Raw genomic sequence first — 72,089 nt, forward strand, 5'->3', positions numbered from 1 at the left:
TAGCCTCATCACGTTTGCATTGAATGGTAATGGCATGGCAGGCTTCTTCTCATTTTTCTTGGTCCTCGCACATTTGATGACATTGTGTTTGATTGACTAATTTGGCTTATAGCTTTTTGGAAGTTATTATTGAAAATTGGATTAGATATCAATATTTTACCTTATACGCATTTCAACACTTTTCAAGGTCTTTCTTTCCAGAACCAATCAAACCAATCGGGCCTCCAATCAGGACGGTATAAAATTATTGTCATAAAAACTTATCTTATGTTGACGCAGCAAATTAATTAGCAATTTTATTAACAATAACTTTAACATTAAAAAAAGATCTGTGCCCATCAGATCTAATTAACAAAGAATAGTTTCATGCGCAAATTTTCACCACTATCAGGTGTGCAAAATAATATTATTAAAAGACCTAATAATATCCTACCAAAAAAAAAAAAAGACCTTATAATATTCTTTGTTGACCCCGAAAAGGAAAGTCATGGCATCTCGGTATAAAGAATACCGCAAGACCATCCAATGGTGAGCAAACTACCTCAAGCATAGTACCAAATCTTCTGCAACTCATTGCTCATTGTTAACCTCATCTCTTCCTTGATTTTAATGGCATCTTCTTCCTCTAAGCCCAGAAAGAGTTACCACGTCTTCCTGAGTTTCAGAGGGCTGGATGTACGCAATTATTTTCTTGGTCATCTCTACACAGCTCTAAATCAGGCAAGAATAAACACTTACAAGGACGACGAAGAATTGAGAAAGGGAGAGCATATATCAACCGAGCTCCAGAAGGCGATTGAGGAATCGTGTATTGCAATCGTCGTATTCTCCAAGCACTAGGCCTCTTCAATGTGGTGTTTGGAAGAGCTGTAAAAAATAATGGAGTGCAAAGAGAAAAGAGACCTCATGGTTTATCCCGTGTTTTACAAAGTGGAACCCTGCGAAGTGAGAACACCAAGAGAGAGTTACTTACGAGATATGGCTAAGCATGAGAATAAGGTCGGGAAGGATTCGGAGAAAGTAAAGAGATGGAAAAAAAGCTCTTTTGGATGCCGGTAACTTGTCTGGATGGCATTTTACTGATGGGTATGTGAGAAACTCTGTCCCTTCCTCTCTATTCCCCTCTCTCTCACGCAAACACGCCCTCATCAGACAGCACAGAGCACACTTAGAATCACACGAACTAGAGCACGATGTGCGAGCCATTGAGCTTCTCTGAGCCTCCTTTAATTCTTGACACGCTGCCGCCCGAGTGCTCACGTCCCCACGCCGCCCCGGCCGTGTCACCTCAGCCCCTCCCAGTCTCTTCCTGTCAAGCGGCTTCGATGAATCTAGGCTCGACCCCCATTCAACAGTCGCTAGCCGCTGGCGATGGTCGCTTGAGGCTGGCGACGACGGCTGAGACGGGACAAAAACGGAGAAAGAGAGTTGCGACAACCGCTGGGACACGCGAAGGTGACCGATGCTGCATGCGGCGCGATGGCAGGAACGTGACGGTTGGGGGAACGCAATGACGGCGGCCGTGGGGCAGTGGGGGAGGCGGAGGGGAGCAGAGGTACCAACCTAGCCATTTACTGAAACACCGTTAAAAGTGGAGAATATTCCAATTAGATACCCCCAATTTTCCAATTTTGCCCTTCCATGTGACGTGTATCTCTGGGGCTCTTTTTTTTTTTTTCCCCCTAAGGGAAACGAGATATTCTTTAACAGCCAGTTTTCTTCTACTTAATTTTACCAATGTAAATTTAGGGAAGAAGAAAAAAATTGATTTTGTGAGCTACTGGAAGTGGTAAAAGTACGCAATCCTTGCATCGGATTTACTGCTCATATTCCCTACTTTAAACATTTGAATCATCCCAATTCTACCGAGTTACTTGCCAACTATTATAAAAAAAAAAAATATGCAAAATCATAAGAATGATCAAAAGATGTATTCATAAGGTGAAAAGCAACACCTTAATAAGTTTTGATACGAATAAAGCCTAAGGACCGTTCACTACTTTAGGGATTGTTTTTTTTTCTTCCATTGGAAATTTTCCAACTTGTGTACTCATTTAAGGGGAAAAGTGTTAAAAAAGTTTTAAATTTATTGTATTTGTGCTACTTAGTCATAAATTTTTTAACGATACCAAGTTAATCCTAAACCTATTGACCTATAGTCAATTCATTCATTTTGGTCAGTTTTGGTCGGATATTGCTAACGTGGACGTCGTTTAGCTTATGTGACACGATTAGTGCTAACGTTAATATTTTTTAATAATTTTTTTTTTAATTTCTCTTTGTTTTTTCCTCCTCATTTCTTCTGACAAGCACTTTGTCCACGAAGCTTGCTTTTCCGTGTTCGACACCCAATGCTGGTAATTGGAGGTTCTTTTGTACCTCTGAAATGTCTATGCTTCTTGTTAGGGTTTTCGGCTAGCATTCCTCGTTCATAGACCGTTATGAATACACAAATAAGGTATAATGGAGACTAAAATCACTTGGAGAGTAAAATGGAAAAGAAAACTTTCTCTCCTGATTTCCCCTCTCGTTTCAATTGAAGAGGGATCAGCTATATATATATACCAGCTTGCCTCCACATTCACAAGTGGACACGGCAGCTGCGTCTGTAGGACGTTGCCAGCTTACCTCTCGTCTAACCGATGCGGAATTTCTTTTCTGCCTTTGCTTAACAGGTTTCATTGATGCAGGATTTTTTCTGTAAAATCTCGATCGTGCAAAATTCCTTTCTATTGGTTTTGAAACCTTCTTTTCCATACGAATCTTTTCAGTCTCATCTGTACACTTCTAATCCATGCATTTTCTCTTCTTCTGAGAAAATTAGTTCTTTTAACGTCTTGTACTGCTGAGTGCTGATCTATCTGAAGGCTGGCCCTGGGCCTTTTCTTCTAAATTAGGCGTGATCATATCGTTCCCTTTTCTCTTCAAGTCGCTGATCTTGGGTTTGGGAGATCTTCCAGACTTCAAAAACATCAGCCCTGAAACATAAGCTCTGTTCTCTAAGCCAAAAACTTCTAGCAGCAAACGTAGACAAATACATTTGATTAGCAATTTTCGCAATTTCACATGTCACTACAGTAAGCTTAAACTGGTGTTAACACTTGAATTTTACTTGATAAATCAAATATGCATTTAAGTAATAAAAAATATAAAAAATGAGAAAGAGAAAAAGAATAGAAGAAGCCCTATCCATCATTTCATATGGCCCTATTATCGCAACTCTGGCCCATCTATAAAACCTGCCCATTTCAGCATTTTTAAGGGGGATTGGGGGAAAACACGTGAAAAAAAAAAAAAAAAAAAAAAAAAGATCTTCTTCCATAAACAGTTTCTCTCCTCCAAACCTGAGGGGAAGACAGGATAATATTCATCGTCATCTCCATCATCATTGGTAATTCTCTCTCAGACCTTTCTCTCTCCATAACCGCTCGCGCAGAGGACGCAATGCAAAGGTGGGATTGTCGGTTTTTTTCTGAGTAGGAGGGGACTGAGGATCGTGTTTTGGGGGAATGTCACAGAGAGAGTGAGGTAAGAAAGGGAGATAGAAATTACTCTGGAAGAAAAAACACAGAGTGAGGATGAAAATAAATTTTGAGAGCACTCCGGGAGATTTTCAGACTCCTTCCTTCGCGGTCAGACGTCTTCTGTCATCACTCGCGGCCATTCCCTTACCACGGCCGAAAAGCTCTGTTATGCTCTGTTTTAACATTCAATGCATCCTATGTTTTTACGCCGATCAGTGTAGCCGGCGTACTTGGAGTCCCCATTCTGGCTTTGGATCATTGCTCCTCGCTTTGGATCTCTTGCCTCTGTGAAGTATCCGGAGGACCGTTGCCTTGCACCGTTTCAGAGGCGAAAACTCTGAAGCTATCAAGTCCCTCTCGATCTCCAAGTATCCATCTCAAGTTCGTTGATCGACACTCACCTGAACCTCCATGGACGAGTTTAATCAGCACTCGTGGTTGAAGATCCCTCCTCGACAAGGTTGGTTCCGCAACACTTTTTTGGTCATTTCATAAATGAAGATTGAGTTTGAAGTTGACGTTGGTGTATGTCTGGGAAGAGACCAGGTTTGAAATCATTTTTTTGCCTCGATGAATCAAACCCTTTCTGCAAAGAAAGAAGTATTTGGATTGTGTTGTGGTGTTGATACGCTCACTATGTCTTTTTTCCTGAGATGCTCACCACCAGTTTGATGGCATCCATGAGTTAAATCAGTGACCCTTGCCTCGTGTTGTTGATTGATTAGGAAGCAAAACTGACACAGGATTGATTTTGTTGAAAGATACTGATTATGGGATGTGGTTGCTAGTCTAAGCATTGTGGATTAAATTTTTTTTTCCCGTTTACTACGGATCTGCTTTCCAGTACACTTTGTGATCTCCCAATATGTCACCGGCTATCTATTCTTGCATTTTTTTGCATCTCCATGGCCACATGGGGTGGTCATTTTTCTTGGTGAAAAACGTGGCTCGAAATCTTTGACCCATATATTGATCAGCTGGGTAAATCTCGCGCTGGATGAGGTCCAGTTCTTTACGCTCATATCCTGCGTGTCTTTCCGCTAATCTGGGTTTATGCATGCCGATTAATGGACGATGGCCGTGCTCCAGGCGACTGAAGACAGACAACGGCGACGTTACATTCAATGCTTGAATACGTCGATAATTGATGAGGTTGAGTTGGTTTCTTTAGCAGAGCAGAGCTCCCAGGATGTGCGCGAGGAAGAATATAGGAAGAAGACGGCAGGGCAAAAAAGAAGAATAAGGAGGAGAGAAGAGAAGAGAATAAATAGGAAAATGGGCCTCTTAATGGACAATGAATTCATTGTGGGCTTAGCATGAGAGAGTTGGGTTAGTGCCGTTATGTTCAATTCGGTTTTACTGGTGATTGGGCTATGGATCTCGTTTTTTTTTTTTTTTTTTTTCGCGAATTTGGGTTTGATTAGTTTCAGGTGGTAATTGGGTTCAATTCTATGATATGAGCCTAGTTTGAATTTTTGATCAAGCCCTCGTAAGGCAATAAGCCCAATGAATCATGCCCATAGATCTGATATGTGTCAGCCCGTGTCCGTGCCGGGCCCCGAAGGCCCAGCCTAGACCCCTTTTTTTCGAAATATATAAAAAGAATAATAATAAATGAATAAAATCTAAAGATATAAAAATATAAAAAAAAAAAAAACCGAAAAAATTGAAAAATGGATTGAAACATAGACCTTGATTAGGTCGTTAAGCCAATACTTGAAAAATATGGTCAACACGTGAAAACTCTAATAAAGTTGGTGGAGGAGGAGGATACTATGGAAAGAAATGAAAATTTTGGAGGAAAGTGGAGCAAACTGACCGAACAATTGAAGTTACTCCCGAATTTCCCGCAGATCCTGATTGCATCTCTTCGCAGACCACGTGGATCTCCCCCTCAAAGCTAGGAAAGCTTGGCAAAGAGAGCCTCTATCAACGGATCACATTCATTTCCGTCCTAATATCAACTCCAACAGCTAGCCTCATAAAGTGAGGTGGCGATACCTCGTGTGTTTGGTTTGGCCATCCCAAGCATTCTTCCTCACCCAAACTTCTCCTTCCTTCTTGTGATGTCCATAGCTTTTAGCGTGAACTCTCCAATAAATTGGCGGTTGTTTAGGACTCTAGCGTCTCACCTTCGAGGTCAACGTCAAAAGTTTCAAAAATGCAAGTTAAGGCCATCCCCCACACAAAATATACAGTCCTTTTGGAGGTCTCTTCGGGAGCCCTTTAAACCATTCTTGACCTTGAATGTCAGCTTGATTTGTTCCTTGACCAAATCAGCTCCATGGCCAGATATGGAAAGCACGCAGTACATCAAAATCATATGGAGACTACGCATGCTGACATATAAATGCAGCGCCTTAGGATCATGGACTAATTGTCTCACTTGTTTAGAAAAACCATCATTTTCTCATGGTCATGTAAGTATCACTGAAAGCTAAATGCTTCAAAATCACCTCAGGATTAATATTCAAGAATAATCAACGTTCCAAATAGAAAGGCTCGTGAATTATATTTCCTTCTTATCATTCTCACCTTTGATCGAATGAGTATAAAACCATTTCACAGCTTAAAAATAAATCTCCTCGGACACCAACCAAAACCAAATCCAACCCGACCGGCTAAAACCATTTGCCTAAATGGAAATCCCTCCTGTGTGAAATACTCAAAAGTCTATATGTTGTCTCTTCCAACACACTTCTAGCAGCAAATGTGAGATATCTATCAAAGCAAGCTTGGTTCCGTTTGGGGAACCCAACTTGCGGAGGAGTTGCGACCTCCCATTCGCTTTATTATGCCCTCCAGTGTAATGGAGAACTGCTTCCCTTCTTTTCCAGCCGCGTGTTTGATCGGCATTCTCACAGGAGAGGGAGGATTTCTAAGGATTTTTTGGGTGCTTGGGATGGAATTGAATAGGTTTGGATGAAACAGGTTAGATTCGAGGAAGGTGGAAGCTAAGAGAAAGCGATTAGAGGCTTTGATTTGAAGAAATATGAAGCAAAATCTAAGTGAATGAGAAAATTTGTGGATTGAGAGAGAGAGAGATGGGGGTATGAGTGAAGAGTAAACAAAATTGAGAAAAAGCAGCAGGTGGGGGAAATTGATTATTTTCATATTTCACTCACAATCAATCATGCAAAACACAAATATCTCGTATGGGCGCATTGCCTACATGAAAAGATTAATTGTCCATTAAACAAACAAAAAGTACGTAAAAAAAAAAAAAAAGATCTCAAAGCAATAAAAAATATATATTTCTTGAAAATTAGGCATTTATCGCACAATCATATTATTTATCATTGATGAAAAGCAAACAAATTTGTTTTTATGTCCTTTGTGTGTGAATGACACGTTATGGAACAATGGTACATGATAAATTTCTTATCTATGTATTTAAACCAGCGTGCCCTTTCGTCTCACGCTAAAATTTGCCCTCATCTACATGGAGCGCTCTATCTCTAAATTTGCAATGCAATTTAAAGAAAAAAAAAAGTGTAAAGTCGGCCAAAGAAGAAGTTAACCACCTACTTTCCACTACTCAGTAGGGGTGTACAAAAAATACCCGGGAACCGCCCAGACCGCCCGAAACTGGACCGGAACCGCCCGGAACTGGCAGTTCTTGAGAGAACTAGTTCGATTCCCAGTTCCAATTTTTCAGAACCGGTGGGTACCGTTCCGGTTCCCGGTTCCATGGGCGGATCTGCCCACCCAGACCGGACTGGAACCTTTTTAGTATTAAAAAAAAATTATTAAAAGAAACCCTAGATTATATCTCATCTCCTCACTCCCTTCGTCTTCTCTCTCTCTCTCTCTTTGTCTCTTCCTCAGTTTCTCCTAATCCTATCGCCATTTCGATTCCTCCCCGAGCGTTGATGCCGCCAACGTTGCTCCTCCGCTACTGTTGTTCGCCCCCTCGCATCGGCCGCCACTTGCCACAGCCGCAGAAAATTGTTTCGCAACCGTTCTATGTTGAAAACCCAACCATAGACCTCCTCCCCTCTTTCCCAACTCATAGACCCAACCGTTCTATGTTGAAAATCAAAATTGTTTTACGTCAAGATCGGTTTCATGGATCCACCTAGGAACCAGACCGGACCGGCGGTTTGGTTCCCGGGTGGATTCATGCAACGAACAGGTGGATCCCGGTTCCAATTTTTCGAAACCAGTCCTTAACGGGTGGTTCCCGATTCTAGGTCGGGAACCGCCCACCCAGACCATGCACACCCCTACTACTCAATACACTCGGATGAAATTCCTCAATTGTCTGGACAGTGAACAGCCAACATCATCTTGTACCATTTTCTATTTTATAGAATTGTTGAATAAATTTTTGACAAGTTATTAAAAACATAGCCAAAACGTTCGTTTAGGGTTTGTTTTCTTAAAAAGAATTTGTATAGGGTAAGATAAGAAAAAAGATATATCAAGTATTATAATAGTCATCCAATTATAATTATTAAATTTTATTATTTATTTAATATGACTTGCATGAGGAGTAAAATAATCGTGCATGTGCGTGTATATTTTAATTCCGGGGTACTGTCTTTGCACTATTTACATTGCTACCCCACAAGAGAGAACGCTATGTAAGCATCAATTTCGATAACAAAGGTGACTCGCATCGTCAGACATTTGACCCGATCAATCCATAATTCGACGCCTACTGAATTCAATTTGTTGAAGTGAAGCAAACAACCACCTTTTTTGTTTTTTTGATAAAAAAAATTCATTGACCAAATATACAACGCCCAAAGTGCCTAAATCTAATTGAAACTAGAAGCAAATCAAGGCCCGATTGACCCAATGGTTGGCTTGAGAGGCATAAGTGATATAATGGCATTGAGGTTCATAAAAAAAGTTACATCGTTATACATTTGACCCAATGGGTCCAAAGTTTGACCCGAATTGAGTTCAATTTGTTGAAAAAGTGAAGCAACAACCTAATTTGAGAGCCCAGATCCGATCGAAACTCAACGCAAATCAAGGCCTGATTGGCCCAATGGCTGGTTTGAGAGGCATAAGTGATACAATTGCACTGAGTAAAGTTTTTTTTTTATTAAATTAAATTGTTATTCATATGAAATGATAAATGTGAGGTTGTATAACTATGATCGAGAAAGATTGAAGTGCATAATTGTCTGCTATTATTGTCACCTAACTTATCACTTGGTGAGTAAGTTTCATCTAATTTAGTACTTAGTAGGTAACGAAATATCAAAGTAGTTATAGCAACTTTCTCATCCTTATTTGTTACTTCTTATACAGAAAAAGCATATGCAGTTCTCTTGCCAATGAGTTACAAATCCATTTTATTATTAATTTTTCAAGATGTCGAGTAACTTTTAAAAACTCGGTAATTAGAATTGTCTCATCTCTAACTTACTTGTAACATCGAAATAGTAACTATCAATATGCAAGGTAATTGTACTATTCACAATAAGGGTAACTCGTTATATAAGAAAAGAGAGTGCGCATGTTTTTGCTAGTGCCGGATGGAGAAAGATTAGGATGCTCTCTCCGTTAGAGACTAGCGGCGAAGACGGGGTGCTACAATGACAAAAATGGGTTATTTGAAGAGGAAGAGAATGAAAGACAGATATGCAAGTGGAGGAAGATGTTGCTGATGAAAAGAGCGAGGGGTTGGCGGTGGTCATCAACAATCGCCTTTCAATTGGGTACTTAGACTGAAAGACAATTAGCTAGATGCACCAAAAATGGCCTTCTTAGATTCATCCAAAAAGTATTTAGAGAAGTTATCATACCCAGGCCCATAGAGGGTAGTTCCCTTTCAACGTTTAAAGAAAAAAGTGATTTTTCTATAAGTTAGTAACTTTTCACCTGAATAAGTGGCTTTCAAAATATTAGTAAGTGGTACATTTCCACCTAATTGGCAACCTTCAATTGGCAAACATGTAATTAGTTGAAGTGACATTTCATTTCATTGGAAACTTTTATACATAAAAAAGGAAATACGTACCTTTCAAATTTCTTGGTTTGATTATCAATTTTTCTTTAGGAAAAGATAATTTTCAATCCATCGAGAGTTCACAGATTTTAAAAGTCTTGATTTAAAAAGTCGGAACTTTAATTTAATTAGTAATTAGTTGGTAAGGCTTACAATTTTAATATAATAAAATACCTACTAGTATATCAAGAGTTGGCAACATTCACAAGTAGTAGCTATTCTGAAATATTAGATAACCAAATATATTTATGTAGTCAGCAACTACACTACTGCAATAATTTTTCAATGATCCAGCAATGACCAGTAAAAACAGCATGAATTTTCTCCACTCTTAATCTCACGACAACATGGGATCACCCATAATTAAAATCTGACACCTCAACAAGATGACTTTGGCTCCGAGGAGGTTCTTTCATGTTTTGTTTGCCAGAACATTGCACAAGCAAATATATTTTAAGCATATAAGTAGTTTACATTCGGATTTTTTGTCTCTTTGTTAGATGGGTAGTTCAAGGCATTGATCACGACGTTGCGAGAAGATGGTTGCTGGGGAAAGGCTCCATCTTTTTTTCCTGGAGGAGAGATGCTGAAGTGGTTGCTTATAGCTTCACATTGGTTGGGTGACAAGTTCCTAGTATAAGCTTTTTGTTTTGTATTTGGACCAAGAGGAGGAAATGTGGTTGCCCCGGTCTAGATCCTTCCACACATTAATGCCAAGAAGGGGAGAGGGAGTATGCACCATACTATCAAGCCATTTCCGATGACATGTGGCTTGCATATTCCCAACCAAGAGCAGAAGAGTCTGATTTTAATCAAGATGATTCGAATCATTTCCAATTTAGCCTCAAGAGTAATGGAAGAAATCTTCCAAAATTGGGGATTCCAAATAATGTCTGGGCAATTAGAGGACAACTTGAAGGCGGTGATTCCAGACAATCAGTGACTCAGATTGATCCAGCTTTCCTCTGTGGTTGGTCACTTACACTCTCCGAGGTTTGTCATGCTAAGGTATCAAACAAATTCATAAGAAGAGAGCTTAAGAGAAGCAGACTTACGGGAGAACCCACCAGTACCAGCTTTAGTCCATGAAAAAGGGACTTGCATCCAGAGCTATGGAAGAGGTTATTGCACTTTGGGAAAATGGCCCAAGTCAAACGGATCATGAGGAAAGTGGGCCAACAAAGTGCAGAGGAATGCATGATGGGGCTGCAAAATACTGAAGCTGGAATTCCCGGTTTATATCAACTAAATTTGCGTGACGTTTTAGTGGAAACTCTAGTGACATCTATAATTATTGGGAAAGATAGATAAAATTCTTTGAGACTTCTAATAATGGATTTAAAACCTTGGAATTATTGCTTTTAAATTTCTTACATTTCCTATACCAAGAATGCTATGTTGAAAGAATGATCGAATATACTTGTGTTACTCTTCTACTTACACGGTTTTTTTTTTTTTCCAATAGTAGTTTAAGCTTGTCCGTTCAATCATGTTATGACCATGCAATGTGGAATAATGAAGATGACACTAGCACTAGGGCTCGTTTTCAAAAAGCTCACCAAAGGTAATCAAAATCACAGTTTATTGCAGCTTTTTAGTCATCTTAGTTAAAATCATGGAGCATCTTTAAAAAAAAAAAAAAAAAAAAACTCCAAATAAGGGCACAAAGTGAGGCCAATTTTTTTTTTTAAATTTTTTAAAGAGGGCCTAAAATGAAAATTATTTCAATGAGGGCCTTAAGCGGCTAAATCAATGTCAAATAAAGACCGGAGCTCATTGGCCAAATGTTCACTAGCTAACAAGCATATGATATATCCAACAATTCCAATAGGGGCATCTTTGTAACAGAAATGCAATGGAAACGAGCTAGGGGACTCAAGCCTTGGATTCACTCTACATATGAGCATGTAGAAGGAACAAGGTGGTGGGGCCCACTTGCCCATCAAAATCAACTTTATCTTTTTTCTTTCCACAACGAAGTTGCGTGGAGGCATGGGGCGAAGTTTCGTGGAGGGAACCTGGCACGAAAGTTATGAGCTATTCCTAGAACTTTTGCTCTAGATATGAGCATGTTGAAGGAACAAGGTGGTGGGGCCCACCTACCCAACTTTATCTTTTTTCTTTCCACAGTGAAGTTGCATGGAAGCGTGAGGCGAAGTTGCATGGAGGGAACCTAGCATGGAAGTGATGAGCTATTCCTAGCACTTTTGCTCTAGATATGATCATGTAGAAGGAACAAGGTGGTGGGGCCCACCTGCCCATCAAAATCAACTTTATCTTTTTTCTTTCCACAGCAAAGTTGCGTGGAGGCGTGAGGCGAAGTTGCATGGAGGGAACCTAGCACGAAAGTGATGAGCTATTCCTAGAACTTTTGCTCTAGGTATGAACATGTTGAAGGAACAAGGTGGTGGGGCCCACCTGCCCAACTTTATCTTTTTTCTTTCCACAGCGAAGTTGCATGGAGGCGTGCGGCGAAGTTGCATGGAGGAACCTAGCACGAAAGTGATGAGCTATTCCTAGAACTTTTGCTCTAGATATGAACATGTTGAAGGAACAAGGTGGTGGGGTCCACCTACCCAACTTTATCTTTTTTCTTTCCACAGCGAAGTTGCAGGGAGGCATGAGGCGAAGTTGCGTGGAGGCGAAAGTGATGAGCTATTCATAACACTTTTGACTAAGCAAAAAAGACAAAGAAAAAAGTAGAGATATTGTCAAATCACATGGACTTCACAATGACCGGTGTAGTAGTACGCTCGATTAATGTTAGTGATGTTCATTTTTAACATCGATTTAAATAGTAACAAAATAAGCTAAACTCTAGACGCAATATTTATCACATCATCCAACTTTAGTGGATAATTTATACTTTCAAAGTGTCATTCTTCATTAAAGACCAAACACGGAAATTCTCTTTTTGAACTAAATAATCTGAATCTAACGTGCTCTTTCACAACTAGACGAGGTCTTTCTTATGAACTCTCATAAGAAGCAAATGAATTCCAAAAAGCATCCAATGAAAAAGGCTCTATTCAAGTGAAGGATCCTTCGCTCCAGAGTAATAGAAAATAAGTTATTGGCATTCTAGTTAATCACAAAAAGGTGTTCTTCTAGAGAAATTTCTGATTTCTTTGAATTTATACATTAGAAACAACCACATTATGTTACTGAGCAAAAAGCTTGACCTTTTTTCATTCCTGAGCTATGAAAGAAAACTAGTCACACAAGGGACTATATACCCTCTTTCTCTTCCACTTATTCACAATTTATGGGATAATATTTGTCAGAAAACTTGTGCATTATAGACTTAATTTCTGTGCTAGTTGTTTGTAATCTGCATTCAAACTCCTGTTATGGCACAAAAGTGCCCTTGCTATGGTGAGGGACCTTATCATTGGTTTGGTGATTAAGCTCAATGATTATGTTTATGAGGCCTCCAGTGCAAGAGCTAATCAAAAACCAACAGTTTTTGCTGCTGAGGTGAGGAATCTTATCCTTGGCATCGTGAATGTGCTATAGCTCAAATAAAAAAACAACAATTGAATTCCATGCCATGTTCACGAGGCTTGGCCATTAACGACAAAGCATACGCTAGAAAAAAAATTATAGCATTAAGAAAATTGCAAAATAGGGACCACTACCAACATGTAGGATCGCTACGGCAGTAAATCCAATTTAAAAATACACAGTGGATGCAACTTATATGCATTACAAAAGGAGACATAATGCACCCGAAAATCTAACAAAACAAGCAAAAACAATACTAAATACAAAAAAGTTATCCTACCATCACTATTGTCGCTATTATCGGTGTGAAATTCCACTCATGCCCACACCTTATTGACATGTTGCTTCAACAAAATGCAATTGCTGTCTCTTGATTGAATGAAGGATCGGTTGCATCAATTTGAATGAAACTAACCTTAGTTGAACGTAAGTGGAGATGGAGGTGAATCACAATCTTGAGAAAAGATGATGGAGAGTCGAGGCCCTTGTGTTAGATTTGAGTGTCTTACTAAAAGAAGAGGTGGGCCTTGCTCGAGTTATGTTTTCTTCTCTCCAAAGAAATGAATACTGGACGCAAAGAAGAACATGTGAAGAAACAAAGGAAGAAGTGTTTCGGTTTTTTATTTTCTTTTTAAGGTTGGCAATTGTTTAATCAATTTTTTTGGACAAAAGTACCCATATTCTGGCCACTGAAAAAATCATATGCTTGTCGGTCGACAAACATTTGGCCAATTGATGAGTTTAAGCTTTTATGGGAGACTGATTTAATTACTTTAGGCCATTATTTAGAATAATGTCCATTTTAGGTCTCTCTTTTTTTATTTATAAAATGGCCTTATTTGAAAATTTTTCAAATAATAACTATTAAGTTGTTTATGTTAGTAGGAAAAAAAAAGGGATAAAAATGCGATGAAAATGAGCCGCTGCACTCAAGCCTTTGATTTGCTCTAGATATGGGCACGTAGAAGAATGAGGTGGTGGGGGCCATCTACCAACTTGATCATTTTTCTTTCCAGAGCAAAGTTTTCTTTTCCTGGAGGAGTGAAGCTAGCATAAAAGTGATGAGCAAACAATCTTTTGGGCTTTTAACTAAGTGAAAAAAGAAAAATAAAGATAAAAAGACACATCATCAAATCACATTGAATTAATAATGATCGGCAATATTAGTGCACTCTATTAACATTAGTGATGTTCATAGGTAACATCAATTTAGATTTAGATAGTAACAAAATAAGCCAAATTCTAGACACGATGTCTACCATATCCAATGTTAGTGGATGATGTATACTTTAGAAGCCATTCTTTATTAAAGTCCAAATGTGGAAATCCTGTTTTGGACTAAATAATCTAAAAGGAATGTGTTCTTTCACACCTAAACAACGTCTTTCGTATGAACTATTGTATACTAACTATCCAATTCTTTTGAAAATGACTTGCACTTTTTCTGGTTTCTTCTTTCTAGGACTTGCACTTTAATTTGATAGGAAATAACATCACAAAGCAAGTGACTCTATCCAAAGAAGAAGGCCCTACCTGAGGAGAGATCCTTCCCTCCAAAGTAATAGAAAATAAGCTATCGGCACAATAATTAATCATTTAAAGGTGTCTTTCTAGAGAAATTTCTCATTTATTTGAATCAACCACATTACTTTCTACTAAGCAAAAAGCTTGATCTACTTTTGTGCTCGAGCTATGAAAAGAAAAGGTAACCCTTATGCAATTCGTAACAAAGAATGCCTAACAATGTATAGAAAATGTAACGTATCAATTATTGGCGAAGACATACTATCGAAACTCTTCCCTCAAGTCAATACAAGTATCTATGTACTTGCACGACTAATACATCTCATGTAGGATATTACGAAAGTTCTAAAATTTGTTCTAAAACTTATTACGAAAGTCCAATTGAATCCTAAAACTTTCAAATGTGTAATCAATAAAGGACTTGATTGCATTTTTTTTTGAAAGTTTTATGACTCGATTATACTTTCATGACATATTTTAAGATTTTGAAGGTTTTAGAACTCAATTATACTTTTGTAATAAACTTTAAGATTTCTAATACATTTATTCAAAAAAAAAAAGGTTAAAAAATGCAATGGAAATGAGCCATTGGCCATCAAAATCAACCTTATCATTTTTCTTTCCAAAATGAAGTCGTGTGGAGTGAAGCTAGAAAGAAAGTGATGAGCAAATATTTCCTAGGCTTTTGACTAAACCAAAAAAGAAAATAAAAAAGAAGGAAAATGGTCAAATCATGCAAAATCCATAACGATGGGCGTAATTAGTGCACTCTATTAACTTTAGTGATGCTCATATGTAACGTTCATTTAAATAGCAACAAAATAAGCTGAAACTCCAGACATAATTCCCACAACATCCAACATTAATGGATGTTTTACACTTTCGAAATGCCAATCTTTATTAAAATCCAAACGTGAAATTTCTCTTTTGGACTAAATAATCTGAAAATGAGTCATTTCTCATTTAGATAAAGTCTTTCTTATGAACTCTCGTATGAAATATCCAATGTTAACCACCTTCTTCTTTGAAACATCAAATTTGGCGTCCCCAAAGCTTTAATCGGAAGAGTGAAGCAGTGCAGAAAAAACAGATTTCCACACGGGAAGGGGATCCTCGAAGGGGAGTCTGTGAAATTTGTTCCCAAAAAGCATACAATGAAAAGCGTTCTACTTGAGCGAGATATCCTTCCCTCCAAAGTAATAGAAAATAAGTTATTGACATATCAGTTAATCATTTAAAGATGTTGTTATAGAAAATTCCTTATTTTTTGAATTTATACATTAGAACCAATTGCATTCAACAAAACAAAAAGCTTGATATATTTTCATGCCCGAGCAATGAAAGGAAAATGTAATCCATATGCAATTTATAGCTAGAATGCCCAATGCATAGAAAATGTGAAGTACTAAGTATTGGTGAAGACATACTCAAATCATAATCCTTTTCTCAAATCGGCACAAGTATCTCCGTACTTTGCATAACTAATACATCTTGTGTAGGATATTACAATTGATTTCTACGTCAAAGCTATCCTCTCAACTTACCCAATAGGCCCCACTCTAAATTTGGATTTCTTCAATCACGAGAGACTAATTTAGCAAACAATTATATAAAATGGAAGCACCAAGTTTCTGCATGAAGGCATAGTCATGAGAATTTTAGCTATCAAAACAGTACTATGTAACCACCCTTTAAAATCTGTTGTCCCATTGATGCGTACGTTATAGACTTAATGGAATAACTTTTAAACACCAAATTGCAATATATTCAAGTATATTTCCACCAAGAAATTCACTTGATTTTTTTAGATTTAAGGAGGTAAATATTTACGATTATCAAAGTGCAATAATTCTCTAATAAATCCATTGGTTTTGTGGAAGAGAATATGAAACGTCACGAAAAATCAACTCTTATTCCCTGAATATTGGAAGCGCAATCCTCATAGTTTCGTCATACCCCGACCGGCAACTAACAACATCTACTTTGTGGTCTTCCTTGGTGTCGTAGCATGGGCGACTGATGAGAATGGGCTGAGAGTGTCACCTGGGATTTGCTTTAGACATGAGTGCGTTTTGTTCCAAAAGTAGGAACAATGTAGTGGGGGCCACTTGCACATAAAAGTCTCCTGGATCATTTTTATTTCTAGAGCAAGTTGCCTTGTTTTATTAGAAAAATGGCTTTATTAACATAACGATTTTTGAGTTATTGTAAATAACACTTTATTATGAGTCATAAATTCTTAAATGAGTGAATTTCAAAATAATTTATAATTATTTATTTTTTTTATAGTCCTAAACAGATTGCTATCCTCACAATAGAGTGCTTGATGAGCGAAGAGGTAGGCCTTGCTTGAGCTTTGTCTTCACCTTTAGAAAGAAACGAAGACCGCAAGGAAAGGAAGATGTCAAGAAACGAAGGAAGAAACCTTTTGTTTTTTGTTCTTTTGTTACATGTGAATGTCTGACTAATGAAGAGGTGGGCCTTGCATGAGCTTTGTCTTCATCTATGGAAAGAAATGAAGACTGGAAGCAAAGGAGAAGATGCGAAGAAACGAAGGAAGAAACCATCGGGTGTGATGTGTGGGGGTGGTGGTGGTGTTTTGTTTTTGGGATTTATAATTTTTACCAAATTTTTTTAGATAAAAATATCTAGGCTTCGTCTGTTGGACCAATCATACATCTACCAGTTATCAAAAAATTGGCCGATCAGCAAGCTTTGGCTCCTATGTGAGATTGATTTAGTCATTTTAGGCAATTATTTGATTAAATTCAGTTTAGGCTTTTTTTTTTTTTTTGTAAAATGAGTCTAATCCATCTCCTTGTTTAACATTTTCCCAAATAATAACAACCAAGCCGTTTCTGTTTATAACCAAAAAAAAAAAAAAAAAAATGCAATGGGAATGATCCACTGGAGTCAAGCCTTGGAATCGCTCAAGATATGAGCATGTAGAAGGAACAAAGTGGTGGGGGCCACCTGCCCATCAAAATCAACTCGATCTTTTTTTCTTTTCTGAGCAAAGCCGCGTGGAGGGAAGCTAGCACGAAATTGATAGAGCAAACATTTCCTTGTGCTTTTGACTTAAGCAACAAAGACAAAGAAAAAAGGTGAGATATCATCAAATCACATGAAGCTCATAATGATTGGTATAATTATTGCACTTGATTGACATTACTAACGTTTATATGCAGTATAAATTTAGATAATAACAAAATAAGCTAAACTCTAAGTGTAATGCATCCCATGCTAGTGGATGCTTTACACTTTTGAAGTACCATTTTTCGTTAGAGTCTAAACGCAAAAATCCTCTTTTGGACTAAATAATTTGAATAGAATGTGTTCTTTTATGCCTAGTAAAAGCCTTTCTTACAAATTCTCATACCACGTATCCACTGCTTTTGAAAATTACTAGCACTTTGATTTGACAAGGAATGACATCACCAAGCATATGAATTCCAAAAAAGCATCTAATGAATAATGCCCTAGTCGAGTGAAAGATCCTTCACTCCAAAGTAATAGAAGATAAGCTATTGGTGTACCAATTAATCATTTTGAGGTGTTCTTTTAGAAAATTTCTCATGTCTTTGAATTTATACATTAGAACCTACCGCATTACTTTCAATTGAACAAAAAGCTTGATATATTCTCATGCCCGAGCTATGAAAGGAAAAAGGTAATCCTTGTCCAATTTGTAATTAGATTGCCTAATGCATAGAAAATGTGCAACTGATTGTTGGTGAAGACGTGCTCATATCAAAGCCCTTCTCTCAAATCGGCACAAGACGTGCTCACATCTTGTGTAGGATGTTACGATTGATTTACATGTCAAAGCTATCCTCTTGAGTTATCTAGTAGGTCCGCACTCTAAATTCTAATTTCTTCATTCCCATTATATATTGATTTATTGGAAGGCATGGCAAAAAATCATGCGAATTTTAGCTACCAAAATAGTAGTGTGCAACAAATCAGCGACATTTTCCCGTGCCACATCATCAGTTCTCAAGAATAGGATCCCAAGCCGAGCTTGCTGAGCCCACCGGGCACCGCCTCCTTCTCTCCAATTTCCTGCCACATCCTCTCATCTGCCTTGCCCACAAAGCTGGAAATTAATATAACATTCTTTGTTGACCCTCAAAAAAGAAAGTCATGCCTCTGCGTGCAAAGAAAATACCGAGAAGATCCGTTGGGGAACAAATCTCACTGATCGCGAACGCCATTTCCTGGAAGCCACAGCCAAGTACTTTATTGGGTGGCCAATGGAGTAGCTTACCTTTTAAGATCTCGCTTCATCCTCCAGCACCTTCATTTTCCAAGCAAACACACCAGCACCTGCCTCCTTTTACCAAATTCTAATGGCTTCTTCTTCTTCTGTGTTAAGTATTTTGCGACCAAAGAAGTGACATTGGCATTGAGGCTTGTTTTCAGAAAGCTCGCCAAAGGAATTAACAAAAAAATATTCGATTGTGATCACGGCTTGTTATATCGTTCAAAGTCGATTGTAGTTAAAATAATTGGAAAAGGTAAAGCCTCGATTTCAAACAAAACTACTTGTATTTTACCAAGCTGGGATATTCCGTACGCATCATGTGTAAATAACAGACAAAGCGCGTAGGTTAAGCCCGGTGCATATTTATTTTTTTTTTTAAGTAATAAAATAAAATAGAAAAGAGAATTTTCTGGGGACACGATGAGTTGAATGATGTAAACATGCACATGACTCCCTCATTCCATTCTTAAGCAAAAGATGGCTACTTAAAAATATGAAAATCAATTAATGGGGAAAAAACATAATTGTATCCAGTACGCATTAAAAAATCTATTTCATGACTTATTTTTTGGGGACACGATGAGTTGAATAAGCAAAAAATCTAAACAATTTCCTACCTAATAATGTGAAAGATATGTTGCCATTCATAGAAGACAAAATATTGGAATGGAATATATTGGATTTGGGTTGAGAATGATAATTTTTTTATTGCATACATAAATTTATACCTAATTTTTTTATATGCTTTGAATAATATTGAACTTTGGCAAATAAAATAAGTAGTAGGGATGTTTGATTCCTGATCCGATCTAATGAAATCAATCATTATTTTTTTAAATCACTAAAGAGTATCTGTGCACAATGAGAAAAGGATAAATATCCGATTTGGTCCCTTAACTTTCAATCGGCTCAATTTGATCCTCGAACTATTTGATAAATGTCGATTTGGTCCCTAAAATTTCGATCGGCTCAATTTGATCCCTGAATTATTAATAAATATTCGATTTAGTCCTTAGTTACTGTTTTTCCTTTTTTTTTTTTTTTATTTTTTTTTTTAATTTTTAATTTTTAATTTTTAATTTTTTTGCTTATTCTCTCTTCCCTCCGCCGGCTCCGGCGTCGGGCGAGGGGCTCCTCGCAGATCCGGGAGAGCGAGCCCCTCTCCCGACGCCGAGCCGCGAGGGAGCCCTCGCCCGCACCGGCCGCGAGGGAGCCCTCGTCGGCGTTGGGCGAGGAGCACCCTCGCCGGATCTGCGAGGGCGGCCCTCGCCGGCGTCGAGCGAGAGGCTCCCTCGCAGATCCGGGCGGGAGAGCCCTCGGGTGAGGCTCCTCGGGCGAGGGAGCCCCTCGCCCAACGCCGGGGTGCTCCTCGATGAAAAATGACAAATCTTAAAATATTGATAAAAAGTAATGATGAATGAAAAGTTATTGGGTTGAGCCGTAACTTGTGATGACATTTATAAGATGGTACTTAGTTCACATTTGACCAAATTTTTTTGAAGAAATAAAAGTATATTTGGTTAGTCTAGTCCAATGACAAATCAATTTTCACTTTTAAAAATTAGGAATTAGATGGACATTCTTTAAAAAATCGGACCCAACTTTTGATTTGGCTAGGAATTAGATGTACATTTTGAAAGGTTCATTTTGAACACCCGATTTAAAATAAAGTCACTTTCCAGTTTTTTGTAAGACAAAAACAAACAATTTTAAAATAAAAATGAACGAAAAAAAACTTCTCGTCCATTTGCGAAAAATGAAAAAGGCGCTTTTCCTAACGCGGTGCGACGTTCGATGTTTCTCAGTCCGCGTCGATTTCTTGACCAACTCCACTATAAAAGCATCACTCACACTCATCGCTCGACACGAATCCAAACTAAGCTCAGATTCTATCTTCCAATGTCGTCGTCGTCTTCTTCTTCTTCTTCTTCCGAAGCAAAATGGCTGTTCGATGTCTTCCTCAGCTTCAGAGGCGAGGTCCGCCGCGGCTTCCTCGCTGACCTCCACAGGTGTCTGCTTCATCGAGGCATCAACGCCTACATCGACAGCGAGGACTTGAGGCCCGGGGACCAGATCTCGCCGGCGCTGACGAAGGCCATCGAGGAGTCGCGGATCGCCGTGCTCGTCTTCTCCGAGAACTACGCTTCGTCTCGGTGGTGCTTGGACGAGCTGGTGAAGGTAATGGAGTGTAAGAGGCTCAAGGGGCAGCTGGTGTTGCCCGTGTTCTACGGAGTGGAGCCGAGGGAGGTTCGAGGGCAGAGAGAGAGTTATGGCAAGGCATTGGCCAGGCACGAGGAGAAACTGGGAAAGGGTTCTGAGACGGTGGAGAAATGGAGGCAAGCCCTAATCGAAGCGGCCAATTTGTCCGGTTGGCATTATGACCATGGGTAATCATATTATTCCTATTCGACCCTGGAAAAGAATTTGGAATTTTCTAATTTTTTTTATACGTGATGACATCGATTAGTGCATTAAGAGTCATTTTTGGGAATGTCACAGAGTAATTGTTTACTTCGTGTTAGTTTTAGTTAGTTTAATGGATTGTATATTTCCATTTATTCTCTTCTTTTTGCTGCTTTGTATTGGCAGGGATATTACCAAGTTCATCGAGAGCATCGTCAAAAAGATCTCGACTATAGTAGCACGAGTACCCTTGAGTGTTGCCAAGTATCCCGTCGGTCTAGGTTGCCGGGTAGAAAAAGTAATGTCGTTGTTGAGTATAGGCTTAGATGATGTTCGGATGATAGGAATATGGGGAACTGGAGGTGTAGGGAAGACCACTATCGCTAAAGATGTCTATAACAGTATTGCCAGTCAGTTTGATGGGTGCAGCAGCTTTCTTGCAAATGTTAGAGAAACTTCCAGTAAACCTGAGGGCCTAGTTCATTTGCAGAAAACGCTGCTATCCCAGATATTATGGAAAGAAAATTTAGAGGTCTTAAGTGTGGATGGAGGCGCTAATTTGATACGAGATAGACTTTGCTGCAGGAAGATTTTACTTGTGCTTGATGATGTGGATCGTGGGGACCAGTTAAATGCATTAGCTAGAGAATGTGCATGGTTTGGAAAAGGGAGTAGGATCATCATTACGACAAGAGATAAACATGTACTAACTTCTCATGGGATTGATCAGGTATATAAAGTTGAACCATTAGATCGAGGTGAAGCATTTGAACTTCTCAGTTCATATGCTTTTCCAAGAAACCAGACGAAAGACATAAGCAGGGATCTCATAGATAACATTTTGGGCTACGCTAATGGCCTTCCCTTGGCGATTGTGGTCGTGGGTGCCTTTTTACATGGTAGAAGTAGAGGGGAATGGGAGAGTACATTGGAAACACTTACTGAAAGTCCTAATAAAGATATAAATCATGTCCTCAAGATAAGTTTTGATGCACTGGACAACAATCAAAAGGACATTTTTCTTGACATTGCTTGCTTCTTTAAGGGGAGAGAAAGGGATTATGTAACTAGAGTTCTTGATGGTTGTGGTTTAAAGACTTTAATTGGGATGCAGACTCTAATAGAGAGATCCTTAGTAACAATTAGCGATGGGGGAACAGTACAAATGCATGACTTGATTGAGCAGATGGGTCAGGATATCGTTAAAAATGAGTGTCTAGATGACCCCGGGAGACGGAGTAGATTATGGTGCTATGATGATGTTTTTGAAGTATTGTCGAAGGATACGGTGAGAGCTTCTCATGAAACCATCGATAATCTTATCTTGTTTAATTTACATGCTATCACCTAATCACGGTTGATTATTATTGATATTTTTTTTCCTTTATAGGGAACCAATGCTGTTAAAGGCATAGTGCTGGACTTACCAACACAAAAAAAGCTAGACATCAGTCGCGGTGCTTTCACACGGATGAGGAGACTGAAATTGCTCATACTTTCGAATGCACGAATCAGCGGAGGTCCTGTATGTCTTCCTGATGATTTAAGGTGGCTTGAATGGCATAGATGTCATTCAGCCACTTTGGAGTTTAGTGCTGGTCCAAAAAAACTTGTTTGCTTTGATGTGAGTGGCAGCCAGATTAAGAAATTGAGAGGATACTTAAAGGTACGTCATAAATGCTTTAATTGACGGTTTTCATTTTCGGCGCATACAAATTGAATTTATCAAAATCTTGTTCAGTTGTTCTTTTTAATTTGCAACGTTTTAGGAATTTGAAGTTTCTGAATTTTTAGCCACTATAAGTTGCTGCTTTGTGTCCCTGACCTTTCAGAGGTGCCAAATTTAGAGGTATTAAACTTAAGTAGGTGGTCGACCCTCAAGGAGCTTCCAAGTTACCTATATTAATTTGAGTGATTTACCAACTCCTCACGGGTTAGGTTACCATCTAGTGTTAGTTTTTCTAACTCTTATTTGATTTGGTTAATGACATTTTCGAAATCACTTTTTGATTTAACAATTTACTAACATTTAATTTGCAGATGTTATCAACAAGTTGAAGTTGCCAACTCTTACAAAATTTACCAATTTTTATTTGAGTCCATTTACCAATGTTTATTTGATTTTAACTTAAACAAGTGGAACGTTCCTCAAGCAAAGCGTGGTAAATTATGTGAATAGTTGATACTTTTGAAACAACCAAATAAAAGTTAGTAAGTGACTCAAATAGGAGAGTGTAACTTAATCACCACAAATGATGGCAATTGTAATGATGTTAGTAATATTCAGCAGAATTGTTAATTTCATAGAAGAGTGGTGATGTTAACATGCTAGTAGGCTTTCCAAATTAACCTTGGTATACTATTGAAACAGTGGGTACTTCTTGAACAATGGTAATTAACTCAAATAAGTGTTGACAATTTTGGATATGAGTTATTAACCTTTTCCAGTTGGTAAGTTGCCACAAATGTCGGTAAATTATCGGATTGGTTTGTACCTTGAAGCAATCAAATAAATATTGATAACTAACTCAAATATCTATTGGTATTTTCATGTAAGAGTTCTTAAATTAGCTCTGCATATAATTGTTGGTAAATTATTGGATTAGTTGGTAATTTAGTATAGGACTTAGTTCAACTCATCGATAACTTCAACAAATAAATATCGGTAAATTAGAGAAACAACTTCAATTTTTATAAACAATCTAATAATCGTTAGTAAGTGGACTCAATTAGCAGTTGATAATTTTCTAGAACAAATAGTATCTTAAACGAGTTGTTAAGCTGACAAATAAACATTCATAGATTATTAAAACAGTTTACAATTTCAAAACACTAGAAAAAACATCAGTAGTGATTCAAATAAAAATTGGTTTTTTTTTTTTTTAAATTGTAAATTTAACACATTGGTAACTCAAACAAATAAATGTAGTATAGAAAAAATGGTTGGTGATTCCAAATGAAATAAACATCGGTACAAGGACTCAAACAAGAGTTGGTAGTTTTATATAGTCAGTTGTAGTCCAAATGTTTTTAAAGACCCTTTCCATGAGAGAATTGAGAAGGCACGGTTTCATAACTCCTTGGATGAGGTAAATCACATTTAAGAAATAATAATACTAATTGATCAATTATATTCAACTCGTATTTGACAAATAAATAACGGTAATAAATCAACAAAAAAATTCATCCTCACACCTCGCAGCTCGTACTACAGTTGACCGTAATTCTTGAACCCATTTACTATAGAGAACATATCGTAAAGATCTATAGATAATTTATGTTTGTTTCTTTCCCTTGTTTGATATTCGAGAGAAATCATAAATCTAGAATATCCAAATCCTTTTTCTTTCATATACAATGAAAGGAGTTTGAAAGAAGTGGTTAATGATAGATTAATTACATCGTCATTTACAAATAAATGAATATAATAAAACTACCCATCATGGGAAAAAAAAAAAAAAAGGGAAATCCATAATTGGAGAGTTTTATTACATGACTATGTATATTTCATTGACAAATTAACTCTACATTTGAGGCCCAGACGTTTATTGCATCATCGATCCAAACTCCTTTGCGGCTTCATGTTAGGTGGAAACAGATCGCCCAACTTGTGTGATTGAGGGGATGAATCTAACATGATTACTTTCTTGGCCCAATCACTTCGGCCATTCCATGGCCTTCCATTCAACATAGGAAACTGGCCTCAAAAACGAAAATCAGTCGATTAGAATATTGGGCGGTCGGACTTATTCATAGGCGGCTCATGTGAAACCAAAAGAAACGGGCAACTGGCCCGTTCGATTAAACGCGTGGAGAAGACACTACTTATCGACAGTAAAGTTACGAATGATGGTGAAAAATTATTCAGTATAGTTCCTCGCTTAGTGATTTCCGTTGTGGTGGGGCTTTCCCATTTAAAATCTATTCGAGTAAGATACATGTTTTTGGGCTTTGGTCGGAGCTCGTTAGGGAGACCAAAAAACCAAAGTCCTACTCATTTTTCCAAGCCTCGCACGGTGGGCACAGGTTATTGCCGAAGTGCATCCAAGTGATGGACGAGTCAATCGAGGCCCGAAGTTTTAAGAATTGTACTCATCGATATAATGTGTCAAAAACCAAAGTCTTACTCTTTTTTATTTTATTTTCAAATAATCGGTCACTATTTTATGTTTAATAGTCATATCAAACAATTAGGAGTCACATTTAACGTAAGCCCTTGCCATGAGTAGCTTTTCATTTTCATAGCTATTTACATTTGCAGAACTTAATGACTGCACTGATATGTTTTTGCAGGATTTTAGAATGTTGAAGGACATCAATTTCAGTCAATGCAATTTCCTGACTCGTGTTCCGACATTTCGTGGGCTCCAAATTTGGAGAGATTGGATTTTTAGCTGTGAATGCTTGGTGGAGGTTGATCAATCTGTCGGATATCTTGACAAGTTAGAATTTTTATCATTAGATGCGTGCTCTAAGCTTAGTATCTTTCCTAGCATACTCAAGACAAAATCTCTTCGCGAACTTTATCTCTCTGGTTGCTCTAAACTCGAGAAGTTCCCTGATATTCTGGTAAAGATAGAACATCTAGAGGAACTTAATCTAAAAGGAACAGCTATTAAAGAACTCCCTGCATCCATTGATAATCTTGTCTCTCTAAGGCAAATAATTTTATGGCACTGCAAAAATCTCATAAGGCTTCCATCGAGCATTTATAAATTGCAAAATCTGGAGCATTTGGGTCTTAATTATTGCTCAAATTTTATCATGTTTCCAAAGAACTTGGAGGATCCAACTGATCTTGATGGTGGCTTGGGATTCCCAAATCTAGACAGTCTAAGTCTTTGGGATTGCAATTTATCAGGGTTAGATTTCCTCGAGGGTTCTTCCAATTTTCCCAAATTGACGCACCTAAATCTTAAAGGGAACAAGTTCACTCATATGCCGAGGTGCTTCCACAAATATGATAATTTGAAAAACTTGTATCTGGATAATTGCAAGCAACTGCAAGAGATTCCTCAGCTTCCATCAAATATTGGGATCATAAGAGCAAATAATTGCAGATCTCTACAAAAACTCCCAGATTTTTCGAGTCTCTCCAACTTCTCTGAAGTTGACTTCTCTTCATGCTGTGGATTATCACGGAAAGGGTTCGATCTGGCTGGTGTGTCAATACTCGAGGTCAGTCTCTCTCTCTCTCTCTCTCTCTCACTCACTCACTCACTCACTCACTCTCTCTCTCTCTCACACACACTTTGAATGCTGTATGACAGTATCTCCGGAAGACGAGGGAACTCGACATGCTCCTAATTGGAGGAGAGATGCCAGGATGGATTCACCATTGTGAAGAGGGACCTATATCTTTCAAGGTTCCCAAGGATCTGTATGACAAGTTCTTAGGACTTGCACTCTGTGTGGTTCTTGGGTTGGAGGAAGGAAAAGTGGTCGGTGTTTCATGTGAGGTCCAAATTTTGTCAATGGCAAAAGGGTGAGTTATACAAGATGCCTTCATTCAATGGAATCCGATCATGTGTGGCTTGAGTATTATCCGCGCAGCTCTCTGTGGGAAGTAGAGAACGGTTCACGAACATCTCTGTGGAAAGTAGAGAGGTATCTACAAAATGATTGGAGTCATTTTCAAGTTCACCTTAGGGTTTTCGAAAGGAAGCATAAAGAAGTGTGGGTTCCGTCTAATATGCCAGCAACAGGAGGATGATTTGAGGGTTGAGCCCCAATGCCTGATGATCAAGGAAAGAGACTCAGAGGAAGACAATTCAATAGACACCGAGGAAGAAGATAGTCCAATCGAAACAGATGGAGAGGAAAGCTGATCCACTTAACAAAGATAAGATGGTCTTAACTATGGTTCCACTGGCACCAAATATCATACGAGTGTCAGCTTGCGAAACATTCCGGTGGAATTGGTCACGACTTGTTGAGGAGTTGATTCTAGGGGAAGCGATTCCAATGCATTTTGCTCTTCCGTTTTCTTTTTTTTCCGTCTCTACTAGAAATTTTAAAATGTCTGCTCCTTAAATTAAAATTGAAAATCACAATGAAGTACGGGTTCTGCATCATGCTATCAATACTGACATGGTTGAGGAACTATTCCTTACTCTCTTTCTGTATTAGTTGTGATGTAGATTGCATTAATCCAAACTTAAGTGGATTCTTGTTGAATGGCCATGATCTTCCTAGTTGCTCTGTGAACGTCACTTAGGCCTTTGTCACCTCTCTTAATCCAATTAATGATGCCAATGCTTCATACTCTAAAATTCTAAAATAGCAAGTTTTGCTCAATCTGATATGATCTATATCTTTAGGAAAGTGTTGATCTAATTGCGTCAAAGATCAAAAGGTCTACACCTTGGGAAGATTAGTTGATTCCTCTGTTACAAGGTAGACAGAATTGGATAGGTAAACAAAGTATTGTGTCATAACTAGAGGCTTCTTTGAACTGTAATGTTTTGAGCTTGTGGCATGTTGCTCACCTACTTTTGTGCCATTACTAAAATCTTTCTTGAGGGGAAAAAGAAGAAGTAGACAGAATGGCGATTTATGGTTGAGTCACGTTATCACGAAACTCCATTCACTCCCACTTCCTTTAACCAACAATTTACCTCAGAAAGTTTTCGCCTCGAAGTGTAGTCCCTTGTCTTTACTAATTCTCAAGTTTCAGTAACAGTTTTAAGTAGCTAAAATCTTCTACAATGAAAAAACAATTTCTGTTATTTTGACCTTCAGATGAAGCAGCATTGTCGCACACCAATCTCTAGGGAAATAGCTGGTCTGTCTGACCAAACTGTAACTACGAGGATCTTTATTCTAGTTTACATCCAATCTCTCCCATCATTTTTCTCTATCTCTTCAACAATGCCAGGATCCAATCATCTTCATTCCTGTTGAAACAAAAGAGGGAGAAAGGTATGGATGATTATGAAGTGTAGTCATTATCTAGCCTGAAGTGTACAGCATAATCTGATAAGAGGAGTATTAAACGGGCCCAAAAATTTCTGATTAATTTCAGTCTTCTCTAGTTAATAATGGCTTTGGTAGCAAAAAAATTTATTAGACACACACACAAAGCATATGCTCCTATTGAGTAGAGCGAAGAATGCCAAGTTTTGGATATGTACTCTTTAATTCATATCACAGACTTTACCGTGTAACTTTACTATTGCTGGATAATGTGGATATTGGTGCCATTGAATACAGATCATTTTATTCAATCAATATGTCTTATGGATGAAATGCAGAAAGTTCTGAAAGGATGCATTGGACTCGACTTTAGAGGGCAGGTTTCTCATTTCAAGTTCTCTTTTCCACTCGAAGCATATGTTGGAAATGATAATAGAACTACCATACTTCAATACAGATGCCCTTAACTTATACCCAACAAAAACATGGTAGAAATCGATGTCATCGGTTAGGTCGACTCGATTGGTCAATTGGTGTTGGCATTAAGCTAGTCAAGTCTCGACACTTCCTTTCCCAGACAGTTAAAATTATTTTTGACAGGAGAAGGTAATGAGTTTGACATCGGGGATTAATCATCATACAGATGCATTCCCATCAAATTGGTGGATTCAAAGAGAGCCTCCCTCCATTTCTTGACCACCTCCAAGCCCGTCCCATAGTTGAGTTTGAAATTAGTTCTCTCTTTTTTGTCCAGTTTTTTTTTCTAATATATAGCAGTTTGTTCGATTCAATTTGTTCTATGTTGCCCGAGCAGATGTATAAGGATATTCCATGTTTACGTAATTCCGTGTATAAATTTATGGGAGGATTGGTGCTGACGCTAGGTGTAATGCTGAATGTCCTGGAACTGACATCCAACTCCATTCATAGAGAAAACTATCATTTCTACTTTGCATCTGAACAAAATAGTTATGAATGGCTTCGCCATCTCCAGTTCCAAGTCTTAACTTTCTCACATTTTCAATGAAATTTCGACGCTCTTTCTCGCCAAAATTAAGATCTTCATAACCTCCTGCCTCAACAACAGGCGATTAAAAAAATTCTTGTCGATCCTTATACCAGCTTTTATCGTTTCAATTCAAGCCTTCTTTTCACATGAGCATCCAACTTCTTGGGGCATCTTTGATCGCGAACTTTCCCAGGATTCAAGTTACGATTGTGGTCAAGATGGAAAGATGATATTCTGTACTTTCCAAGTGGACATAAACAAGCACTAATCTTTGCTTACACATTGTTCCTGACAACGTTAAGCAATCCACACTCTTTCCATAACGAGAACATGCAAAAGTCAAGTATTAGATCTTACTGTCATCTCCATTTTGCGAGCTCCTCCACCGAATCCCACTTGTTTAGCCTATCTTTTCTAGTACTTTTGGAGGACAGAATCGAGTACCATTCCTTGCCTCGGTTTTACTACAATTTCTTTGTCAATTTGATTTCCTTTTGGCTCATCTGTAGCAGTTCTCTTTCACATTCTTCGCCATTAGATAGTGTGACATCATTCTGCACTTCAGTGTTGAAATGAGTTCTTCTCGTGTCTGCTAAAATTACAAAAAACAAAACATTTAATATGACAATTAATTAGTGATATCGGTACATGAAGATACACAAGAAAGCAGTTGCTAACACAATTGTAATGGTAAGCTTTCTCAATTTCTCTCAATCGTTCGACGCAAGATTGGTGGTGTGTTTGAACTAGAGGTCCGATATTTGTGGGGCTGGATTTGAAGAGCATCATAATTTACACCGCGAGGACATCAGATGTTTGTGACCTGGACTTGAGGAACATCATAATCAAATTTTTTTAGTACACGCCGCTGCTCAGCAGCACACGCCACTTCTGGAAGGCTCTTGCCTCTACTGCCCTGATCCTCTACCAACCGTCGAGTGTCGAGGGTTCTACGGGGCTGCAATAAGGGCATCATATAAATGTTTAATATAGAGTTCATCATACTTCATTAGGCTCAGACACATGAGCTGAATAGACAACAAACTCCTTTACCAGATCTTCTGCCACGAGAGGATGGAGAAATGGTAGCATACGGTTGGAACCTACAAAGTCTGGTAAGCATGATGCAGATTCTAGACCAGTCAGTCCATCAGCGACATTAACTGTTGCGTCTTTATATTACAAATGGCATCGGCCAAAGATGTACATAGATGTAACTATAGACTCAAGGAGGATGAATTGGGGCTACATCGTGCCCAAAATTTATCAAAGAAAGGACATATTGCTTTGTCCTATGCATCACTCTCATAGCTTCCTACAATTTGCAAGAAAATTCTCGGGATTGATGGCTTTTCTACGACCATAATTTGAACTACCTGAGACATAGTTGGTCTATCTCGCTCGCTGTCTTGAATGCACCAGCAAGCCACGTTGCATGCTCTGCACACTTCTTCCATCTCCACGAGTCCATTCAATCCGCGGTCCACGAGTGGCAAGACGTCTTCTCCTTTGGCGATTGGATTAGCTACCTGAAGTGGTAGATAATTGCGCGTATCGCTATTCAGCTCCTCAATGTTTCTCTTTCCAGATATGATCTCAAAGAGCAGCTTTCCATAGCTGAAAACGTCGACTTTCGATGTGATGGCTCCTGAAATCCATTCTGGTGCGAGGTACCCTCTGGTTCCCCTCATGGTGGTAATTACACGGCTGACATCCCATCCTGGGACTTTTGCGAGGCCAAAATCCACAATCTGTGGTGCGAGTTCTGCATCCAACAGTATATTCCCTTGCTTGATGTCGCAGTGTACAATGCAATCTCGACACCCCTCATGGAGGTACTCCAATCCTTTAGCAATCCCGATGGCAACGCTGTGTCTGGTTTTCCAATCGAGGGTGTTGGAACCTTTCTGAAACAAATGAGCTGCGAGCGAACCATTTGCAAGGTACTCATGTACTAGGAACCTTTTTGACTCTACTGCACAAAAGCCGTGCAGCCGAACCACATTGCAGTGCTGTATTGTTCCGATAGTTCGAACTTCCGCAAGGAGCTGTTCGTTACTATGGTTTTGGTTCAAAATTTCTTCACTGCTATAGGAGTTGAGTCTGGCAGTATTCCCTGGTAAACAAACTAAACCCGCCTTCCCCAATTTTCTCAGAGAAGTTCTTTGTCACTTTCTTCAGCACTCGATATACAAAATGCATCAAATGGTCGTCTGCTGCATGAGCAGACCGTCTCGTCCTAATAATCACCAGCGACACACTAAAGAACACAAGAAAAGCTAAGGACACAACCACAGCTGCTGTTATGAAATTCGAAATGGGTTTCCTCTTTTTCTTACGCTCCTCCTTCAAGTCCAATGCCGCGGTCCGGACATAGAAATCTCTCGAAAGTACATCATAGGCCAAAAGTCGAACCAAAAATTTCTCATCCGTCCATATCTGACAGTCAGCAATGTTAGCATATGCACTGCGCGAACAGTTGCTCAAGCAAAATGACCTGCATGCTTCGGTGTTTTCAACCATGAACGAATCAGAATTTTTCGGCAAGCGTGTGTTACGCATGAGGAAAAAAATTATCTTCCTTGTCATCACTACATTCCGACGCAGACCTCCTTTCGCCATTGGCCCTGACGATCTTCCAGCTTCAGATTATCTAAGTATCCAAGAGTGCAATCACAAAGCGGTGCATCTCTCTGATTGCAGTTACAAGGAGCACCACAAAAAGGGTAAATCTCACACTTTGTTGTTCGGTGTACCCAAAGCACTTTCCATTCCTGGATATGCTTTGCCAATACTAATTGCTTGAGCAGCCCCGTCGGTTCAAGCACAATCCAAGAAAGATTATGAGGGGCAACCGAGGATTATTTGGAGTGCGTCTCATTCTCATTTGGTGGCATTGTACTCTTTTTTAATGATTTGATTTACGTGGAAAACCCAAAGAATAATAAAAAGACACAGAGTCTTAAGGTGTAGAAAAATCGAATATTCCATCATACAAGTTTAGAATTTATTCTTTTCTTGACAGTACCCTCAGATAAAATGCAAAAAAAAAACAAATTGTCAGCAAAATCGAGGCTCGATGCTTCACAAGCAACAAACGATGGTAGACCAGACTTGACCATTGGGGAGACTTGGTGGCGGGGGAGACCCACCTCGGTCTAGAAAGTACCGACACTTTTTCGAGAGCCTTCATGTCGTGTCTGACACTCAGTTAACAAGTATCAAAAAATGTAATACTGGTCAACTCTCTCGACACTTGAGTCAAGAATTCTGATACTTGAGTTCAGAATTCCGACACATAATTCTGACACGCACAAAGTTAAATTTTAAAATTTTTAATAAATGATGAGTCAAAATATAAATATGAAAATAATAATAATAATAAAAAATAATAATAATAAAAAAATAATAAATGAGGAAAGAACAAAAAAATAGTATTCTCTTCTCTTCTAACTCTTACTTGCTGTGATATACAATTCACCCTCCAATTTATTTTTTTCTCTTCTCTTCCAACACACTATGAGAGCAAGTCTAAAATGTGGATCGCTTATTTTTTTCTCAAATTTTTATAGATTATTGGAATGGAGTTAAATTTCTCAAATTGAAATAATAAATTATATTAACGAATAGTGGATTAATATTTTTAGTGTAAATTCATTCTAAACTCTTGTTCTATTATTTATTTGTTTTTAAATTTGAATCAAATTAATTTGCTTAAAATAATCATAAAAATCATCATATATCTTATATATCAATATACATTTAATATACAACGTATCCCAACATGTTATAATTTTCTATTTTTTGAGAAATAACATTATCACATATCGTGTCACGTCACGTATAGTTGTTGGTGTCGATACTATTTAGGCCTCGGTGGTGGGCTTGGTGAGAGGAGAGGGGGAGAGTACGCAGAGTTGTGCAACTTTTAACATCGCAACTACAAGCAAAACACGTGTCATCCTTCGGGTGAGGGGACAACACGAGGAACGATAGCCTCGTGGCCTCCGTTCCAAACCAATCAATACCATACAAATAATACGATTGGGCCACATATAATCTCATATAGAAGTTGCCACATTAATTTTTAAGGATTTCTAATCAAAGTTCAAATTATTAGGGTTGATTGTGTATAGGATATAAGAATGTGGGGTGCATATGCTTCTCCTACCAAGATAGAGCCTGCTATAGTTGACATGTCTCCCTCAAAATCCAAATAGATAGCTAGATTCATTAACAAGTAATTGTTTGAGGGCAACTGGGGGGGTTACTTAAGAAGCGAAGCCCACGCAAAGAAGCAACAGAGACTCTTGGCTTGTAATCTGTTGTTGGGTCTCTACATCACCAATCCCTCGCCGCTAGCCTATCTTCCTGAGTCCTAAGATGGGTCCACATCACATGGCGTTGAATGAAGTTCATGCCCCATTAATTTCCGTTGATAAGAAAGAGCGACAACAACACCGTACCATAGCGTTGATCAAAGCATATTATCAATTTTCAAAGATTGATGAAGAGATATTCAAATATCGTTGCATGAATATATAAGTAGGAGATTTCACTCATTCGTGGTTTAGAAAAATAGTGTTGTAACTGCAATGTGATGCAAGCACACAAAATAAAAATTCGAAAGGGAAAAAAGAACGCTATGATTAATACGATATATTTCAATGATAATAATGTAAGCCTAGCTAATATTTTCTATCATTATAGTGATTCGTTTCTTTAAAATTCCGTTTACCTACAGTCCCTTTTTACTCCTTTAAAGGAGCTAAGAGGTCTCGGCCTCATTTAAGTTCAAGATCTGCAAGGTTACCAGAGGAGGGTAACTCTCTCTCTCTCTCTCTCTCTCTCTGAGACAGAGCAAAATGAAGAATGTCAACAACAGCAACACAAGACTCATCCTCCTCCACCCTTACATCCAGAAGCAAGGAAGCTCCAACCGCCTATGGCTCCTCGCCTTCATCTCCTTCTTGACCACCGCCTTCGTCGTCACCCTCATTTACACCAGAGAGTATTCCACAACCGCCGCCGCCTCCGCTGCCACCACCACCTTTCCCTCCACCACGACCGCCTATAGCAACGCGCCTCTGCCATCGACCGTCATCAACACCCTCCTTCACTATGCATCCAAGTCCAACGACTCTTTCCGCATGTCCTACCCCGAGCTCAAGCCCATCTCGGACGTCCTGAGGAAATGCTCCTCCCCTCGCAACTTCCTAGTGTTTGGCCTCACTCATGAGACCCTCCTCTGGAAAGCCCTCAACCATCACTCAGAAGCGAAGTACCGCATGGATGAATTTCACTATACCATCGGGTGATTGCCCCCCAAAAAAGTTTCTATTCGAGCATAATGCCGATGAGAGACAATGTCAAGACAAAGCAGTTTCCCTGAAATTGCCAGCTCTGTGCTGCATACCTGACAAGAGCTCCCACAGGCCCAGTCCTTGAAATTGGATGGTGATGGCTTAGTCATAGAGTGAGAGTTTAGAGCTGCCAAAGCCATTGATATCTGCGTGAGGAAGATTATCTCCTCCCGCCAGTGCTTGTCCCTTCGTACGAAGGAACCCCACTCTGTGACGTCCGCCAGGTATTTGTGATTTAACCCAATTGAATCCTTTGTGTAATTCACGGATTTAAATGTTTTGACTACTAGTTTCGTGATATTCTTCTCCTTTTTTTTTTAGTTTTTTCCTGTTATATTGTTGCCCTGGTCAATCTAGATGGATGAGTTTATTCTATTTCCACACAATTTCGTGTAAATTTTTTTGGGAGGGTTGCTGCTGTCCCTCGGTTTAATGCTGTTATGAAACCGGCTTATGTTGTGTGTCTCGTAGAATTTTCCTTGATGAGATTTTTTCTTATTGTGTATGGGAGGCTCAGTCTAGTGAGGACTTCAGTTCTTCCAGGTTTACAGTTACCAACTCTTGACAGTACTTTAGTGGAAGAATCTAATCGAGCCTAACAAATGGCAAGAGTGGCACAGAGCATGGGAGGAAGTTTCTGTCTGTATTTGAGAAGGTAATCTTGTTCATTTTGATTTTTGATTTTTTCTTTTCTCTGCATTGCTAGAAAGGATGATGCCAGGGATGACTTTGTTTTTCTTATGAATTGGAAATTAGAAATGGAAAACTGAGGTTGAGTTGCGTGGCCTTAACTTAATGCTAGCTGACTCCACGTTTATGGTGCATCAATTGTGGTGCATTGATGGGAAAATTCTTGCATGCTAGAACTGCTTGGATAGATGGCATATGCATCAGATACAGGCGATAAACTTCAAGAAACATATACATACACTAGGCTTAGGACTTTTTTTAAGTAAATTTCCCTGATATACATAAGTACCTGCACTTGGTTTGCATCTAAGCAAGAAGCATTATTATCATTGCATCCATTTCCACCATCAATCAAGTTTCTTCGAAGGTCCTATGAGCACATGTAATATTGAACTGAGGATCAGTCCATCTGTCCTCCATGAGAGTCAGATACAAAGCTTGTATGCTTAAATAAGCATACGCTTTGTTGATTTACAGATGGATCAAAAGCATTGTCATGCCCAACCCCACCTTCAAAAAGACATGCTGGGATTCACCTTTCTAAGGAGAATAATACTACATAAATCATACTAGCACTCAATGTCATTAATTTAACTAGAAAAGTACTTTCATGGCAACATAAGAGTTCCACCATATAAGAAATTTTCCATTGTGTGCTCGTACGTCAAAAGATGCTGATAAAATGGTTAACGAGACTACATTAACTCCCAAAAACATAAGATTACTACCAAATAAGAAGTATTTCTTATAATATGGAATAGAGAAAAAGCATATCGATAAATGTACAATTGACATTTTGAAAACTGCATCTTTGCTTTTCTTTTTCTTTTTCGGCTTAGTCTGTTGAGCCTTAGCCTTTTGCTTCTTCTCATATTGTCGCTTTCTAGTTGCATCAATAGGATAGAGGCAAATTTAGAAGCTACGAAGGATTCCATGAAAGAGTTCGTTCCTCTCTATCGAATCAATCATGACGGCAATTTGTTCGGTTCAATATTGTTGTCTTCACTTTAGAAAACAATCTAAATCCTGCATCGTGTTAATGATTGTGCATTTTGTTTGAAGAAATGCACGCTGGTCAATTATGAAGAAAATAAAGGCAGTGTATACTTTTTCTCAATCATCAAGCGTACATAGGTGTAATAATTGTACTAAACAGTTGATATTGCAGTTTTTCACCTCTCAGTGTAGATAAGCAGTTGTTTTTACTAAATTGAGTTGAATGGATTTTCATACGCATAAATTTTTTTTATGCATAAAAAACAAAAGTTATGCGATAATCATTAAAAATAGAAAATTCACATGGAAAATATCCATGGAACTCAGCTCACACGCACTTGTGTGCCGTTTTAACTATTGCATTCCTCTAAATTTATAAAAGAAGAAATACGAAAGTAATCTCTACAGTGCACGAGGACTAGTCTTTATAATAAGGGAAAACCCATTTCTGTCTGACTTTTGCTTTACTTCCAAAATTACCCTCACAAAGAAAAAAAAAACTGCTTAAAAGTGTATGAGGAAATGGCACGCCTTGGTCCTCGAGTGCTGAGATTTACCCAAGTTGCTAGGAGTTACTTTTACTGCTCAACCTCTGTCGTCGGCATTTCTTGATAAACCTTTAATCGTGATTGTGCAGGCATACATATACTGTAGCTGATTGTGCGTGATGATACATGATGTTTATACCAAAATCTCGCCAGGCTCGTTGTCAGCCTTTTCAATGCAACGGGAAATACTTGCTTGGATTCGTGTCTAGTAAATTAAATGCATGACCATTGTTGATTTTTTGAGATTGACATACGGCACTCATGTGGATTCACAATATTAATAGTTATGATCCACACAATTCAATGGACCAAGTCTAAGGAAGATATTCTCAATGTAGTGAATTTTATGGGAAGTGTACTGATATTCTATTATTCGTGTAAAGCTTCGAATAGTTAATTAGTTTGCTTTGATATACGTGCATGCTATCTAAAATGTCGTTGGCATATTTCAAGAGTAACTCTTCATCAAGCAATTTATTTTTTGTTTGGTTGGCAATAATTAGGATTGTCATGATGTTAGATAGCGTAAGATTGATACTTGAAGGAAAAGTTTTTTTATTTAATTTTCACAATGGGTAGTATCGAAAGATAGATGCTGTGCAAAAGAGTTGAGTTGTAAGACTTTAGGAAAAATTGTGGTAAAATTCATAAACCTATTGTTCAGCGGTCAATTTAGTAATAAAATTTTTAATTATGCTAATTTAATCTTAAATCTTTTAATAATTTATCAATGTAGTCCTTTTAACCAAATTAATCAAAACTGCTGATGCGACAATATAATCAATACCAACTATCTCATGTGATATGACCAGTATTAACGTGGATGATTTTTAATTTTTAATTTTTTTGAATTCTTTTCTTTTCAGAAGTAGCTGGTCTTAAGCCATGATCGAAGATCAACCACAAGCAATGGACAATGAGGGTTGGCCTCACTTGGGCAAGGGTCGCCCTTGCCCAGTGATTGATGAGGGCCATCGGACCATCGTCGGCCTCGTCAACTGCAACAAAAAAGGGAAAGAAAAGAGAAAAATAAAATAAAGTCTAAAAATTGAGAAAAGTTACAAAAATTGTCCATATTATTGTTGACGGTGTCACGTAGAATAATTGACATCCACATTATGATTTGTTCAAAACCCCTAAGGCGAGTTCATTTGTGTGGTTCAAAGTGTAATGTAGACGATAAAATGCAGGATTTCTTCCACACTAATTTGGATAGAATCAAAATTTAGTGATTACATTTCGAATCAATCTTGACTGAAATTTGTTGGATTCGATCTTGTTGTGTTCACCATAAAATAAAATAAAAAAAGAAAGAAATTATTCGTCACCTGATTTTTGCCCGCAAATTACGTCTTTTTATAAAAAGGAAATGGAGGTTTATAATATATATAACAAATGACAAATTAAAAAAAGTGCTCAATTGGGTCTAGTCCATCGTACCTCAACCCACGAGGCCAGATCATTCAAGTCCAAATTTTGATCAATTTGGCATGGGCCCCTTTGAAAAGACTGGAAGAAATTTCAATGATTTGCAGCCCAAGGTCCTGGATCTCCTTCTAATTCGGCTCGCGATTTCAACTTCATCGCTCGTCTTCAAGCTTCGAGGAATCGGTATTCAGGTTTCTCGCCGCATTCGTGCTCTTCAATCGCGATGCTCCCGCGCTTGAGCTTCGAATCATTTACTCGGTCAATGAGCTCGAGATTGTTACCCGGACCCTCAACAACCCGAGGCCTTTGAGCTTCCAGTTTTCACTTAGCATGGAAGTTTATAAACTCATTCGATCGCTCCAACAGGATCAAATCTCTCTCATTCTCTGATTTCTATTTTTTTTTTTATTCAATTGGCGACATTGATTTCTCGATATCTCGCGTGTCACCAGCATTTTGCCTGAATCAGCTCTGATTCCACCGACGCAATCAGTTTAGGAGCTCATCTCCAGCGACGCTATCAATTCAGGATCTATATTTCCTCTTCACCGAGCTTTACCTTTGATTCTTTCAGATGTTTGTCGCTGAAGTCTGCTCTCTTTAGGTCGTCGAAGATCGCATTGGATTGGATTTCCTCTGTTATGCTCTGTTTTACGGTCAGATAGATCGAAGTATTCAAAGCTGATTCGTTTTTTCCTTCACTGGCCCGATTTTCAACACCAACGCTTCCACGACCTCCACTCTCCGGTCCGATCACCATTCGTAGCCAACCACTGCACTTTCAAAGAATGAGCAAGCTGGAATGCGTATTGAGATTCTGAGAGTCGTTTAGTCGTGAAGGAGAAAAATCTGAGTTTCACGGCTTGATGATGCTGAAAGGCATGAAGAGAAATGGTGATGAAAGTGCAGAAGTAGGATTTGTGTTCTAGAAAAGAAATTCTTGAATCAGCTTTATATAGGTGAGGGCTTTTTTTCGTTAATGAGTGGATTTTAGCTGCATTCATATTGTCTACGCAAAAATAACTACGAAAAAGAATTGTTCTTCACGATCTCCACTCACTTGCTAATTCTTAAATCGGTTTAGGCACAAAAGAAAAAAAAATTGTGTCGATTCCATGATTTGGTTTCGTGTTCTCTGTGCCCGCAATCGATACTATGTCTCAAAGATAAGGACAGGAGCTCATCCATAGTAGTGGCTAAATCTGAATGCGCCTCAACACAATACGCATGAGATAATGCGGTTTACACTAAGTTATTAAGCATGATTTCTTGATATTCGTCTCGGTTGCTTGAAATCTGAATGCGTGAGTATGCCTGTTCTCTGTACATGTTATATGCTCAGCTGAGATGGGGGGTTTTTACTATGGTTGCCGGTATGGTTCGGAGATGATGTCCGTAAGCGTGATGGTTTCTAGTACTCCATTCATTAATTGACAAACATGAAAGCAATAGCTCACGGATGTAGTTCATGCACTATTGAGTCTTTTTTAGCAATTTGTACCATGTTAACTCTTGACCTTGATCACTAGTATGGTAGTGACATTTAATCTAGAAAGTTTCTTAAACCTTATAACTGATATATTCATCTTTTAATTCTGGTAGTTAATTGGCCATTATCCAAAAACGAAACATTTTCCAATAGTTAATTGGCCATTCATCTTCCATATTTTGTTATGGCATCAAAATTTATATTCTTAAAGCATTATTTCCTATTCAAAAGCTTTTTAATCCTTAATATGAATTTTTTTTCATGCATGGCCGGTGTATGTCCCTTATATGTTTGGTCTTCTAAATGATAGGATATAAAATTGAGAGGATTTTATTATATCATATCCACTATTTGATTATTGTAATAATAAAGCCGGATATATTCACATCATATTATAAATTGTTTCGTATGAACGCCTATATGAATCACAAATTTTACAAACGGAGTGATAAAAATCTCTCGCAAAACTTTTATTTATTTTATTTTCTCTTTTTTAATTAATTTCTTTTTTATTTCTTTCTTCCCCATTCCATCATTCTCTAATAAAATTGTATTAAATAGAAAATTGTACTAATATACCTAAAATACTAAAACATCTAAAATATGTAATAGATATATTTATTTATTGAATTTATATTATAAGATAGAATTAAATTCGAATATATAAATAAAAATAAGATTAAATCAAAAAATAAATTTTATTTTTGTTATTTTGAATTTCTCATATTAGAATTCGAATATTATTTATATTCAAATATAAATTTAATTTGTTAATCTAAGAAATTTGTTATTTAAAAAAAAAAAAACTTTCCTATCATCGATATCATAAATCATATCTCCCTTTATTTCACCCCTCCTATGAAATAATTTTATTCAATCTATATCCCTTTTATATCTGATTTTATCATATACCAAGCAAGCACCAAACGAAAGATGGGATCAATTTTATCATATCCCGAATTTTATCCCAGTTGCCAAACGCAACCTACATGTCTCTTGATTATCCAATTCACGTTCACATATAATTATCTCCATAAAATCTTGTTCAGATTGTCATCTATTCAATTAGCAACAATAGAAAATGGATTGTTGGTGCAAGAAGCCTTTGTTCATACATGTTCTTAAGATCCACTTATAGAAAGAAAAGAAACGAATATGACCTTCCCATTTAAAAGCGTGCTCAATATGATTAAAAAAATAGCAGTTTAAAGTGGTTTATGAATACATTTTTTAGGAAACTTTTTTAAAAGTCTAGTAGAATATTATGACTGAATAAAATATGATTAAGCGTATTGGTACTTGTTGTGAAGAATAATATATGATGATGCACAAGGTCAGAAATTTTTATGATCTCTATTTCGTAAAAAGAAGAAATTCAAGAACCTTCTATTAGGTCTTCATCTTCATCTACCAATGAACTGGCGATGTACTTGAGAATGGATTACTCCAAATACATTAGTAAAGCTAATAAAGTCAAGATTGACATTCTAAAAATGGTGGAAAAGGAAAGCCAATAATTTTTTTATTCTTTCCACCGCGGCTCATGACTTGCTAACCTCACCGGCATTTATGATACCATTGAGCTCACGCTTAATACTAGTCAACATACTTTGGGAGACAAAAGGTGCAGCTTATTTGCAGAATGCTTAGAAATGGTTGTAGCAAGACATGATTGGTTTCGCAAGAATTGGCTTTAGAGAAACGTGCCCAATATGAAAAGGAGGACAATGACGACACCGTATCATATGAATCATAGTGGGGAACACGACATTGAAAATATAGAATTTATTAGAAATATTGTTTGGTGTAATTTGCATGTATTCATTATTAGGACACCATTATGTGTAATTTTCTTTTGCAAGATATTTGAAGATATATTTGTATTTCAATTTGGTTTAATTGAATGAGTGTTCTTCGTTAATTCTCCTCAATTGATTTCAATTATTTTTAAATTTTGCTAAAAAGTTAGTTAATCTCTTCTTGAATTTTTCATTAAAAATTAAAATTAATTTTTTTAAAAAATGGGCCCGAGCCAATGGTGGCCCCACCCAACATTTCCATAGTATCAACTCCAGCAGCTTGTGTTATATAGTTGTGGGCTATACCCCTCAAGTTTGGTTTGGCCATCCCAAGCATTCTTCCACATCCAAACTTCTCCTTTCTGATGTCCATATCTGTTAGTGTGGACTCTCCGATAAATTGGTGGTCGTTTAGGACTCTAGGCGTCTCCTCCGAGGTCGACATCAAAAGTTTCAAATATGCCAGTTAAGGCCATCCCCCGCATGGAAAATTTGGCCCTTTTGGAGGTCGCTTCGGGAGACCTAGAAACTGTTCTTGGACCTTGAACGTCAGCTTGAACAAATCAGCTCTGAGACCATAAAAGGGAAGTAGGCAGTATATCACAATCGTATGGAGACTATGCATATTGACATTGTAATGCAGCGTGTTAGGATCATGAACTAACCGCTTCACTTGTTATGAAAAAAGTGTCATTTTTTCTCATGGCCATGTAAGTATCACCGACAACTAAAGGCCGCAGCTCATCCTCGGAATTAATGTTAAAAAATAATCAACGTTCCATTGACAAAAAGACTCCTAGATTATTTCCTTCTTATCATCCTCACCTTTGATCGAATGAGTATAAAACCCTTTCGCAACTTCAAAATAAATCTCCTCGGACATCGACAAAAAACCAAAAATCTAACCCAACCAGCTAAACCATTTGCCTAAATGGAAATCTCTCCCGTGTGAAAAAAAATTCAAAGTCGATATCCCGTCTCTTCCAACACATCTCTAGCAGCAAATGTAGACAAATACATTTGATTAGCAATTTTCGAAATTTTACATGTCACTGCAGTAAGCTTAACCAGACACGGGTGTTAACACTTGAATTTTACTTGATAAATCAAATATGCATTTAAGTAATAAAAATGAGAAAGAGAAAAAGAATAGAAGAAGCCCTATCCATCATTTCATATGGCCCTATTCGCGCACCTGCGGCCCATCTATAAAGCCTGCCCATTTCAGCACTTTTAAGGGGGAGTGGGGGAAAACACGTGAAAAAAAAAAGTAAAAAAAAGATCTTCTTCCATAAACAGTCTCCTCCCTCCAAATCTGAGGGGGAGACCACATAATATTCAGTCATGTTCATCATCATTGGTAATTCTCTCTCAGACCTTTCTCTCTCCATAACCACTCGCCCAGAGGACGCAATGCCAAGGTGGGATTGTCTGTTTTTTTCTGAGTAGGAGGGGACTGAGGATCGTGTTTTGGGAGAATGTCATGGAGAGAGTGAGGCAAGAAAGGGCGGTAGAAATAATTACTCTGGAAGAAAAAACACAGAGTGGGGATGAAAATAAATTTTGAGAGCACTCCGGGAGATTTTCAGACTCCTTCCTTCGCGGTCAGACGTCCTCCGTCATCACTCGCGGCCATTCCCTTACGACGACCCAAAAACTCTCTGTTATCCTCTGTTTTAACATTCAATCCATCCTATGTTTTTACGCCGATCAGTGTAGCCGGCGTACTTGGAGTCCCCATTCTGGCTTTCGATCATTGCTCGTCGCTTTGGATCTCTTGCCTCAGTGAAGTGTCCGGAGGAACGTTGCCTGGCCCCGTTTCGGAGGCGTAAACTCTGAAGCTGTCAAGTCCCGCTCGATGTCCACGTATCCATCTCAAGTTCGTTGATCGACACTTACCTGAACCTTCATGGACGAGTCTAATCAGCACTCGTGGTTGAAAATCCCTCCTCGGCAAGGTTGGTTTTGCAGCAACTTGCACTCAAGATTTTTTGGTCATTTCATAAATGAAGATTTAGTTTGAAGTTGACGCTGGTGTATGTCTGGGAAGAGACCAGGTTTGAAATCATTTTCTTGCCTCGATGAATCAAACCCTTTCCGCAAAGAAAGAAGTATTTGGATTGTGTTGTGGTGTTGATACACTCATTATGTCTTTTTTTTTCCTGAGATGCTCACCAACTGTTTGATGGAATGCATGAGTTGAATCTGTGACCCTCGCCTTGTGTTGTTGATTGATTAGGAAGCAAAACTGACACGTTCGGATTAATTTTGTTGAAAGATACTGATTATGGGATGTGGTTGCTAGTCTAAGCATCGTGGATTAAATTTTTTTTCCCCATTTGCTACGGATCTGCTTTCCAGTACACTTTGAGGTATCTCAATATGTCACCGGCTATCTATTTTTGCTATTTTTTGCATCTCCATGGCCACATGGTGTGGTCGTTTTTCTTGGTGAGAAACGTGGCTCGAAATCTTTGACCCAGACGTTGATTAGAGGTGAGGTTCTTTACGCTCATATCCCGGGTGTCCTTCCGCTAATCTTGGTTTATACATGACGATTAACGGACAATGGCCGTGCTCTAGGCGACTGAAGCCAGACAACGGCGACGTTACATTCAATGCTTGAATACGTCGATCATTGATGAGGTTGAGTTGGTTTCTTTAGCAGAGCAGAGCTCCCAGGATGTGCGCGAGGAAGATTATAGGAAGAAGACGACAGGGCCAAAAAGAAGAATAAGAAGGAGAGAAGAGAATAAATAGGAAAATGGGCCTCTTAATGGACAATGAATTCATTGTGGGCTTAGAATGAGAGAGTTGGGTTAGTGCCGTTATGTTCAATTCGGTTTTACTGGTGATTGGGCTATGGATCTCGTTTTTTTTTTCGCGAATTTGGGTTTGATTAGTTTCTGGTGGGAATTGGGCTCAATTCTATGATATGAGCCCAGTTTGAATTTTTGATCAAGCCCTCTTAAGGCAATAAGCCCAATGAATCGTGCCCATAGATCTGATATGTGTCAGCCCGTGTCCGTGCCGGGTCTGAAGGCTTAGCCGAGGCCCCTATTTTCGAAATATATAATAAGAATAATAATAAATGAATAAAATTTGAAGATATAAAAATATAAAAATCGAAAAAAATTGAAAAATGGTTTGAAACATGGACCTTGATTAGGTTGTTAAGCCAGTGTTCTTGAAAAATACGGGCAACACGTAAAAACTCCAATAAAGTTGGTGGAGGAGGAGGATACTATGGAAAAAAATGAGGATTTCGAAGGAAAGTGGAGCAAACTGACCAAACAATTAAAGTTACTCCCGAATTTCCTGCAAATCCTGGTTGCATCTCATTGCAGACCATGTGGATCTCCCCTCAAAGCCAAGTAAGCATGGTTGAGAGAGCCTCTACCAACGAATCACCTTCATTTCCGTCCTAATATCAACTCCAACAGCTAGCCTCATAAAGTGATGGTGGTTATACCCCTTGAGTTTGGTTTGTCCATCCCAATCATTCTTCCTTACCCAAACTTCTCCTTTCTTCTTGTGATGTCCATACCTTTTAGCATGGACTCTTTAATAAATTGGCGGTTGCTTAGGACTCCAGCATCTCACCTCCGAGGTCAACGTCAAAAGTTTCAAAAATGCAAGTTAAAGCCATCCCCCATACGGAATATTCAGTCCTTTTGGAGGTCGCATCGAGAGACCTTAAAACCACTATTGACCTTGAATGTCAGCTTGATTTGTTCCTTGACCAAATCAGCTACATGGCCAGAAATGGAAAGCAGGCAGTACATCAAAATCATATGGAGACTACGTATACTGACATAAATGCAGCGCCTTAGGATCATGGACTAATCATCTCACTTGTTCAAAAAAACCATCATTTTCTCAGAGTCATGTAAGTATCACCAAAAGCTAAGCGCCTCAAAATCGCCCTCAGGATTAATGTTCGAGAATAATCAATGTTCCATTCGTAGAAAGACTCGTGAATTATATTTCCTTCTTATCATTCTCACCTTTGATCGAATGAGTATAAAACCGTTTCACAGCTTCAAAATAAATCTCATCGGACACCGATAGAAAACCAAATCCAACCCAACTGGCTAAAACTATTTGCCTAAACGAAAATCCCTCCTGTGTGAAAAACTCAAAAGTCTTTACGCCATCTCTTCCAACACACTTCTAGCAGCAAACGTGAGATATCTATCGAAGCAAGCTTGGTTCCGTTTGGGGAACCCAACTTGCAGAGGAGTTGCGACCTCCTATTCGCTTTGTTATGCCCTCAGGTGTGATCAAGAACTGCTTCCCTTCTTTTCCAGCTGCGTGTTTGAGCAACATTCTCACAGGAGAGGGAGGATTTCTAAGGATTTTTTGGGTCTTTGGGATGAAATTGAATGGGTTTGGAAGAAACAGGCTAGATTCGAGGAAGATAAGCTAAGAGAAAGCGATTAGTGGCTTTGATTTGAAGAAATTTGAAGCAAAATCTAAGTGAGTGAGAAAATTTGTGGATTGAGAGTGAGAAATGAGAATATGAGTGGAGAGTAAACAAAATTGAGAAAAAGCAGCAGATGGGGGAAATTGATTATTTTCATACACAATCAGTCATGCAAAATACAAATATCTCGTGGTGCGTATCGCCTACATGAAAAGACTAGTTGTCCATTAAACAAACAAAAATTACGTAAAATAAAAAATAACTCAAAGCAATATAAAAATATATATTTCTTAAAAATTAGGCATTTATCGCACAATCATATTATTTATCATTGATGAAAAGTAAACAAATTTGTTTTTATGTCCTTTGTGTGTGAATGACACGTTATGGAACAATGGTAGATGATAAATTTCTTATCTATGTATTTAAACCAACGTGCCCTTTCGTCTCGCGCTAAAATTTGCCCTCATCTACATGGAGCGCTCTATCTCTAATTTTGCAATGTAATTTAAAGGAAAAAAAAAAGTGTAAAGTCGGCCAAAGAAGAAGTTAACCACCTACTTTCCACTACTCGGTGCACTCGGATGAAATTCCTCAATTGTCTGGACAGTGAACAACCAACGTCATCTTGTACCATTTTCTATTTTATAGAATTGTTGAATAAATTTTTGGTAAGTTATTAAAAACATAGCCAAAACGTTCGTTTAGGGTTTGTTTTCTTAAAAAGAATTTGTATAGGGTAAGATAAGAAAAAAAATATCAAGTATTATATATCATCATCCAATTATAATTATTAAATTTTATTATTTATTTAATATGACTTGCATGAGGAGTAAAATAATCGTGCATGTGCGTGTAAATTTTAATTCCAGGCTACTGTCTTTGCACTATTTACATTGCTACCCAACAAGAGAGAACGCTATGTAAGCATCAATTTCGATAACAAAGGTGACTCGCATCGTCAGACATTTGACCCGATCAGTCCATAACTCGACGCCTATTGAATTCAATTTGTTGAAGTGAAGCAAACAGCCACCTTTTTGTTTTTTTGATTAAAAAAATAAAAATTCATTGACAAGCTATGCAACAGCCAAAGTGCCTAAATCTAATTGAAACTAGAAGCAAATCAAGGCCCGATTGACCCAATGGTTGGCTTGAGAGGCATAAATGAGATAATGGCATTGAGGTCATCAAAAAAGTTACATCGTTATACATTTGACCCAATGGGTCCAAAGTTTGACCCGAATTGAGTTCAATTTGTTGAAAAAGTGAAGCAACAACCCAATTTGAGAGCCCAAATCTGATCGAGACTCGACGCAAATCAAGGCCTGATTGGCCCAATGGCTGGTTTGAGAGGCACAAGTGATACAATTGCACTGAGTAAAGTTTTTTATATTAAATTGTTATTCATATGAAATTGATAAATGTGAGGTTGTATAATTGTGATCGTGAAAGATTGAAGTGCATAATTGTCTGCTATTATTGTCACCTAACTTATCACTTGGTGAGTAAGTTTCATCTAATTTAGTTCTTAGTAGGTAACGAAATATCAAAGTAGTTATAGCAACTTTCTCATCCTTATTAGTTACTTCTTATACAGAAAAAGCATATGCGGTTCTCTTGCCAATGAGTTACATTTCCATTTTATTATTAATTTTTCAAGATGTCGAGTAACTTTTAAAAACTCGGTAATTAGAATCGTCTCATCTCCTAACTTACTTGTAACATCAAAATAGTAACTATCAACATGCAAAGTAATTGCACTCAATACCATATTCACAATAAGGGTAACTTGTTATATAAGAAAAGAGAGGGCGCATGTTTTTGCTAGTGCCGGATGGAGAAAGATTAGGATGCTCTCTCCGTTAGAGACTAGCGGCAAAGACGGGGTGCTACAATAACAAAAATGGGTTATTTGAAGAGGAAGAGAATGAACAGACAGATATGCAAGTGGAGGAAGATGTTGCTGATGAAAAGAGTAGGGGTTGGCGGTGGTCAGCAACAATCGCCTTTCAATTGGGTAGTTAGACTGAAAGACAATTAGCTAGATGCGCCAAAAATGACATTCTTAGATTCAACCAATGCCCAAAGTATATAGAGAAGTTATCATACCCAGGCCCATAGAGGGTAGCTCCCTTCTATATCTTCAAAGAAAAAAGTGATTTTTCTATAAGTTAGTAACTTTTCACCTGAATAAGTGGCTTTCAAAATATTAGTAAGTGGTACATTTCCACCTAATTGGCAACCTTCAATTGGCAAATATGTAATTAGTCGAAGTGACCTTTCATTTCATTAGAAACTTTTATACAGAAAAAAAGGGAGTATTCACCTTTCAAATTTCTTGGTTTGATTATCAATTTTTCTTTAGGAAAAGATAATTTTCAATCCATCGAGAGTTCGCAGATTTTAAAAGTCTTGATTTAAAAAGTCGGAACTTTAATTTAATTAGTAATTAGTTGGTATGGCTTATAATTTTAATATAATAAAATACCTACTAGTATATCAAGAGTTGGCAACATTCACAAATAGTAGCTATTTTGAAATATTAGATAACCAAATATATTTATGTAGTCAGCAACTACACTTCTGCAATAATTTCTTCAATGATCCAGCAATGGCCAGTAAAAACAGCATGAATTTTCTCCGCTTTTAATCTCACGACACCATATCACCCCATAATTGGAATCTGACACCTCAACAAGATGACTTTGGCTCCGAGGAGGTTCTTTTATGTTTTGTTTGCCAGAACATTGCACAAGCAAATACATTTTAAGCATTTAAGTAGTTTCCGTTCGGATTTTTTTGTCTCTTTGTTAGATGGGCAGTTCAAGGCATTGATCACGACGTTGCGAGAAGATCGTTGCTGGGATGAAAGGCTACATCTTTTTTTCCCTGGAGGAGAGATGCTGAAGTGGTTGCTTATGGCTTCACATTGCTTGGGTGACAAGTTCCTAGGATAAGCTTTTTGTTTTGTATTTGGACCAAGAGGAGGAAAAGTGGTTGCCCTGGTCCAGATCCTTCCACACATTAATGCCAAGAAGGGGAGAGGGAGTACTCTATATGCATCATACTATCAAGTCAATTCCGATGACATGTGGCTTGCATATTCCCAACCAAAAGCAGAAAAGTTGATTTTAATCAAGATGATTTGAATCATTTCCAATTTTGCCTCAAGAGTAATGGGAGAAATCTTCCATAAGTGGGGATTCCGAATAATGTCTGGGCAATTAGAGGACAACTTGAAGGCCGTGATTCCAGAAAATCAGTGACTCAGCTTGATCCAGCTTTTCTTTATGTGGTTGGTCATTTACACTCTTTGAGGTTTGTCATGCTAAGGTATCAAACAAATTCATAAGAAGAGAGCTCAAGAGAAGCAAATTTACAGGAGAACCCACCAGTACCAGCTTTAGTCCATGAAACAGGGACTTGCATCCAACACTATGGAGGAGGATATTGCACTTTGGGAAAATGGCCCAAGTCAAACGGATCACGAGGAAAGTGGGCCAACAGTGCAAAGGAATGCATGATGGGGCTGAAGCTAAAATTCCCGGTTTATATCTACTGAATTTGTGTGACGATTTAGTGGAAACTCTAGTGACATCTATAATTATTGGGAAGACAGAAAAAATTATTTGAGACTTCTAATAATGGATTTAAAACCTTGGAATTATTTCTTTTAAATTTCTTACATTGCCTATATCAAGAATGCTACGTTGAAAGAATGATCGAATATACTTGTGTTATTATTCTTCTTACACGTTTTTTTTTCCCAATAGTAGTTTAAGCTTGTCCGTTCAATCATGTTATGACCATGCGATGTGGAATAATGAAGATGACACTGGCGTTGGGGCTGGTTTTGAGAAAGCTCACCAAAGGTATTTAATCAAAATCACAGCTGATTGCAGCTTTTTAAGTCGTCTTAGTTAAAATCGTGGAGCATCTTAAAAAAAATAAGGAAAATCTTCAAATAAAGGCTTAAAATGAGGTCATTTTTTTTAAAGAGGGCCTAGAGTGGAAATTATTTCAATGAGGGCCTTAAGCGGCTAAATCAATGTCAATAAAGACCTGAGCTCATTGTCCAAATGTTCACTGGCTGACAAGCATATGATATTTCCAACAATTGGAATAGGGGCATTTTTGTAATGGAAACGCAATGGAAACGAGCTAGGGGACTCAAGCCCTAGATTCACTCAAGATATGAGCATGTAGAAGAACAAGGTGGTGGGCCCACCTGCCCATCAGAATCACTTTATCTTTTTCTTTCCACAGCAAAGTTGCGTGGAGGAGTGAGGCGAAGTTGCGTGGAGGGAACCTGGCACAAAAGTGATGAGCTATTTCTAGCACTTTTGCTCTAGAAATGAGCATGTAAAAGGAACAAGGTGGTGGGGGCCCACCTGCCCATCAAAATCAACTTTATCTTTTTTCTTTCCACAGAGAAGTTGCGTCGAGGCATGAGGCGTAGTTGCGTGGAGGGAACTTGGCACGAAAGTGATGAGCTATTCCTAGCACTTTTGACTAAGTGAAAAAGACAGAAAAAAAAGAGAGATATTGTCAAATCACATGGAGTTCACAATGATAGGTGTAGTTAGTGCACTCGATTAATATTAGTGATGTTCATTTTTAACATCGATTTAAATAGTAACAAAATAAGCTAAACTCTAGACACAATGTTTATCACATCATCCAATTTTAGTGGATGATTATACTTTCGAAGTGTCATTCTTCATTAAAGTCCAACCACGGAATTCTCTTTATGGACTAAATAATTTGAATGTGACATGCTCTTTCACAACTAGACGAGGTCTTTCTTATGATCTCTCGTATGAAGCATCCAATTATTTTAACATCACTAAGCAAATGAATTCCAAAAAGCATCCAATGAAAAAGGCCCTATTCAAGCGAAGGATCCTTCGCTCTAAAGTAATAGAAAATAAGTTATTAGCATTCTAATTAATCACAAAAAGGTGTTCTTCTAGAGAAATTTCTCATTTCTTTAAATTTGTACATTAGAAACAATTGGATTATGTTCAACCGAGCAAAAAGCTGACCTATTTTCATTCCCGAGCTATGAAAGAAAACTAGTCACACAAGGGACTATATACCCTCTTTCTCTTCCACTTATTCACAATTTATGGTGAGCTATGAAAGAAAACTTGTGCATTATATACTCATTTATTTGAATTTAGACATTTGAAACAACCACATTACTTTCAACTAGGCAAAAAGCTTGATCTGTTTTTGTGCTCAAGCTATGAAAGGAAAATGTAATCCTTATCCAATTCGTAACTAAGAATGCCTAACAATGTATAGAAAATGTGACGTATCAATTATTGGCGAAGACATACTAACGAAACCCTTCTCTCAAGTCAGTACAAGTATTTATGTACTCGCATAACTAATACATCTTGCATAGGGTATGACAAAAGTTCTAAAATTTGTTCTAAAACTTATTATGAAAATATAATCGAGTCCTAAAACTTTCAAAGGTGTAACCAATAAAGGACTTGATTAGACAAACTGCAAATTTAAAAACTTGATTATACTTTTTGAAAGTTTTATGATTGATTGTACTTTCATAATATGTTTTAGAATTTAATTGTACTTTTGAAGATTTTTGAACTCAATTACATTTTTGTAATAAATTTTAAGATTTCTAATACACTTTTCCAAAAATAAAATAAAATGAAAGGATAAAAAATGCAATGAAAATGAGCCACTGGCCGTCAAAATCAAATTGATCATTTTCTTTCCAAAGTGAAGTCGTGTGGAGAGAAGCTAGCAAGAAAGTGATGGACAAATATTTCCCTGAGCTTTTGACTAAGCAAAAAAGAAAACAAAAAAGAAGGAAATTGTTAAATCACACAAAGTCCATAATGATCAGCGTAATTAGTGCACTCTATTAACATTAGTGATGCTCATATGCAACATTTATTTAAATAGCAACAAAATAAGCTGAAACTCTAGACACAATCCCCACAACATCCAACATTAATGGATGTTTTACACTTTCGAAATGCCAATCTTTATGAAAGTCCAAATGCAAAAATCCTCTTTTGTACTAAATAATCTGAAAATGAGTCATTTCTCACTCAAACAAAGTCTTTCTTATGAAGTTTTGTATGAAATATCCAACGTTAACCACCTTCTTCTTTGAAACATCAAATTTGGCGTCCCCAAAGCTTTAAACAGAAGAGTGGAGCAGTGCAGAAAAACGGATTTCCACACACGGGAAGGGGATCCTCGAGGGGGAGAGGGTGAAATTTATTCCCAAAAACATCTAATGAAAAAGGTCCAACTTGAGCGGAATATCCTTCGCTCCAAAGTATTAGAAAATCCTTTGTTCCAAAGTAATAGAAAATAAATTATTGGCATACCAGCTAATCATTTAAAGATGTTGTTCTAGAAAATTCCTTGTTTTTTGAATATATACATTAGAATCAATTGCATTACGTTCAACAAAACAAAAAGCTTGATCTATTTTCATGCCTGAGTAATGAAAGGAAAAGGTAATCCATATGCAATTTATAGCTAGAATGCCTAATGCATAGAAAATGTGAAGTACTGAGTATTGGTGAAGACATACTCAAATCATGACCCTTTTCTCATATCAGCACAAGTATCTCTTTACTTTGCATAACTACTACATCTTGTGTAGAATATTACAGTTGATTTATATGTCAAAGCTATCCTCTCGAGTTACCCAATAGGCCACACTCTAAATTTGGATATCTTCACTCATGAGAGACTAATTTAGTAAACAATTATACAAAATGAAAGCATCAACTTTCCGCATGAAGGCATAGTCATGCGAATTTTAGCTATCAAAATAGTACTATGTAACCACCCTTTAAAATCTGTTGTCCCATTGATGCGTACGCTATAGACTTAATGGAATAACTTTTTAACATAGAATTGCAATATATTCAAGTATATTTCCACCAAGAAATTCCCCTGATTTTTTGGATTTAAGGAGGTAAATATTTACGATTATCAAAGTGCAATAATTCTCTAATAAATTCATTGATTTTGTGGAAGAGAATATGAAACGTGGCAAAAAATCAACTCTTATTTACTGAAGATTCGAGGCGCAATCCTCATAGTTTCGTCGCACCCCGCCCGGCCGCTAGCTAACAACATCTACTTTGTGGTCTTCTGCAGTGCCGTAGCATGGACGACTGATGAGAATGGGCTGAGTGTCGCCCGGGATTTGCTCTAGATATGAGCGCGTTTTGTTTTAAAAGTAGGAACAATGTAGTGGGGGCCACTTGCCCATCAAAGTCTCCCGAATCATTTTTCTTTCCGAAGGCTTGCCTTGTTATATTAGAAGAAATGCAGGGCGAAGTTGCGCGGATGACCTATCGAGGGAAGTCTTGTTTGGCGTTCCGTCTCACGGCCGGTGACATTACCACGAAAGTGTTGAGCAAATATTCAATTGGACTTTTGACTAAGCAAAAAAGGCAAAAAAGGCAAAAAAAAAAAAAAAAAAAAAAAAAAAAGAGAAAAAAGAAAATAAAGAGATATCATGAGGACTGAGTTAACACAAGTGAAGTACAATATCGTCAAGTCTAAGCATATATTACGTGGTCCAAGTTCATCAAATACGAATCAAGATCCAAGTGGATGTTAAGATGAATAAAAACGGATTAATATATTAACACTACTTTTAAGTAAACCATTTAAAATAATGTTAGGGGCAAATGTTGGATCCCTTTTTTTACCAACTTTCATTTTAAGAGGTGTTTAAATGCCAACGTGAGTAACATTTTAATAAATCTATCACTTGAACTCATGATTTTACATTAATTTAATAAAGAAATTAATGATTTGTACTTTGGAAAATCTGTCTCTTGGTGCTTGAAACCCAATTCGAGTATCAAATTTCCTACTTGAGCTCGACTCATTTAACTCGAGTAGAAAATTGGGATACTTGAGCTCAACTTGACTTCACTTCATCACAGTCAACATATAGATAAGACTCGAGCTCGACAGTAAAGGCTTGAAGAGAATAGACAAGTGGCTCTTCATTAAAACAAGATCGGTGCGCTCGACACCGAAAATCTTTGACCATCAGACCTACGAGACTGGTGCACATGATCCCGCCACAGAAAAAAGAAAGGACTAGAGAGATGATATACTTTATTTTCTGTATAAGATAAAGAAAAACAATAATTAAGGAGATGAAAGCCATTTCCCAGAAACCTCAAGTCAAGATAGTATGAAATTGGGTCAACATTACGAAAACTCAAAATTTATATATTTATCATAAATTTATTAATAAATTTATCATTTATTAATTTATGTTAAATTTTACTATCGAATTAATGAGTTGGATGATACGTGACAATTGATAGACATTTTAATTTGAATTTTACCTCGATTTGTTATAGATGTAATAATTTGTGATTTTTCGTGATATTAATTCAATTTAATGGAATTAAAAAAAAAATTTATCATAAATATATTAATTTTTAATTTATTGTAGGATTTTTCATAATATTATCCTCCAAAATTATGATAATAAAAAATATATCTCATGTTGACCGATGGCATCTGCTGGTTTTTCACGGCGCCAAAGCCCGAGCCTAGCTTGTTCAGGCCGGCGGGCCCCACAGCCTCCTTATCTCCAGTTCCCTCATCCCTCTCATTTGCTTTGCCGACAAAGCTGAAAGTTAATATAATAATCTTTGTCGACCCACAAAAATGAAAATCATGCCTCGGGCATGAGGAAGATGCCGAGAATGTGCAATGGGGAACAAAATCTCATTGGTTGTGAATACCATTCCCTCTAAGCCACGGCCAAGTATTTTATTAAGGGGCCAATGGAGTAACTTACCTTTTAAGATCTCGCCTCATCCTTCAGCACCTTCATTTTCCAAGATTCCAAGCAGACACCAGCGCCTGTCTCGTTTTACCAAATTCTAATGGCTTCTTCTTCTTCTTCTTGAAACGTAAGAGGAAATATGATATAGTCTTGAGTTTTAGAGGCATTGATGTACGTAAAACCTTCCTCAGTCATCTAAACTTGGCTCTCAACCAGAATGGTTTATTTACGTATATTGACAACAAGGAAATGAGGAAAGGACAACAAATATGGCTGGAGCTTATGAAGGTGATTGAGGAATCGCACGTTGCAATCATCATTTTCTCCAAGAACTATGCTTCCTCATGGTGGTGTTTGGAAGAGGTGGCAAAAATCATGGAATGCATGAAACAAAAGAACCTGATTGTGTTGCCGGTGTTTTACAAGGTGGAACCAAGAGAAGTGAGAAAGTGGAGAGGGAGTTATGGAAGAGCTTTGGCTAAACATGAGTCTGAATTTGGGAAGGATTCGTACAAAGTGAAGAGATGGAAGGAGGCTCTTGTTAATGCTGGTAACTTATCTGGGTGGCACGTTAAGGATGAGTAAGTGTTAATTGATGTGATGTGCTACTTTGTCCTTTTTGTATTTGCTAAATCACATCTTCACTTCGTTTTTATAGAACTTAATCATTCCTTGAATTGCTGAATCAATATGTAAAGTACTTTTCCCCTTTTTATTTCAGAGTTGAAGCGAAGCTTATAAAGGAAATTGTGAACGAGATCTCTATGCAGCTTGATCGAAGACCCTTACATGTTGCTAAGCATTTGGTTGGGATACATTCTCAAGTGATAAAGCTGAATTCAATGTTAAAACTTGAGTCTCGTGATGATATTCACATGATAGGATTATGGGGACCAGGAGGCATAGGGAAGACAACTTTAAGTTTAGAACTTTACAATAATAATTATAGGCAATTTGAGGGTTCATGTTTTTTGGCAGATGTTCGCAAAGCTTCAAAAGAACCCAAAGGTTTAGTTGCTTTGCAAGAAATATTGTTGTCTGAGATATTACCGGGACGAAAATTAGTAGTGTCTAGTTCTCATAGAGGTATTAATTTAATGCAAGATAGACTTTGCCGCAAGGAAGTTCTCCTAGTTCTTGATGATGTCAATGACAAAGAACAGTTAGATGCTTTAGTCGGAGAACCAGGGTGGTTTGGTGAAGGAAGTAGGATCATCATTACCACAAGAAATAAGTATTTGCTAACTTCTCATGGGATAGATGAAGATCACATCTATGAAGTTAAACCTTTAGAGTATTATGATGCTCTTGAACTTCTCAATAAACATGCTTTTCAAAGAAACAACAAAAAAATAATAAGGAAGGATCTTGTAAATATGGCTTTGCATTATGCTAATGGACTTCCTTTAGCACTTAAGGTATTGGGTTGTTCCCTTTGTTGTAGAAGAGAACGTGAGTGGGAAAGTACATTGCATAATCTTGCCAAGTTTCCTAACAAGATCATCAATGATGCTCTTAAGTGGAGTTATGATGGACTAGAAGACCATGAAAAGGAAATCTTCCTTGATATTGCTTGTTTCTTTGAGGGGCAATCTAAAGAGTACATTATGAGAGTTCTTGACTCTTGGGACTTTGACCCTACAATTGTTGTACAAGTTCTTGTTGAGAAGTCCTTGATAATTGAAGAGAGAGAGATCATACGAATGCATAACTTGATTCAATTGATGGCCATGAATATCATTAGACAAGAATGTCCTAATGATCCTGGAAGACGTACTAGGTTATGGCTTTTTGATGATTTTCGTAATGTTCTGTCAAGGCATTTGGTAAGATTTGCTGGTGTTGATATTGATTTTTCTCTCATTATTTAATTTTGTATATTCATTGCACTGCAAATTCTATGAATACAAGTAACAGATGCATTGGTTGATAGTTTTAATTTTACCTCGAGCCAGAGAAAATAAACATAGGTCCTAATGCTCTTACAAATTTGAGAAGGTTGAAGAAGCTCATCATGAAGAATGTGCATAACTCTTTCCAAGATCCCATCTATCTTCCTAGTGAACTAAAATGGTTTGAATGGCCTGAATGTTGTCCTTGCATCCCAAAATCTTCCTCTGGTCCTAAGGAGTCAGCTAAACTTGATTTGCATGAAAGCAACATCCAAGCATTGAGTAAGCAACTTAAGGAGAACTTCCAAGCACTGGATAAGCAACTTAAGGTGCGCATTTAAATGAATAGTCTTTATTTCCTTATCTTCTACATATCCATTCTAATTTGCTTATGAATATGAATATGCATGTGTATTACTAAGAACTTTGAATGCGACACTTACTAACTCAAATGATGCTTGTTAATGTTCTTAATAAACATCCGCATCCATTAAATTGTTTATATTTGACTAAAGTATTAATTACAGGATGTCGATCTACTACATGAACCAACATAAATTGAATCCTCCCGTTTTAGGGGAGTCTTAAGCACTTTCCCATGAGAATCATGATGTTGATTTGAACAAAATGTATTCAAGAAGAAAGTCCTATCTCATTTTCAATATATTATAGGTACTAAAACTTAAAAGAACAATGAACAAAAAGCATCGATAACTCTTGAGTACCAAAATTTGGAAGAAAAACTTATCGGTGATATAATTTGACCATTGAAAGATGAATGTGCTTACATTTTTCATAAACACAAATGGCGATTTAAATTTTATTTTAATTTTTTTGAAATGATAAGACTCTGAAATTTTATTCAAGATTCTATATTGTATAGTAAAGACGGGCTAACTAAATTCTTTTCAAAGTTGTGTGTGGAAAGAGAGAAAGATTTTTCTTGTTATCTGCCTAATCATTGAGTGAGTTTGCCTTAAATGCTTTTGATTGAACCTCCCATTGTTCTCTCCAATAGTATGAGGCCGTAAATGAAATGACGTGTAGAAAGTGTGTAGTGAAGAATTCTATAGGAAGCTCGTCTTTACTTAAATTGGTCCAAGCTCGACAACTCTCAAACAATGACGAAAAGGTCCCGTGTCTCTTTCAGTTGGGCTAACCTAATCGACGTTTTCTGCCATCTATTTCTTTATATTTAGAGGGAAGAAAGAAGCAAAACTGCAAGAATTTTAGGGGGTGAATGATAACCATTCTGGCCAGAAATTGATTTCTAGAAAAGAAATAGATATTTCTATTTCTATTTCTAGAAGAGTTTCTAAGCAAAAATAACCGTTTGATAACGACAAAAAATTTCTACTCTAAAAATAGAAATTCATTTGATAACAACACAAAATTTCTTAATTTCGGATGGGACTAGCGACGATCGGGCGGCGGTGGCCAACAACCGGCCGGCGGCGGCGGCCGACGCGGTGATCGGCAATCGGCGGCGGCCGACGCGACGTTTGGCGACCGGTGGCGGTTGATGACCAACGATTGGTGGCAGCCGATGACCAGCGACCAGCGATCGGTGGCGGCGACGGCCGGTGATGACTGGCGACGGGCGGCGGTCGGCGGCCGACCGGCGGTGACCGGCGATCGACGACCAGCAGCGTTCGGCGGATGATGGTCAGTGGCGACGAACGATAAGAAGAATTTTTATTTCTCATTTCTATTCTAGAAATAGAGAAGTAGAAAATTCTTACTTCTGATTTTTATTCCAAACCTATTTCTAGAACCAAAATCTATTTCAAAATTAGAAAATGAAATAATTTTATCAAACAGATTTCTATTCTAGAAACAAATCTAGAATAGAAAAATTATTTCTAAAATAGAAATTACTGGTTGTCATGCACCCCCTTAATGGATGACAAGTTCTATCTCAACTATAGTTGGACTTTTCATCCAAGGAATCTCTTCTTCTCCTTCCAAATACGTAACTCATTCCCCTCCTTTCCTTTCAATTGAGACATCGGTTAGTGCCTTTAATCTATTTCATCTTGATGTAAGAAATCACGGGATAGAAAGCAACTCTTCTCATTACCTTATTGAGGAATCCTCTCGCCTTAGCGGTAGAACAACTAGGGAAATAGATTGATCATCCAATTCTATCTCTCGCTTTTGAAAACAAGGCTTGTGGAGTGCGACTCCATTGAAGAGCCTTACTCTATAGATATGATAGGGCATTGGGTCTAGCACTTAAGCCACCTTCTCATGAAAATTCCACACAAATAGCTTGCTCGCCTTTTTGCAGCAAATCGATGGCACGAACATGGAGAATTCAACACAATCAAGGAAATTTATTAAGAGAGAGGAGTTTACATTATTACCTGTAGCTTTCATTTTTGTCAAGCTATGTTGGTTTTGTGAAAACAACTTTTCAGAAAATATTTTCTAGATTTTCTAACGTTTGTTTCATGGAAAATGAACTAGTTAAGGAAAATGTTTTCTACTATTGGAAAAAACACATTCAAAAGTGGGCAAAATGTTTTCCACATTTTAGAAAGTTGAAAATTTTTTCCATAACTTCTTTCACCTCACAATCTTTTACCAAATACAATTTTTTTTATTTTTATGTTTTCTTTTTTTTTTTTTTTTTTTTTTAAAATCACATTTTTAATTTCCTTTTTCTTTGATTTTTTCTTCTTCTTCTTCCTTGGTCGGCGATTGGCCATTAGCGAGCTTTGGCCGAGCCTGTGACATCCTGAATTTTCAGTTTTGTTTTCAATTGAATAAATCGGACTTTTCATCCAGATAACTAGGATTCGCATGGTAACACTTCTTGGTGGGGAACAGCTTTTTTTTTTTTTTTTTCAGAGATAGTTCTTTTCTATTTCTACTCCGAGAAACAATTCCTGAGTAAAATAAGGTGTTTTGTAACAACACAAAATTTCTTCTCTTGAAATAGAAAAATAATAGAAATGTTTAGTACAAAAAAATTTCTTTTTTTGTATTTATTCATTTTTTTATTCTTGCTCACGAATCGCCGACCACCGGCCGCCTTCACTCGTCGCCGCTTGCCGGTGGTTGTGCAGCGGCGATGGGGCGGCGATTGGCGGAGGCGGCCCGCGGTTGCCAGCAGCCGGTGGGCAATGGCGGCGACGACGATCAACGGCGGCGACGACAATTTACGGCATCAACGGTCGGCGGCGATCGACGGCCGACAACGGCGTCAACGGTCAACGACGTCAACGGTCGACGACGGCAGTAGGCAGCAGCGGGCAATGGTCGATGATGGCTCCAAGCGATTGGAGGTAGTCGTAGTAAGAAAGAGGAACAAAAGAAAAATAAAAAAGAAAATTGTCTTATTTCTAGAAATTGTTTCCGAGAATAAGAAGCTACTTTTTTTGTTTCTTGTTTCTACTCCAAATCTATTCCTGGGCTACTTTTCTATTCTGAGGAATAGAAAATAAGTTGGCGTTACCAAACGGATTTATGTTCTTCTTTTATTCCGAGGAATAAAAGAACAGAAATCGGGAGGAACATAAATGTTACCATACAGGCCCCTAGTCTATCCGGTAAAGCCGTTAAGGGATTTTAATGCAATAGATTTGAGAATTCGACTACAAATCGATTGCTCGACTGTGTTAGTCTGCAATGGTCATTATGGCATAGTTAAAAATCGATTAGAAATTAAAGATAGGTCGATTCAACTGAGATATATGATTAAAGTGTGGGTGATTCCATATAATTATAAAATTCTCGTCGATCGGCACTAAACCGATTTGTTTGTCATTTTGCTACCCTATGTCCGTATTTGAAACTTCAAGATTTTCACAACAACCGAGAGTCGTCAATGTGTTGAAGATGTACATTGTGGTTTGAAAATAATCGACCATGGGTTAATTGCACTAAAAATTCATAAAAGCTACCCGGTAGGCTAGGTCACGCTAAAATTGCGCTAGATTAAAATTAACTGCAAATTTGAACCTGATTTCAGAAATTGAAAGTTCTGTCATGTCACGATTCATTTTAGGAACGTTGACTCATCCTTCGAAGATTTTCTTCAAAGCAGGATTTTCGGCAAATTTTCAAGATAAGGGTATTTTCAATCGAAAAAATCCGAGGACCGTTTTTTATCGCATTTTTTGGATTCAAGTTGGTTCAATTGATAAAGAAAAATGTTGAATGGGATGATGGCACCTTGGTGGGATTTATGGACATCAAATTCGATCCAATTTGAGGGAATTTTGGTTCAATTTGGGGGAAAATGTTCCAAAATTCGTAGGCCAAGGGTCCCTCAACACTTTGGACCACTCGGGGATGGTTTTAGGGGAAATTTTGTGCACCAATTTGGCTGAGGAAGACAGCTGGTGAGGCCTTGCCAAGAGTGAAAATGGATAGAGAGGAAGACTTTGTGGCCAAATGGTGGCCCCCCTTCAGCCGGCAACTTCTTCTTCCTCCTTGGGGCTCACTTTATCCATTTTTAAAGTGTTTGAGGAGTTTGAAGTTGCAAAGATCAGTCAGCCAAGCTAGCTAGCCCGTTCGAGCCTCCCTGCCGCCATTGGACCCGTCGCATGCCATCGTGCCGCTCGCAAGCCTAGCTCAATGTCCCACTCGCCCATGCACCCGTTCACCATCGTCCCTGTCTTAGCCGTCCCCCAAGCCGTCCCTGGTCACCATAGTAGCTCAGTCGGAACCCCGCCATCACCGTCCAACCTTGGTCATCGTAGCAGCTCAGTTGGAACCTTGCCATCACCGTCCAGCCTTGGTCACCGTAGCAACTCAGCTGGAACCCCACCATCACTGTCCAGTCGCTATCCATCTTTGCCTAGCCTACTGTAGCCACCCATTCGCCCACCTTTTCAGCCGCTGGTTCCAGCTTGCTCGACCTTAGATAGATGCCAAAGCCAGCAAGGGCTTTGTGACTTCGAGGCCTATTTTAGGCCTCTTCCGGGCCTTGTTTGGTGTCGCCGCTAGGAGGTTTATCGCTCGTCTCTACGTTGCCGTCGTCATGGACTCACTAGATCGCAAAACCAATGAGTTTACTTACTAAACTCTGCTTAAGGATTTAATGATGCTTAAGGGATGCTTAGATTATGCTAATTAAGGTTGATGTAGTTAGTTAGAATGGATTAGCGATTTAATTATTCGTTTATGCATGTTAGGTGGATAGAATGGCTTAATTAGGGACTAGATAGAATGTGCTATTTATCTAGATTGGTTTGAAAATTTTATGGGCCCGTTTCAGTGGTTAATTAAGCATTTCTGGCCTAATTTCTTATTTTTGGTAATTAATTGCATTTATTTAATTATTTTTGGTAATTATTTAATTATTTATTATTTTCTGAAAATTATACCGACATAGTCGGTGACCAGAATTTTGTGCTGATTGCAATGGTGTGCTTGGTTTATTTAATTGAATGCTATTTTGTTCAAATTGAGTGGTGATTGAAATTTTGGGTAATTATCCCAAAATTGTTTAATTTCGGTATTTAATCAGAAAATATTGGACGTCGGTTTATAATGCCAAAAATGTCTTTATGGACTATATTAAATAGTGGGATTTTTTTAAAGAAAGATGTTGCATTTTTTGCTCAGGCCAACCATGTACCTACATTACATACGATTATTTTTATCGAGTATTTTTAACACAATGATGTTAGGCCATGTTCATTATTTTAATTGGAAAATTGATGTACAAAGCATAATGTCCTTAGCCGGGACTGATTGATTGTGTGTTAGCTTGTGTGAGCATTATAAATCGTCAGCTTGTGAGAGAAGTGTACTATATCAGCTTATGTGTGCATTGATATGTTAGCTTGTGAGAGTAATATACTATATCGGCTTAGGTGAGCTATAATATGTATCAGCTTGTGCGAGCTACCATCTATATATCAGCTTGTGAGAGTTATAACTATTTATATTTCAGCTTGTGTGAGCAATAATCGAATTGATTAATAGATAGATGGTATTGGTTGATAGATGGTATCGATGGTTTTGAATTGATTGGACTGATTTGATTGGTTGAGATTATGAATTGTACTGACGTGTAAGAGGGAACTGAGACAAGGTAAGTCATCTGTCTTGTGTGTGCATAGACTGCCTTTAAGCATGTTTCCTTCCTAGTCAGAGTTTAAGGAGTAAACTTACTGAGATATTGTCTCACCTTGTCATGGGTTCAATCTTTTCAGGTTCTTAGATGGTTATTCCTCCGGAACGTTTTCGGTAGCCCAAGAGGGTTACCGAGCAATTTATTGACATTCTTGTTCCCGGGGTTGGGGTCTATGAGCTCGTGACGACCATTGTCTAGGTCAGTGTAGGCCTGCCTCAAAGGGTACCCCATTGATTCAGAGCATGGTATCGTCGTAGGCTCAATGGACCTAGAGAGGGTCCCCTGTAGGATTGTGAGGTCCCAGCTTCGGTGATAGACATCGCTTTTGGTGAGGGTACCGTTGACCCTCCTGGTGGTGCAATGCTGGACCTGAGTCCCCAGGAGACCTCAGAGTTTTCAATTGGGGATTCGAGTGCCTAGAGGACCCATAGGCTTTTCTATTTGTATAGACTTTTGGCTAGCCTAGTCTTTGTATATAAATCGGGGTGTTTATAAAAGTGTTTTGGTTGTGAATTTATTTCCTACTTTTCTATCTCATGTTTGTTGTTGTCAGGGGTTTAATAGTTCGCTTCCACATGCTCTTTAAAATAAATGGGTCGGTGACGCGTCCTGGGATGTCGCAATTTAATCGGCCACCGAGGGATGGGCACGCGCTCGAGGATCAAGGTGTGACATAGCCATAGGCTAGCGAGGCTTCGCCTTGCTTGATCTGGCAACCTTGAGTGAGGCTTGAGCCCTGCCCAGCTTGTCGAAGCTCGCCAATGGCCAATTGCCGGCCGTTCGATGACCGGCCAAGGCCAAGGAAAAAGAAGGGAAAAAAAAAAAGGAAGAAAAGAAAAAAGAAAAGAAAAGACAAAAGGAAAGTAAAAAAATTAATATTTAAAAAATCGATTTAATAATAATAATAATAATAATAAAATGTTATTATTATTATTATTATTATTATTATTATTATTATTATTATTATTATTATTATTATTATTATTATTATTATTATTATTATTATTATTGAAAATGAGTGCATGAAGGAAAATTGTTTTCTCACCAAATGGAAAAAAATATTTTTAATTCATTTTTAAATTTTAGTCAAGTACCGGAAAATATGATTATTTTCCTGAAAAATGGCTTCTTGAAAAACAATTTCCAGAAACGCCAAATTTTTCGCGAAACGAATGAAGCAATTCATATTATTTTACATGCTTCAAATATTGCATATACTTGTATTATTATTCAATAAACATTGCAATTTTTTGTCTTATGGTTACTTTTAGTTAGAGAGCAAATATCCCTGATGAGGTTTGGATTAACATTAAATAAAGTTTCACGTAATCGCTAGTGTAGAATTTGATTAATGTGGATATTCATTTTGTTATTATTTTCTGCATATATCTTATTTCTCTTGTGAGAAATTCACTTCGGTATCAACAATTAAAACAATACAAAACACAAGCATCTTACTAGTTTTCTATAAAACATTGATAACTTTAACTTATTGGTAAGTTACTTAAACATATGGGTAAATTATTATATAAGTTGGTAATTTATAACTATCAAGCAACTGATCTTAAGTGTGTTGTTAATTTACCAACGCATTGCTTCTGGGCAAAGTTTTGTTAGCCATACAATTTGATAGTTACTAATGTCTTCCACCTTTTATCAACACGTAACAGTGATCCGATTTTTGCACTATGGAACAGCAGAATCGTCCTTTTGTCATATGTTTAAAAAAACTATGACGAAAATCTATTCGATCGTGGACAAATAGAAGTAGTTACTTGTTCATCAAAGTTTTCCGATGATGCTTATGAGTTATGATGTGTGAAAAAAATTATATAAACTCCCAGTATATGGACACACCACTAGCTTTTTATAAAAATTCAGAGACAGTTTTGAATTGAAAATTTGTCATAGATTTTCCCTTTTGTCCAGAATGTCTATCCTTATTGGTTTCATTGTTCTAGCAGGACTCTTTCAGTGAACGCCCATCTCTTATTCATTGGCCGACAATTCCATATCTCCAGATATTGGATTCCTTATGGAACGTAAAGTTGGAAAGATTACTTGCTTTGCCGAGCGAACTCCAAGCATTGGAAAAAGTTGATCTTGGACAGTGTTCAATTGGGGAACTCCCTCAATCCTTAGAAAGTCGTCTCTGATTTATTTCCCAACAAATGATCAATTGATTCATAAGTGCCAGATTTGCAAATATGTTTTCTAATTTGGTGCGGATTTTAATGGATTCTAAATTGCCATAGGTGGACGGAGAACAAAACCAAGGTTGATTCCAGTAAAAAATAGTGCATTTCTATCACTTCTGTAAAATTAATAGTTCAATTCTTAGATGTCCTTCGTTTTAGTTTACTCATCTTCTAAGTAGTGACGGCGAGGTTTTTCTTTTGCCCCTATCTAATGTCTCTGAAGAGACACATTAATGAGGTACGTCTAAGAAGTGTAAAATGTTGGAGATATTGATCGGTTTTTGTTCTTTTGGCCAATACAGACCATACAAGATTAAAAACATGCAAAATTCTAACTTCATCAGAGAACTAAGGTCGTTCATTTGTATCATACAATTACTAACTTGAGTTTTTTTTTTTTTTTTGGTAACCAAGGACTCCACTTGCAAGTCTCACTGCAACGCCTTGGTAAACCTTATAACATCAAGGGTATAATTCTGGGCACAACGCTTTCTCTCTTTTGCGGGCCAACTTCAACTAATTAGGTCAGTCATTCATTCTATGCAATTGTATTGGGCCAACATCTTTATGTTACCTAGAGCGGTGTTAGATCGTATTGAGCAAATTCTTCGACAATTTCTCTAGAAGGGCCATGGCCTTGGGTCAGGAGGTGCAAAAGTGGCATGGGAAGACGTTTGTCTCCCAAAACAAGAGGGAGGACTTGGCATTCGTAATCTCCGTGATTGTGATACAGCAGCAATGTTGAAACATATATGGATCCTATTTACAGATAATGAATCTTTTTGGTGTAAATGAATCCACTTTACCTTTTTTAAAAAAGAACTCCGAGTAGTAAAAAGCCTACTTTTTGTTCTTGGGCGTGGAGGAAATTCCTAGATCTTAGAAGGGACTTCCAACAATATTTTAAATAGCGGGTGGGTGATGACCACTCCATTTCTCTTTGGTTCGATCCATGGCATTCCCGCGGACCTCAAAACTTGTTTGTTACGGACTCCTTTATCTATCGGTCGAGGCTTCCTAGGCATGCTAAGTTAGCAGACTTATTCTCTGCCTTAGGCCAAGCGACCAAAGATTTCCTCCAATCTTGGACACATCCCCTATCTATTCTCAACCAGACTCCTAACAGGCTGTTATGGATGCAGCACTGTTGTGCGGAAGAACACCCTAACTAGATGAGAAAAGTAAACAAGAATAAGTAAGAATGCAGAGATTTACGTGGTTCGGCGAAAGATCCACCTACGTCCACGGGAGAGAGAGAGACGATTTCTTATTTGAGCATATCACAAGAGTACAAAGTATAATGCTGAAATAAATAGATCTCCTCACTTTCCTAAACCTAGTAGGAAAGGAATTCCACCATAAAGATATTATCAAATTTAAAACCCAAATCTAGGAAATATATTAGGAAACAAATAGCCTGCAATCTTCAAGTCTTCCTAGATTTCCCGATTGAATTTTGTGGAATTCAAGACAATATTAGCAAATCTCCACCTTTGGCTTGAATAAACCACAAGCTTCCACTTGAACCAAGAAAACAAATATATCTCTCCCTCCACCGTACCTTCACAAAGGTACGCCTACACCTAGATCGGTGCGGCCTCCATCAACTTCAATGATGAGTGAGAGAAATTAAGTCCCTATAGGACTTGAACTTCTCTATAGTAACTGTCTTCGTGAGCATATTTGCGGGATTATCTTTAGTATGGATTTTCTTCAAAGCAATGCTACCATTCTCCACAAATTCTCGAATTTTATGGTACCAAACTTCAATGTGTTTTGTTCTACAATGGAACACTTGATTATTCGCAAGACATATTGCGCTTTGGCTATCGCAATATAATGTAGCACTTTCTTGCTTTATACCCAACTCCGTGACCAAACTAGTTAGCCATATTTCGCAGCCTCAGTTACTGCCATATACTTAGCTTCGGTTGTAGACAATGCTACAGTAGGTTGAAGCATTGCCTTCCACGAAATAGCTCCACTACCAAGAGTAAAGACATATCTTGTGATGGACCTTCACTTGTCCAAATCACCTGCGAAATCTGAATCAACATAACCTGCTAAATCAATTAATCCTCCCTTGGAACTGAACATTAAACCCATTCCAACAGTTCTAGCCAAATAACGAAAGATCCACTTAACAGCTTCCCAATGCTCCTTACCTGGATTGCTCATGTATCGACTAACGAGACTCACCGCATGAGCCAAATCTGGTTTGCTACAAACTATAGCATACATGAGGCTCCCTACTGCGCTGGCATAGGGTACTCGAGACATCTTTATAACTTCCTCATGTAAAATAGGGCATTGTTTCTCAGATAATTTGAAGTGATTTGCTAAGGGTATACTAACCGGTTTAGCTTTACCCATGTTGAACCGCTCCAAGACCTTCTCAACTTACTTCTTTTGATTTACCCAAAGCTTACTTGTATGTCTATCTCGAAAGATTTCCATGCCAAGGATCCTCTTTGCAGCACCAAGATCCTTCATATCAAACTCACTACTTAACCGAGACTTTAGGGAAATAATGTCTCTCATTTTTCTTGCAGCAATCAACATGTCATCAACATAGAGCATCAAAGAATAAGCAACTTATCATCCAAAACTTTGTAGTAGACACAAGAATCATGCACACTCCTCATGTAGCCAATACGAAGCATAAAAGAATCAAATCTTTTATTCCATTGCCTCGGAGATTACTTCAAACCATAAAGTGATCTCTTGAGCAAACAAACATGATCCTCTTTCCCTTCTACCTTGAAGCCTTCGCGCTGCTCCATATAGGTTTTCTCCTCCAAGTCACCATGAAGGAATGCTGTCTTCACATCTAGCTACTCAAGCTCCAAGTCATACATGGCTACCATAGCTAGTAAAACATGAATTGATGTGTGTTTTACAACCGGGAAAAATATCTCGTCATAATCAATCCCCTCCTTCTATGCATAGCCCTAAGCAACAAGTCAGGCCTTGTATCTCTCTTGCTCTTTCTCCGTTGCTGCTTCCTTTCTTCGAAGAATCCATTTGCAACCAATGACATTCCGATCATTAGGCTTCTTCACAAGTTCCCATGTCTCATTATTTTGTAACGACTCCATTTCCTCCATCATTGCGGTCATCCACTTTTCTTTGTGATAACTTTTCAAAGCTTCATGGTAGGAGCCTGGATCGCCAGAACCTACGGTAAGAGCATAAGCAACCATATCCTCAAAACCGTACCTCTCTAGTGCTTTGGGAGTGCGCCTTCCTCGAACCGTCGCAATGGTACGAGGAACTTCTACCGTTTCTTTGACTTTCGGAGCTTCGTCAGATGACTCACCATTCTGTGTAGATTCTCTGGTTTCAAGCTCCACCTTAACGATAGATTTATCACTCTCCTCTTCAGTAGCCACGCGTGGCACGCAGCTTGCCTTCAAATTGCAAATTCATCGAATATAACATCCCTGCTCGTCAGAACTTTCTTCTCACTTGGATCCCCTAATTTGTAGCCTTTCACTCCTTTCTCGTAACCAAGAAATATGCATTATTTTGATTTTGGATCCAATTTCGAGCGCTTCGAGCTTTGCACATGTACAAAAGCAGGACAATCGAATATTCTTAAATTAGAATAATCGACAATTTTACCAGTCCATACCTCTTCAGGAACTTTGCATTTAATTGCAGTTGATGGAGACCGATTCACAAGATAACATGCCATGCAGACAGCTTCTGCCCAAAACTCTTTGCTTAGTCTCGCATGTAGCCTCATGCTTCGAGCTCTCTCTAATAAGGTCCGGTTCATCCTTTCCACTACGCCATTCTGTTGGGGCGTATCCGGAACTATGAAGTGACATTTAATTCTTTCATTCTTGCAAAGCTCCATGAATTGTGTCGATTTGTACTCTCCTCCATTGTCCGATCTCAAGCACTTAACCTTCTTCCCTGTTGAAGTCTCAACTTCAGCTTTCCATTCTTTGAACTTTTCAAAGACTTCATTTTTGTGTCGCATGAAGTAGACCCAAACTTTGCGAGAGAAATCGTCAATGAATGTCACGAAGTATCCTTCCCTTCTTTTGACTTTACCGGTGAAGGACCCCATACATCTGTGTACATACTCAAGCACGCCCTTGCTTGTATGAGTTGCGGCATTGAACCGTACTCTGCATTGTTTTCCAAACACACAAAATTTGCAAAAATCTAATTTGCATGTTTTTATACCTTTGAGTGCATTCCTCTTGTGAAGCTCCATCAATCCTCTTTCTCCCATATGCCTAAGACGCATATGCCATAGATAGGTGTTATCTATCTCCATGCTAGCATCCGTGGACACAGATGCTCCACCTTGCACTGTGATTCCTATAAGTTGATATAGGTTCCCATGCCTCTGTCCCTTAAGAACAACCAAAGCTCCCTTAATCACCTTCAAGACTCCACCTTGAGCCGTGTACTTGCATCCATTGGATTCAAGTGCTCCCAATGAGATCAAATTCTTCCTTAGACCCGAAACATGATGTACGTCTGCCAAGGTTCTAATCATGCCATCAAACATCTTGATTTTCACTGCTCCAACACCCACAGTCTTGCACGAAGTATCATTACCCATGAGAACTAAACCACCATCATATGCCTTGTACTCATCGAAGGCTTCTCGATGAGGACACATGTGAAAAGTGCATCCGGGGTCCATGATCCACGAATCTTCAAAGGTGTCCTTCCCTGACGATATGGACAAGACGTCCCCATCATTGGTGTCAATGATGTTGGCTATACTTGCCTCATCCGAGTTCTTCTTCTTTTTCTCATTCTTATTTGGACAGAATCTCTTGGTATGCCCTTCCTGATTACACCCGTAGCATCTTCCTTTGAACCTTCCCTTGGATTTTGATCGACCCCTACCGCTCGATCCTCGATCCATTGATCTTCATCTTCCTTGATTGTTTTTCTCCTTTGCAAAGAGTCCCTCTCCCGAAGATTTTGAACTACTTGCCCTTTTCCGAGTGTCATTTGAAATTAGGGCAGCAGTCACCTCTCCGATCTCCAGGGTTTCCTTGCCATAAAGGAGCATAGTCATCAAGTGGTCAAACGAATCTGGCAACGATGCCAGTAGTAGAAGCGCTATGTCTTCATCCTCAAACTTTACCTCCAAGCTTGTAAGTTCAGTAATCATCTTATTGAACACGTTAAGGTGTTCCAACATATCTCCTCCTTCACTCATCTAAAGTGAATAGAATCTCTTCTTCAAGAACAACTTGTTCGTAAGAGATTTCGTCATATAAATGCTTTCGAGTTTGAGCCATACCTCCGGAGCAGATTCGATTTTTGCTACATATTGAAGGGCCTCATCCGATAGGTTCAATCGGATTGTGTTGCACGCCCTCTCCTTCATGTTAGCCCAATCATCATTAGTGATGGTGTTCGGCTTGTTTGATCTTCCCAGAAGAACCTTTGATAATCCTTGTTGAATCAACAGATCCTTCATCCTTCTCCACCATAGTGTAAAACTATTCTTCCCAGTAAATCGTTCAATATCAAATCGAACGGTTGAACCTTTTCCAGCCATCTAATTAGAAGTCGCAATACAGGAACAGAGAACCTGGATTGCTTTGATACCAATTGTTGTGCGGAAGAACACCCTAACTAGATGAGAAAAGTAAACAAGAATAATTAAGAACGAGGAGATTTACGTGGTTTAGCGAAAGATCTGCCTACGTCCACGGGAGAGAGAGAGAGAGACGATTTCTTATTTGAGCGTATCACAAGAGTACAAGGTATAATGCTAAAATAAATAGATCTCCCCACTTTCCTAAACCTAGTAGGAAAGGAATCCCACCATAAAGATATTATCAAATTTAAAACCAAAATCTAGGAAATATATTAGGAAACAAATAGCTTGCAATCTTCAAGTCTTCCTAGATTTCCCGATTGAATTTTGTGGAATTCAAGACAATATCAACAAGCACTCTTCAGGTATCTTTTCTATCTCTTCAGCTTGGGAAACCATTATCTGGAAGAGCAATTTGGTGCCTTGGTCCTTATTTGTTTGGAATAGAATGGTTATCCCCTGGTACCGATTTCACCTATGGCTCATCTCGAGGAATCGATTACCCACCCAGGTTATGCTACTTTCTTATGGTCGAATTGCCAATGTGTCTTGTGTCTTTTGTAATTCTGCACCGGACTCTAGAGACCACTTATTTTTTGGGTGACATATTTCTACTGGCCTTGCTACTTTTTAGGCTTCAAGATGCAACCTCCCGTGGCAAAATAGGTCGTGGGTGGAGAATTTACAATGGGCCATTAATTTCCTATCAGGCAATGAATTCTATCAAGCTATTGCTCGTTTTTCCTTTACCGCTCTGTCATATAATATGGAAGGCTAGGAACAATATATTGTTCCGTGGGCAAGCTTTGTTCGTTCCGGCTTTGAAACAACACCTCTCCAAAGTCATCAAGGATAAGGCTCTCACTTTCAAACAGGTTGCAGACACTCCAAGAAACAGAAGGATACAAAGAAGTTGGGGATTTGGATCCCTCTCTTTTCTCTTTATAGGTGTCAAATCTTCTTTAGATCTTGTTTGAGGGTTGCCACTATTTTGGTTTCCCCTGCTTCTATTTTACTCTAGACACCCTTCCACTCTTAGTGACTTGTTTGTCATCGTGAGTGTAAGTTTTTGATGCTAAGACTTACTTTTTGTAAAGTTCCATTGGTAAAAGCCAATATATATCTTATCTTACCAAAAAAAAAAAAAGGACTCTACTTTGACTCGTCGTGCCCGATGGCACCATCGGGCCGACTCCTATACCTCAGGGGAGACTAGCACAAGACCCCAACACCATGGCCGCCCGTTTACAACGCTTCAGCAACTGCGAGTTTCGAATCCTCAACCTTGACGATGAAGGAGAGACTCTAATCCAGCACAGCTGCCCACGGTTGGATCTACGAGTCTATTTCTTATTGTTCAACAAGATCCATATTTTTATTAAGTATAACTTCTATTTTCTTATTTTATGAAAGTCCATGAGAATTATTTTTGGCACACAACAAAATCACTCTTTTCAATTTACTTGTAGATAATCAACAACTTAAAGGTAGCCCTTTACCAATCTCCCTCATGTGCTCCATTCCAAAATCTTCAACTTCTCTATCTTAGTGATGGCTCAAAATTGTAAAGATTCCTCATATTCCATATAAAACCAAAGGCTTGTGAAGACTTTACTTAATGTGCACTTCAACCGAGGAATTTTCAGCATCCATAAAAGA

The 72,089-nt window shown here is 38.1% G+C and overlaps 4 protein-coding genes and 1 pseudogene across 6 annotated transcripts; 4 read left to right on the top strand and 1 right to left on the bottom strand.

Moving 5' to 3' along the window:
• The first annotated feature begins 20,646 nt into the window (after positions 1 to 20,646).
• LOC104457347 (disease resistance protein RPV1) lies at positions 20,647 to 23,302 on the top strand. Its single transcript, XM_039299421.1, has 4 exons — positions 20,647 to 21,168; positions 21,371 to 22,472; positions 22,575 to 22,850; positions 23,225 to 23,302. The coding sequence occupies exons 1-4, from the start codon at positions 20,681 to 20,683 to the stop codon at positions 23,240 to 23,242; spliced, it is 1,884 nt and encodes a 627-aa protein (XP_039155355.1). The 5' UTR covers positions 20,647 to 20,680; the 3' UTR covers positions 23,243 to 23,302.
• A 2,275-nt stretch (positions 23,303 to 25,577) lies between these two features.
• On the top strand, positions 25,578 to 26,673 carry LOC104416670. The gene is made up of 2 exons (XM_039299779.1): positions 25,578 to 26,362; positions 26,455 to 26,673. Exons 1-2 carry the CDS (start codon positions 25,949 to 25,951, stop codon positions 26,671 to 26,673), a joined length of 633 nt encoding a protein of 210 aa, XP_039155713.1. The 5' UTR covers positions 25,578 to 25,948.
• Positions 26,674 to 30,237: 3,564 nt separating this feature from the next.
• On the bottom strand, positions 30,238 to 31,730 carry LOC120287099 (annotated as a pseudogene).
• Positions 31,731 to 33,790: 2,060 nt separating this feature from the next.
• On the top strand, positions 33,791 to 38,001 carry LOC108954969 (protein IRREGULAR XYLEM 15-like). 3 transcript variants are annotated; one of them, XR_005545563.1, is made up of 2 exons: positions 33,791 to 34,695; positions 37,572 to 38,001. XR_005545563.1 is itself a non-coding variant. In XM_039299422.1 (2 exons), the coding sequence occupies exon 1, from the start codon at positions 33,974 to 33,976 to the stop codon at positions 34,424 to 34,426; it is 453 nt and encodes a 150-aa protein (XP_039155356.1). In that variant the 5' UTR covers positions 33,935 to 33,973; the 3' UTR covers positions 34,427 to 34,695; positions 35,015 to 35,321. The 3 variants fall into 3 exon arrangements, 2 of the variants coding, with proteins under 2 accessions (XP_039155356.1, XP_039155358.1); XM_039299422.1 differs by lacking the exon at positions 37,572 to 38,001 and adding an exon at positions 35,015 to 35,321 and having other exon boundaries at positions 33,935 to 34,695; XM_039299424.1 differs by lacking the exon at positions 37,572 to 38,001 and adding an exon at positions 34,989 to 35,004 and having other exon boundaries at positions 33,935 to 34,695.
• A 16,916-nt stretch (positions 38,002 to 54,917) lies between these two features.
• Positions 54,918 to 56,564, top strand: LOC104416701 (disease resistance protein RUN1-like). The gene is made up of 2 exons (XM_039299781.1): positions 54,918 to 55,249; positions 55,390 to 56,564. Exons 1-2 carry the CDS (start codon positions 54,918 to 54,920, stop codon positions 56,537 to 56,539), a joined length of 1,482 nt encoding a protein of 493 aa, XP_039155715.1. The 3' UTR covers positions 56,540 to 56,564.
• The last annotated feature ends 15,525 nt before the right edge of the window (positions 56,565 to 72,089 follow it).

This window comes from Eucalyptus grandis, chromosome 8, assembly GCF_016545825.1.
Source record: "Eucalyptus grandis isolate ANBG69807.140 chromosome 8, ASM1654582v1, whole genome shotgun sequence".
Taxonomy (NCBI): Eukaryota; Viridiplantae; Streptophyta; class Magnoliopsida; order Myrtales; family Myrtaceae; genus Eucalyptus; species Eucalyptus grandis.

What these genes read in the sequence shown, in the direction of transcription:
- LOC104457347 (XM_039299421.1), top strand. Translation starts at nt 20,681, where the DNA reads ATGTCGTCGTCGTCTTCTTCTTCTTCTTCTTCCGAAGCAAAATGGCTG. An exon ending in GGTTGGCATTATGACCATGG is followed by an intron (nt 21,169 to 21,370) that starts GTAATCATATTA and finishes TTGTATTGGCAG; the next exon opens with GGATATTACCAAGTTCATCG. An exon ending in AAGTATTGTCGAAGGATACG is followed by an intron (nt 22,473 to 22,574) that starts GTGAGAGCTTCT and finishes TTTCCTTTATAG; the next exon opens with GGAACCAATGCTGTTAAAGG.
- LOC104416701 (XM_039299781.1), top strand. Translation starts at nt 54,918, where the DNA reads ATGAGGAAAGGACAACAAATATGGCTGGAGCTTATGAAGGTGATTGAG. An exon ending in GGGTGGCACGTTAAGGATGA is followed by an intron (nt 55,250 to 55,389) that starts GTAAGTGTTAAT and finishes TTTTTATTTCAG; the next exon opens with AGTTGAAGCGAAGCTTATAA.
- LOC108954969 (XM_039299422.1), top strand. Translation starts at nt 33,974, where the DNA reads ATGAAGAATGTCAACAACAGCAACACAAGACTCATCCTCCTCCACCCT.
- LOC104416670 (XM_039299779.1), top strand. Translation starts at nt 25,949, where the DNA reads ATGTTTCCAAAGAACTTGGAGGATCCAACTGATCTTGATGGTGGCTTG. An exon ending in CTGGTGTGTCAATACTCGAG is followed by an intron (nt 26,363 to 26,454) that starts GTCAGTCTCTCT and finishes GCTGTATGACAG; the next exon opens with TATCTCCGGAAGACGAGGGA.